The 72,089-nt window shown below is 34.3% G+C and overlaps 1 protein-coding gene across 1 annotated transcript; it reads left to right on the plus strand.

Annotated features, from left to right (window-relative positions):
- The first annotated feature begins 4,314 nt into the window (after positions 1 to 4,314).
- LOC121041856 (uncharacterized) lies at positions 4,315 to 24,569 on the plus strand. The gene is made up of 4 exons (XM_040493018.1): positions 4,315 to 4,481; positions 22,433 to 22,498; positions 23,891 to 23,951; positions 24,050 to 24,569. The coding sequence occupies exons 1-4, from the start codon at positions 4,315 to 4,317 to the stop codon at positions 24,539 to 24,541; spliced, it is 786 nt and encodes a 261-aa protein (XP_040348952.1). The 3' UTR covers positions 24,542 to 24,569.
- The last annotated feature ends 47,520 nt before the right edge of the window (positions 24,570 to 72,089 follow it).

Raw genomic sequence — 72,089 nt, forward strand, 5'->3', positions numbered from 1 at the left:
CATACTGGGATTTTGAAAGCAGGAAAATATGTATGATATATTGAAAGTGCTAAGGACATAGTAAAAAAAATCCAGAGGAAAAAGAGAGAAAGAAGTGTAGCAATATTGTAAGAAATAACATCAGTGTTTTCTAGGTTTAGGGAGAATGCTGAATCCTTACATTGACTGTGCACCCAGTTTTCAAATGTTATAAAAATCCAGTCCTTACCCGTACACACCATAGTAAGAATGAACATTAAATTGAGAGAAAATAAAAATAATGCCGAAAGGGTGACAATTGACTTTTCATTAATATAAATAAATACTTGAAGACAAGTAACAAGAAACAATAACATGTTTGAACAGCTGAGGGAAAATCTAGCTAGCTGTCATTAGATTTCTGTGTTCATCTAGATTGTCAAAGAATAAGAAAAAATAAATAAATAAAGAGGGATGCCTGGATGGCTCAGTCAGTTAAGCAGTCCACTCAGTCCAGGACATGATCTCACGGTTTGGTTTGTGAGTTTAAGCCCCTAATCCGTCTCTGTGTTGACACCTCGGAACCTGGAGCCTGCTTCAGATTCTGTGTCTCCCTCTTTCACTGCTCATCACCCACTCACACACACTCTCTCTCTCTCTCTCTCTCAAAAATAAACATTAAAAATTTTTTTAAAAAATAAAAAAAAGAGCTTCTATATTACACTCAGAATTTCATTAAAAAAACTTAAGGCGAAAATTTCAAGAAAACAAAAGGAAAAAAAAATCACACTCAAGAAAAATAACAAGTTAAGAAATTAGTAAATATATTCACTAATGTATTACCCATTTGCTGAAAAATTAATAAAGAGGAGTTAAAAATTAGGTCAGAAATAATACACCACACAAAAGATAATACTAAATACCAAAGGAGAAGATCTGAGATAAGATATTTAATAGTTCTTGCATTGTTTAAAGGTAATAAGTGTATTGTTCAACTAATTTTATTGCAGTCAAGTATGGACATTAGTAATTTATAAAGAACAAATAAAAACTGAAATAGCTAATTTTTTTAAAGGAAAAGAAATAAAGAGAAATAAAGAAAACTTCATGCATACAGAGGAAGGTAAGACCTGGAAGAAATACAAACCAAAATGGTACACAAAGGAAACACAAAATAAAAAGTCTAACTGTGTAAGAAATAACAATACATTTAAGAAACTTGAACTTAGCTGTTAATAAAGTCACAGATTAGATTTTTAAATATGGTGCTGATTGATATATTAGGAGAAGTTTAAGGGCCCACAGAATGAATGATTCTTAATGAGGTTAGTAAGTAGAGTACAATGGAAATGAAGAGTGAGAACTACATGAATAGTTGAATTTAGGCAATAAGAGGTTTGAATTTAAGATATCAGACTAGAAGAGTTGACAGTGATTAAGATATTCATATATGGTCACAGAATGTGAATAATCTGAGGATCAAGAACTCAAAAGGTTAGAATATAGGGACACTTGTCTACGTGGAGCTTTTAATTCACCCGGACTAATTCCCACTATGGGGCTAGTAAGGTGGAGTTTATCTTTAGGTGATGAAGTTGAGTCTAACAGTTTGAATGGAGGGAGGTTTTGTTTGTGGATTACCTCCAACTAAAACATTACCCTATGCTCTATCTATATATCAGAAGTATTTCTATTTACAGACTAGATCATCAGATGATACACATCAGCTGGTATATAATAAAAAGTAAAGACAATAGGAAAAAAAAAACAAGATCAGTTGATGCTTTCTTAATTTGGAGGTAATAATAAGAGTATAGGTATGGACTAGAAGCATTCTACTTTAGTGGATTAAAACATGTAAATCATTCTCCTTATGTATATACATTTGTGTATTTTGTCTTCACTGCAGACTTAAAAATTTATTTGTTAAATATAGCTGCTTTTTTCTGTTCATATCACAGTAGATTTATCTGAACTTTGGCATGCAGAATTCATGAGGCATATTCTAAATATTTTAAATAATTCATGATGCATGGGAGCACAGCATAGCATGTATGAGGCACACAAGTGTTTTCACTTCCAAAAATTACACTGATTTTGCAGACGTTAATAGATGACTTTTATTTTCCTTCTACATCATGAACTTCACTTTATATGTCCCTATGCTTCATAACTGCTTCATTTAATTCAATGGTGTTTACTTTTTTTTCAAATACATGAAAGCCTCATATTTGATCTCTCAAGGAAAAAGAAACTTGTCTATATTGATATATAATAGTGACATTACACGAATTCTTTGGTGGTGGGATTTCAATGGTGGTACATGTAGTGGAATCAATAAAGGGCAGAAAAAAGATTCCTTTAGCAAACATGACAAGGAAATGGTAAAAAATGTATATCGTAAAGTAGATCTTATCCTTGATGTCATGAACTCCTGCCATATGGAGGTGATGGACTATTGACATAATAAATCTTTGATTGAAGAGGTCAAAACACTTGAAAAAAGCTCCAAAATCTATTTGCCACTGATAGCAAAGACGTTCTAAGACTATGATATGTTACTCTCAGGCTGATGTGTAAAACTTTCTAACAGTAAGCCAACCTTCATGAATCATCTCAAATAATGTTTATTTTATAACACAATCATAGACAATACATAACAGGTAAGAATTTTGGAAATGTATTATAATGGATTTAAAGAAAGCACCATGCATGGGTATAACGGAGAAAACATTCACATCAACAATATGTGCTTGTGCTGAGTCTACTGGCTGCTGTTTTCTTCCACCGAAAAGGAAACCAAACCAAACCAACCAACCAACAAACAAACATACATCAGGGTTAAGAAAATTCCCAAGGAGTATGAAGGACACAATGGGAAAGGCTGTGGAAACAACTAGTACACTTTAGTCCTAAAAATGGTACACTATTAAGTATATCTGTTATTTGACTCATTTTCTGATATTTTTCAATAGTTACTGATATCTTTAACCAAAAAAACAAATCAGAGAATTTTGTGAAATAGTTCCATCACTTATATTTAAAAAAAAATGGAAAAAAGGAGAGTACAAAATGAACAGAATAAAAAATAATTCAATATAATCGTGTATGGGGAAAATGGAAACATAAATGATATTAAAAAGAAAAGTGGCATGTAGAAAAATTTCTAAAATCAAGAAGTGATGGAATACACAGTTAAGAATCTGAGAAACACCAAAATCAGGTGACTTTTTTTCATCATCTCAATCCTGTATCATGTTTCAATTCAATATCTAATTAACACTGCTTATGTAAATATACCATTTAGTAACTCATTCACCAAAAATGCTTTTTAAAAATCTCCAAGAAGGCCAATAAAAATATTTAGAAAAAAATGAAAAATTTGTTATATTTAAGAACAGTCACCTCTTTCTATGTAAGGGTTGGCTGAAAATGGGATAAGGAAAAACGGTGTAAAGGTTTTTTTGGAAGACTGCCAAGAGGGAAGATCCTGAGCTCACCTTATCCTACACACGCACCAAGGCTGCAACTACACATAGTGCAACACACTCAGAGAACAACCTCAAAATTAGCAGAGCAGTCTTCCACAGCTAAAGATAGAAAGAAAAGGCCACACTGGGAAAGGTAGGAGGTCCTGAGATTGCAGTTGGGGAGCAAACCCTCTGTGCAGGAAACCACAGCAGGAGGGATATCACAGGCACTGAGGTCCTCCTTGAGAAGTGAGAGGTTCAAGCCCTGCATTGGGCACCCCTCACCATGGGGATCTGCATGAGGAAAGTGAGTCCTCAGGATATCAGGCTTTGAAAATTAGTTGAATTAATTCCAGAAGTTTTAAAACCCAGTGGGGCTTAACTCCAGGAGCGCCAGAGGGTTGCAGTAAACAAAATCTGCTCTGAACAAGCCCATGAACAAAATCACTCACCCTGAGATCCAGTACAAAAGCAGCCATTCAAAAAGTGCCTGGGCTATATCTATTCACTAATTTTAGGCCATGTGCTGGAGGCATGGAGATCTGTAGGAAATTTTTCTGAAAATGTTAGAGCTGGTAAGCACCACTTTTGTTTGCCCTCCTTCAAACCAGCTGCCTGGACACTGAAGGAGGCCAGTTTTGATGTTCTCATCTACTTGCTAATACTGCTTACTCTGCCCAAATGTTCCCCTACAGAATTTCCCCACCATCCTGTCAACCCTAGCAGGCACCCTCACAAAGCAGCTTTTACCACCTTACACCCAGTGGGCAGCCTTTGTCAAGACACGTATTTTCACTAAATCAACTCCAGCCCCAGGGAATGGGGCAGGTCCTGACCAACAGCACACCCACAATAGTCACAGTTGCACCAGGAGCTAGCACCGCCCATGAACAAGCCAGCAGCAGCTGCAGCCAGACCTCATAGTCAGCCATGCCAAAGAGTAGCCCCTTTCACTAGTGTGCTCACCTTAGTTGTGGCTGGTGATTGCAGCCAGCCAGACTGGGGGTCACTCTTTCCCACCAGTGTACTCACAGCAGATGTGGCCCAGTCACAGTAAGAAAGCATATGCAGCCATGGAAGGAGACACCCCTGGAGTGCCTGGTTCTGGTGACCAGTAAGCACTGTTCTACTAGGCGTGACAAGACGCCTTCTATGTAAGGCCATTACTTTCAAAAACAGGGGATATAACTGATCTACCTAATACAAAGAAACAGAGCCAGACAAAATTAGCAAACAGAAAAATATGTTCCAAATGAATGAACAAGACAAAATCTCAGAAAAAGAAACAAAATAGAGAGATGCAATCTACCTAAAAAAAGAGTTAAAGTAATGGCATAAAGATTTCACCAGACTTTAAAGAAAATTTTTTTAAGTTTATTTATTTATTTTTGAGAGAGAGTGAGAGAGAATGAGTATGAGCGGGGGGGGGGGGCGGTGGGGGGTGCAGAGAGAGAGGGAGAGAGAGAAAATCCCAAGCAGCCTCCGCACTGTCAGCACAGAGCCCACTGCAGGGCTTGAACCCAGGAACCATGAGATCATGACCGGAGCTGAAATCAAGGTCAGATGCTTCATCAACTGAACCAGCCAAGTGCCCCTTTTTATGAGAGTTTAGAGCAGAGTAGATAAGGTCAGTAAGAACTTCAAAAAAGAGAAAATATAAAAAAGAAACATTCAGAACTGAAGAATAAAATAACTTGAAAAATACAAAAGGGAATTAACAGCAGATTACAGGATATAGAAGAATGGATAGAAAATTAGGAAAACTATGGGGCGCCTGGGTGGCGCAGTCGGTTAAGCGTCCGACTTCAGCCAGGTCACGATCTCGCGGTCCGTGAGTTTGAGCCCCGCGTCGGGCTCTGGGCTGATGGCTCAGAGCCTGGAGCCTGTTTCCGATTCTGTGTCTCCCTCTCTCTCTGCCCCTCTCCCATTCATGCTCTGTCTCTCTCTGTCCCAAAAATAAAATAAACGTTGGAAAAAAAAATTTAAAAAAGAAAATTAGGAAAACTAGAGGAAATCAAGCTCAGCAACATAAATAAATAAATAAATAAATAAATAAATAAATAAATAAATAAAATGAGGATATATTGAGAAACCTCTGCACCATTAGGTATAACATTCATATTATAAGGGTTTCAGAAGAAAAGAGAAAAAGGTAGAAAACTTACTTGAAGAAGATAATGGTTTGGGGCACCTGGGTGGCTCAGTCATTTAAGCATCTGACTTCAACTCAGGTCATGATCTTGCAGTTCCTGAGTTCAAGTCCCATGTCGCGCTCTGTGCTAACAGCTCAGAGCCTGGAGCCTGCTCAGATACTGGGTCTCCCTCTCTCTCTTCCCCTCCTCTGCTCATGCTATTTCTGTCTCAAAAATAAATAAACATTAAAAAAATTAAAAAGAAAAAAAAAGAAAAGAAAAATAATGGCTGAAAACTCCTAACCTGGGGAAGGAAACAGACATCCAAATCCAGGGATTCCAAAGAGCCCCAAAGGTGAACCTAAAAAGGTCTATAATAAGACACAGAATAATTAAAATGTAAAAAATTATAAATAGTATCTTTTAAGTAGCAAGAGAAAAGCAACTATTTGAATATAAAGTAAAGCCCATAAGGCTATCAGATGACTATTCCATGGAAACGTTGCAGTCCAGAAGGGAGTTGTATGATATATTCAAAGTGCTGAAAGGAAAAAAAAACCTATAATCAAGAATACTTTACCTGGAAAATTATTCAAAATTGAAGGATAGATAAAGAATTTCCCAAACAAAAGTTAAAGCAGTTCATCACCACTAAACTAGCCTTAAATATATATATATGTCAAAGGGACGTCTTTTAAGTGATAAAGGAAAAGCTAGAAATATAACTAAGAAAATTATGGAAAAAAATATTTTTACCAGTGAAAGCACACCATGATAAAAGTGGTAAATCAATCACTGAGAAAGCTAAGATGAAGGTCAAAACATTAAGGTAGTAAAATCAATTATGCCATAAAGATTAGTTAAGGATATATAAAACTAAGAGATATACAATATGAGTTCAAATACATGAAATGTGGAGGGAGTAAAAATATATACTATATATACTGTTGCATAGTGTGTGTATGTGTGTGTGTGTGTGTGTGTGTGTGTGTGTGTGTATATATATATATATATATATATATATATATATATATATATATATATATAGTGTTGTATAGGAACCTTATGGTAACAACTAACCAAACACCTAAAACAGATACACAAAAAATAAAAAAGAATGGAATCCAAGCGTAACACTACAGAAGGTCATCAAGTCATAAGCGGGGGGAAAAAAAACACAAGAAAGAAACAGAACTACAAAAACAACAAAATGGCAATACATACTTGTCAATAATTACTTTAAATTTAAATGGACCAAATGCTCCAATGAAAGGCTATAAAATGACTGAATCAATAAAGAAAGCAGCACCCATCTACATGTTGCCTGTAAGAGATTCATTTCAGATTCAGACTTAAAAAAAACATACAGACCTAGAATGAAGGGATGGAAAAGATAACCCATGCAAATGGAAGCAAAGGGGGAAAAAATAGGATAGCAACACTTAATTCAGACAAAATAGAGTTTAAAACAAAGACGGTAGGGGAGTCTGGGTGGCTCAGGTCTGATCTCACCATTTGTGAGTTTAGGCCACACATCGGGCTCTATGCTACAGCTCAGAACCTGGAGCCTACTTCAGATGCTGTATCTCCCTCTCTCTCTGACCCTCATCCACTTGCAGTCTGTGTCTTTCTCTCTCAAAAATAAATAAACATCAAAAAAATTTAAAAACAAAAACAAAGACTGTAAAAAGAGACAAAGAAAGGCATTACACAATGAAAAAGGGATCAATCAAAAGAAGATACAACAATTGTAAAAACTCATGCACTCAATACAGAAGCACCTAAATATATAAAGCAAATATCAACTTATATAAAAGACTTCGGCAGTACCACAATAACAGTAGGGTATCTGAACACCTCATTCACATCAATGTATACATCACCCAGATACAAAATCAGTAAGGAAACAGTGGCTTTGATTCATTAGATATGATGGACTTTACAGGTATATAAAAAACAGTACATCTAAACACAGCAGAATATACATTCTTTACGAGTGCACATGGAACATTCTCCAGGATAGACCACATGTTAGGCCACAAAGTTCAGTAATTTAAGAAAAATGACATCATGCATCTTTTTAGACCAAAATGGTATAAAATTAGAAACCAATCACACACACACACACACACACACACACACACACACACACACACCTAAAAAATAACCTCATAAACACATGAAGGTTAAATAATGTACTACTACTGAACAAGCAATGGGTCAACCAAGAAATAAAAAAGAAAATCAAAAGACTACAGTAAGACAAATGAAAATGAAAACACAATAGTTCAAATAGGTGGGATATAGTTAAAGCAGTTCAAACGGGGAAGTTTATTGCCATCCAGTACTCAACTAACCTCAGGAAACAAGAAAAATCTCAAATAAGCAACCTAACCTTACACTTAGAGGAACTTCAAAAGGATTAAAACAAAGCCCAAAGTTAATAACTAGAAGGAAATAATAAAGATCAGAGGAGAAATAAATGAAACAGAGACTAAAACAACAACAATAAAAAAAAAACAATAGAAAATGTGGACGAAACTAAGGTTGTTCTTTGAAAAGATAAACAAAACCAAAAAAACTGTTGCCAGACTCATCAAGAAAAAGGAGACAGGATTCAAATAAATAAAATTAGAAATAAAAGAGCCAAAGTTATACCAACACCATACATATACAGAGTATAATTCTGCTCTACCAACAAAATTATACTCCAACAAATAGGACAACTTAGGAAAAAATGGATAAATCTTCCAAGACTGAATCAGGAAGAAACAGAAAATTTTAACAGACTGATTACAATTAATTAAATTGAATCAATTGTCAAAAACTCCCAACAAATAAAACTTCAGAATCAGATGACTTCACAGGTGAATTCTACCAAACATTTAAATGAGAGATAATACCTATGATTCTCAAACTATTCCAAAAAGTTGTAGAATAAGGAATACTTTCCAATTTATTATATCAGGACAGCATTACCCTGACACCAACACCAACGACAATATAAAAAAAGAAAATGACATATCAATATTTCTGATGAACAGAGATGTAAAAATCCTCAACAAAATACCAGCAAAATGAAATCAACAATCCATTACAAGAATCACTCAGCACAAAAATAGTGTGATCTATTTCAGGGATTCAAGGATGGTTTAATATATGAAGTTAGGTTGATATGATACACCACATTAAGAAACTGAAGATAAAAATGATGAATATCTCAATAGATGCATAAACAATGTTAGACAAAATTTAGCATTCATTCATGGAAAAACTTGAAACAAAGGGGATATAGAGGGAACATACTTTAATATGGCCCAAAATGACATAACTAACATCCTACTTAATGATAAAAAAATGCAAGTTTTTTTTTCTAACATCAGGAACAAGACAAGGATGCCTACTCTTGCCTCTTATTCAACATAGTACTGAAAATTCTAGCCACAGCAGAAAAGAATAAAAACCATCAAATTATTAAAGAATTAGTAAAATGTCCCTGTTTGCAGATGACATGATATTACATTTAGAAAACCCGAAATACCCCACCAAAACATTCTTAGAATAAGTGAATTGAGTAAAGTTGCAGGATATAAAATTAATGAACAGAAATGTTTTGTTTTTCTGTACACTAATAACAAGCTATCAGAAAGAAGTTAGAAAACAATTCCACTACAATTATATCAAAAAGAATAAATACCTAGGAATAAATTAACCAGGGATATGAAGGATCTATACTCTGAAAAATATGACACTGATAAAAAATAATTGAATACAATACAAATTAATGTAAAGATATCCATTCTCATGGGTTAGAGAATTAATGCTCTTAAAATATCCACACTACCTGAAGCAATCTATAGTTTCAATTCATTCTTTTTTAAAATTTTTGTAACATTTATTTATTTTTGAGAGAGCAAGAGGGACAGAGCACAAGTGGGGAGGGGCAGAAAGAGAGGGAGACACAGATTCCAAAGCAGGCTCCAAGTCTGAGCTGTCAGCACAGAGCCCGATGTGGGTCTTGAACCCATAAACTGCAAGATCATGACCTGAGCTGATGTTGGATGCTTAACTGACTGAGCCACCCAGGCACCCCATCAATTCATTCTTTATCAAGATACTAATATTTTTTAAACAACTACAACAAATAATCCTAAAATTTGCATGCAACCACAAAAAACTCTGAATAGATAAAGCAATCCTGAGCAAGAAAACAAATCTGGAGGTTTCACAATCCCAGATTTCAAACTATACTACAAAGCTATGGTAATCAAAACAATATGATCCTAAAATAAAAACATGTACATAAATTACTAGAACAGAATAGAGAGCCCAGAAATAAACAAATGCTTATATGGTCCATTAATACACTACTACAAGAATATACAATGGGCAAAAGATAATTTCTTCAGTAATGGTGCTGAGAAAATTGGACAGCTACATCCAAAAGAATAAAACTGGACCACTTTCTTTACACCATATATACAAATAAATGCAAAATGTATTAAAGATCTAAATGTAAGACCTAAAACCATAAAACTCCTAGACATAGGCAGTAAACTCTTGGTTATCAGGCTTAGCAATATTTGTTGGATTTGTCTCCTCAGACAAGGGATACAAGAGCAAAAATTAAATGACAATAAATTTCATATATTAAAAAAATAATAATAAAATCATTCACACACAAAAAAAAACAAAAGCAAAAATTAAAGAAAACTGGGACTACATAAAACTAAACCCCTCTTGCGTAGTGAAGGAAACCATCAACAAAATAAAAAAAAAAAAAACTCTGAAGGGAGAATACACTTGCAAATGATATATTTGATAAAGGGTTGAAATGTAAAATATATAAAGAACTCATATGTCCCAATAACAAAAACAAATTCTAAAGTCTGAAAGGATGTGAATAGACATTTTTCCCAAGAAAGTAAGCAGATAGCCAACAGATGCATAAGAAGATGCTCTCAATATCACTAACCATCAGGGAAATGAACATCAAAACCACAAGGAGATATCACCTCACACCTGTCAGAATGGCTAGATTCAAAAAGACACACAAAAAAAAGAAATCATATGGTGAGAATGTGGAGAAAAGGGAGCCCTCAAAAAATTAAATATTGAAATACCATACAGCCCAGTAATTCTACCAAATTTACTGAAGAAAATGAAAACCCTAATTCAAAAAGATATATGTACCTGTCTGTTTATTGCAGCATTACTTATAAGAAGCCAAGATATAGAAGCAACATAACTGTCCATCAAGAGATGAATGGAAAAAGAAGATGTAGTATATATACACAGTGAAATATTACTTAGTCATACAAAAGAATGAATCTTTCCATTTGCAACAACATGGATGGACCTAGAGGATATTATACTAAATGAAGTAAGTCAGAGTAAGACAAATGCCATACTATTTCAATTGTATACAGAATCTTGAAAACAAAATGAATGAACAACAAAACAAGTGAAACAGATTCATAAGTGCAGAGAACAAACTGGTGGTTGCTAGTGGGAATGAGGGGATGAACAAAATAGGTGAAGGGGATTAAGAGGTACAAACTTTTAATTATAAAATAAATCACAGAGATAAAGTACAGTAATCACTAATATTATAATAACTTTGCATGGTGACAGATGGTAGCTAGACTTGTGAGCATTTTCTAATATATGTATATATGTTTTACACATAATATATATTATATATAATATATAACAATATAAATAATATATGTATATAAACTTATTGTATGTCAACTATGCTTCAATTTACAAAAACAAAAGAAAGAAATGGGCTGTGTTACTATTCTCCCTTAATGGAGTGAGATGCATTGCTGTAACTTTCTTGTGAGCAAACTGAAATAACATGACATGGCAGAATTGTTGTATCCAGAATATATGTCTTTTGATTATTTTTTGTCACACACTACACTATGTTAAACGTATGTGTATGTATATATATATATATATACACGTATATACATATATATACATATATAAGCATATTCATACATGCAGATGCACATAAATTGTGTATGTACATGTATACTGCATGTATGCATACACTGTATGTATAAATATAGCATACAAGTTATGTATACAAATTGTATACATATTTATACATGCAGATGGACACAAGTTGTGTATATACATATATACTACATGTATGAATATATACTGCATGTATGACTATAATGGATTATATACATATGTATACATATATATTCATATATGCAGATGCACACAAGTTAATGTCAACAAGTTGCCTTTTCTTTGGCAAATTATATATATGTATGTATGCATATATGAAAAATATGAAATACATAGCAACCTTTTCCCACATCTATTTAATTAATCAGAGATTGTTTTTCCTTACTTTGTTTTTGCTATTGGTGGTACAGGGAGTTAAAAAATGACTCTAATTACCTGCCTAACATTTTAAAGCAGATGAATTCATATGGCTTCTGTACCAAAAGTTTATTTGAAACAAATAGTGTATTTGGAGTCAAAATGTTTAAAGGCTTTACTACAGTTGTCTCACAATCATTGAGTTTTTTAATAGGAGAATTGCCTGGTAGAGTAAATTTGGAAATTGAAGCTGCAAATATTCACAAAAGGAATCGGCATATGACTTTAAATTGCCAATAGTCTAGTTTAACATTTTTATACTCTGTCGTCACAGCAACTTCAGACTCATCAACAGTGCTGCCCAGCAGGAGCATTATAAGGAGTCTGGAGAAGAGGGGCTGGTCAATATTTTATAGTTTCATCTACAACTTGTTCACCAGATAAATACTATCTTGTATTTTCGTCAGTTTTGCTAATAATAAAAATGGGATGTTTCAAAATACTTTGGCTTTCCTCATCACAGGTTTTAATAAGGTGATAAAAGCCATAATAATTTTATAACCTCCATGTAGAACAATTATTAGAAAGGGATATGCCTTATTAATATGAATGTTCTTTGATGAAGTTAGAGGTTAAATTTAGAGGAGTGTAGCTATTTAGTCAACACTAACATTTTAATGCATTTAGTTCACTAAATGCACTTTTAGGGTGCATTTAGTTCACTAAATGCACTTTTAGTTCACTAAATCACTTTTAGGGTATAAAAAGTTTACTAGGTCATATGTTTTTCTGTTTAAAAAATACTTTTAATAGAAATGAATAGCCCTAGTGTGCCATTGGGGGTAATTATTTGTATTCTCCTCTAAATTATGTAAAGATTAAGGGTATTGGCTCCAGAACTAGTCTTTGCTCTTGAATCCCACTGGTCACAATTACTGCCATTACTGCCCACAGAGCCACTGACAGTATTTATAACCTCTATGTGCTTCAGGTTCCTCATCCACAAAATGAGAATAAAAATACACCTTATAAGGATTAAATAAGTTACCTCACACAACTAGAACAACGTATGTTACCATTATTCTCTATTATTATTATTATTATTATTATTATTATTATTATTAATTATTTCTTATTCAAGAAAATAAAAGGAAACTATGATTATAAAATATTTGCCATTGCAGATTGTTTTAGAGTAGCTTTTAAACCTCTTAAAGAGTACTTAGAGAGTAAATAGTTCATTGCCACAATTCCCTTTCTTCAAAGGCAAGAAAAAATTTAAAAAGAAACACATAAAATTGGGTATTTTATTTAAATAGTGATATTCAGTTTACAGAAGGTTTTCTCTCTTCTAATACACTATTTCCAAGACAGCACATGTAAGTACCTCTTCATTTTCAATGATGGAGTTCAATAAGCACTGATGGCTAAATAAGAGCCATACTTAGAAAAAAAAATATTTTCCACATAATCTAATGCTTATAAAACCTTTTCAAGATTTCCATACCTAACATAAACTAGTTGTAGAAGCTGATGACATGAATATTGCAAGAATAAACTGAAGCCAAAACAGCACTATAACTATGAAATTCTTCCCTAAATTTTGCAGTAACATCACTTCCCTTATTCTTGATTCTGTATACTCTCCAGTAAACTCTACTTGCTTCCTACTGATAAAGTTGAAAGTTCTGGAGCCCCACTAAGTAATTTTGGCATCTCCTGTACTCTCAGAAGCAGGAGAATAAAATCACAGAGGAGGTGACACAAGGTCACATTCTTTCAAGACCAAAAAGACTGAGTTTCATTTAGTATGTGTTGTCTTTACTATTTTTATTTATTTTTGAGAAAGAGAGACAGAGAGCTTGAGCGGGTAAGGTGAAGAGAGAGAGGGAGACACAGAATCCGAAGCAGGCTCCAGGCTCTGAGCTGTCAGCACAGATCCCAATGTGGGGCTGGAAGCCACAAACTCAAGACCATGATCTGAGCCAAAAGTTGGAGACTTAACTGACTGAGCCATCCAGGAGTCTGTAGTATGCATTTTCTACAGTTTGAGAGCTGTGCAGTTGACTGAATTAAGCAAAAAGATGCATTTCTGCAGTTGTCTTATATAGCAAAATTATTTCTAAGCCATTTCTGTATTGGTTCTCTCCATAATTCTTCAAATATTTTCCCTTATTTTTAAAGAATATTTTTCTCAATGTATTATAAATTCTTTTATTAGTGATACATTATATTTCATGATTGGAAATTGTTTACATAACATATAAACCTACTTGCTTGACTGACCAATTATACTATTATTTGAATCCCTCAATAGTGAATAATATTGGAAAATTTTCCTAAGATAGAAAGTTATTCTATATAAAACCAAATTTATGTTTAGATATCTAACTCGATAAAATCACGTTCCATCATCTGAAGGGAAAAATTCATACATCCATCCATCTATACTCTGATATTTCTTTTTTACCTTGAGAAAAAAAATATATTTCCTTAAAATGGTACAAATTTGTTCAGGAACTCTAGATAGTAATTGCAACCAATTTCTAACAGATCCTTTTGTTTTTATCACCACACAACAGATATATTTGTTTCAGTGGATCTAAAACACTTTGCCTCCTCAGTGCAATCATCTTTATGGCTCATGCAGTAATGACAGATTCTAGAAATTCTACTTTCATTATTTCATAAAAATGTGTATGGTTTTGCATATTTGTGTTTTATGGCAAGGGACAGTTTTTCTACATAAATGGTTTTAGAAAGCAAAATTTCACCTTTTACCACTTCCCAACCCTGATTGATGTTTTATTTTCTTGGATATAATTTGAAAAGTATTTGTCCCAAAGGACAAAGGCCCCATGCTAATTATAAGCAGATCAATTAAATTTAGGAAAGTTTTTCAATATCCTTTATTAAGCTAAAGTTTTACACTGCTTTACTCATTTTTATATTTTTTCTAATGGTATAATACAGAGATGGAATTAAAACAGATGCAGATTTCACTTAGGATTTAGAAAGCTTCAAATAACATTGCTCTTGTGCTAAAGAATGAAAATAGCCAGGTATTCCAAAAATGTTTTAAGTTGGGGGGGGTCTGGGTGGCTCATTCTAGTTAAACATCTTACTCTTGGTTTCAGCTCAGGTCATGACATTATGGTTTGTGAGTCTGAGCCCCATGTCAGGCTCTGCACTGACAGTGCGGAGCCTGCTTGGGATTCTCTCTTTCCCTCTCTTTTTTGCACACTTCCCCCCCCCCCCCCGGTCAAAAATGAATAAATAATCATTAAAAAAAATTCTTTTAGTTGAGTAAGATGACAATATTTTAAATCTCCAATATCTTGTGGTTACACAACTATCCACCATTGTCAAAATTCATTGATCTGCACATCTAAAAAGGGCAAATTTTATTGTAAATTACCATTACAGTATTACTGAATTAAGTAAATGAAAGAAAATAATAAAAATGTTATGACATATTTAGCATTTCTAATGCCCCTATTCTAGAACTTGTGAAATTAATAAATTCATTATTGATATCTCATAAGCAAATCATTGTGTCATTAAAATCTATATGTATATCAGGGCACCTGGGTGGCTCAATTGGTGAAGCATCTCTCGATTACAGCTCAGGTCATGATCTCATGGTTCATGACATGAGTCCTCCATCCCATGCAATGACTGCATGGAGTCAACTTCTGAATCTCTCCCTTCCCCTTCTTTCTGCCCCTCCCCCACTTGTGTGCACATGTGCACGTACACACTCTGTCTCTCAAAATAAACATTAAAAAATAAATCTATATGTATAATTTATCTATTGCTGCATAACAAATTACCACAAATTTATCATTTTAAAATGACACATATTTGTTATTTCACATTTTCTATGGTCCAGTTTCTAAGCTGGCACAGCTCACCTGGGTCTTCTGCTCCAGCGTGTCTCACAAGAATGCAGTTAAGGATTCCCCAGGTGAAGGCCTGACTACAACATGATCTACTTCCAAGTGTGTACTGTCAAGATTCAATTTCTCATGGACTGTTAGATGGAAGATTTTAGGTCCATGCTGGCTATTGGCTGGAGGCAGCCCTGTGTTCCTCGCCATGTGAGCACCTACACTATGGTGACTTGCTTATGAAAAGTAATCACAGAGTGATATTCTGTCACCTTTGTGGTATTTATTGTATACCTAGTATCAAGTCACAGGTGCTACACTCCAAGGGTGTTAGTAACAGTAGGTAGATGCCAGTGGGAGCCTATGTTAGAAACTACCCACTGCACCAAATTAATAGAAATGCAATTAATTTGTGTGTAAACATAATATTTAGAAATTCAGGGCCTAAGCTACATGAAGATAAGTGGCATATTAGATAAAAATTTAATTAAAACTATTTCATATATTACATATTTTTGTTAAATATTATAGTCACAAATAAATACTAGAAAATCAAATGTTTACTATGTATTCCATTATAGTCATTATGATACTAATTTTCTTTCCACAAATGTATTCCTATTTATGTTTCAGAATATTTAACATAGTTCTGTCCTGACTCAGGCATACCATATGTTCAATTGGTCTTAATTTCCTTTATTATTATCTTTTTGTATCTAAATTTTGTATCTTAGAAGTTTTATCTTTGAAGACAATAGTATCTGTCATTATATTTATATGCTGGTTTGTGGTTAGTGATTTAGCATCTGATTTTAATTAGTATCTAGTTAAGCAGTTGTCAAGAATTTCACTAAATTCATTAGCTAATACCAATATGTGTGAAAACAACTTAAGCCCACTCTAAAACACTAATTCAAATTCAGTCAAAAAGTGTTACACCATATACTCAAAGGACTTAAGCTAAATTTTTAAAAATTAATATTCAGTAGTTTTTGATATTTTATTTTGATTTATTTTTTTAAAGAGATACATTATAAAAATGTAATAATTTCTTTCAAATGCTTATTTAAGAGAATATATTTAATTTCTACTTTAAAACTTGTGTTATAGGGGAACCTGGGTAGCTCAGTTGGTTAAGTGTCCAACTTCAGTTCAGGTCATGATGTCATGGCTCATGATTTGAAGCCCCAAGTCAGGCTTTGTGCTGACACCTCAGAAACTGGAGCCTGCTTAGGATTCTTGGTCTCCCTGTTGCTCTGAACCTCCCCTACTCTCTCTCTCTCTCTCAAAAATAAATGAACATTAAAAAAATTTTTTAAAGACTGAAAAAAACGTTGGGGATGTCATTGCTGGCAATTGTTTCCTGTATGAAAGGGAAGCTCATAGCAAAGGTTGCTGGGAGAAGAGTAACATGTTAAGATCCTGGAAACATCATGAACAAGCTGTCTATATTCATTTCTTATTTGGTGCTATAAAAAGGTAGCACACACCTAGTGGCTTAAAACACCACACATTTGTTATCTCACATTTATGGAGATCAGAAGTACATCAATCTCATTGGCTAAAAGCAAGGTGTCTCCCGGGCTTGTTCCCTCCAGAATATTTTAGGGTAGAATCCATTTTCTTGCCTTTTTAGCTTCTACAGATCATGTGCATTCTTGGACTGAAGACTCCTTTCTTGCATCACTGCAATTTTTGCTTCTGTTCTTGAAAACATTTCCTGTTTCTAACTCTGATCCTCCTTCCCTTATGATTACAAAGGGCCCACTCAGATAATCCAGGATAATCTCCCCATTTTAAGATCCTTAAATTTTTATGTTTATTAATTTTTTGAGAGAGAGACCGACCGACCAAGTTGGGGCATGGCCACGAGAGTTGGTGTTTCTGGTGATGTTCTCTGGTCCTTTCTAGTCTTTATTGCTTTTGGTCTTTTTTATTTTGTCTTTTTTCCACTCAAAGGGTCCCCCTTAAATTTATTGCAGGGCTGGTTTAGTGGTCATGAATTCCTTTGGTTTTTATTTTTCTGGGAAACTCTTTATACCTCCTTCTATTTTGAATGACAGCCTTGCTGGATAAAGACTTGTTGGCTGCACAGTTTTTCCAATTCAGCATGTTGAATACAACCTGCCAATCCTTTCTGGCCTGCCAAGTTTCTGTGGATGGTATGAAGCAAACCTGATCTGTCTTCCCTTACAAAGACTTTTTCCTTTACTGCTTTCATAATTCTTTCCTTGTCTGTTTAGTTTGTGAATTTGACTATGATATGCCTTGGTGATCATCAGTTGTTGTTGAATCTAATGGGAGTTTTCTGTGTTTCTTGGATTTTGATGTCTGTGTCCTTCCTCAGATTAGAAAAGTTTTCTGCTATCATTTGCTCAAGGAGCCTTCTGACCCTTTTTCTTTCTCTTCACATTCTCGGACTCCTATACTTTGGATGTGATTCCTTTTCTTTTTCTTAATGTTTATTTGAGAGAGAGAGAGAGAAAGAAAGAGAGGGGGAGAGAGAGAGAGAGAGGGAGGGAGAGAGAGGAAAATAAAACAAACAAACAAAAAAAAAAAAACATGAGCAAGGGAGAAAGAGAGACAGAGGGAGACACAGAATCTGAAGCTGGCTCCAGGTTCCAGGCTGTCATCACAGAGCCTGAGGTGGGGCTTGAACTCATGAACCATGAGATCATGACCTGAGCTTAAGTTGGACGCTTAACTGATTTAACCACCCAGGCAACCCAGATGTTATTCCTTTTTACTAAGTCACTTAGTTCTTTAAGTTTTGTACTATGATCTTTTGCCTTTGTTTCCCTCCTTTTTTCTGCCTCAATATTCTCCTTAATTTTATCTTCTCTATCACTGATTAGCTGCTCTGCTTCCTCCATCCTTGCCATCATGGCACCCATTAGAGATAGCATCTTGGTTATAGCATTTTTAATTTCATCCTGATTAGATTTTATTTCTTTTTTCTCCACAGAAAAGGATTCTATGTTTTTTTCAACCCCAGGTTATTGTGATTCTAAATTCTAGTTCAGACATTATGTTTATATCTATGTTGATTAAGCCCCTGGCTATCATTTCTTCCTATTCTTTATTTAGAGTGAATTTCCTTGTTTTGCTCTTTTGGAAGAAGAAAAAAATTAATAAAATTAAAAAAAAAATTAAAATTAGAAAGTAAAAACAAAACAAAAAAATCAAATAAAGGAAGATATATCCTAAGTGTGTTTTGGTCTGCTTATTGAAAAAAGCTTGATAGGAAAAAAAAAAAAAAAAAAAAGAAAAAAGCTTGATAGAATAGAGAAAAAAGGGGGGGGAGGTAATATAAAAATTAAAAATAAAAAATTATATGATAAAATAGAATAAAATGAAATAGAATGAATATTTAAAAAAATAAAAAATAAGGTAAAAAAAGAAAAATAAAATTTTCTCTTTCTGTATGCAAGAAAGAACGAATGGAAAAAAGAACAATTTAAGCGAAAACAGAAGCAAAGAAAACAAATAAATGAACCAGCAAAGTGAATGAAACCCAAATGAAGTTACATCTAGTTTCCCCTAGAACTGAAACTATGAAGCCCTCTATAGACTATACTCTGAGCAGGTGGAGTGACTTGTGCTGTTCTTCTAGGGGATGTGCTTGGAGGGTGCAGTTGGGCAGGGTTTGGTGTAATGGTTCCATTTTCCACTAGGTAACATTACTCAGTTTAGCATACTGGAGTGAATCAGTATGGTGTGCATGAACATGAGTGCACATGCGCATGTGCAGGAGAGGTGGAAATGGCTTCATCCATGGGAACTTTTCATTCTCACCAACCCATTATCAAGCACCCCTTCATTGTTTCAGGACTCTGTCCACTCCCTGCCTCTACCCTGTGTCCAAGCTGCCTTGGACACCTCCCTTCATAGTTTTATCTCCAATGGGGTTGTGTTTCAAAACCACACACTTCAGAGACCCCTGTGGCTTGGACCTGCCAATTCTCTTGGGGAAGGTCTCACTGAGCAGTAGCTTGTCCCAGAAAACATTCAGGCAATCACTCAGCTGCAGAAGTTCAGAGATTATGGCAAATCACAACACAGCCAGTGCCAGGTTTCACTGTACTCTTACATCTTTGTCCCAATACCAGACATGTGGATGCTCTCCAGGGGGTCCACCAGCACCTTTGCCTGTGGGGAGGCCATATGGCCTTTATCAAATTCACTCCAAGCAGGGGAACAGCTTCTCTCCATGTGGCACATGAGTACCTCAGACCCTGCTGCCTGTTCCTGGGGATTTGCCCTACTTCCTCACCAGAGCACTGCCAGGCACTGAGCTCTAAAACTTCAGACTCTGAGCTCCACTGTTTATAGACTCCTGGTGGTATTGAAGCCCTCTCATTTCTTCCCATCAATGGTTTGGGTAACAGATTTCTTGTTCAGTCCCCTGCAAGTGTTTTCACTCTTTCTCTCCAGCTACTTTCAGGGAGTGCTTTTCTTTCGTGACCCCAATGTGCCACACTCTCCCCCCTTCTCTTTCTCTGTCCTCTCTTTGCAAAAACAGCTCTCTACTCTCCATGCTTTTCTCTCCCCCAGTTCACTTCTCCACACCATGTACCTGATGAGTCTGTGGCTCAAGTTATGCCGATTGTTGTGTTAACCCCAGATCAGTTTCCTAGGTGTTCAAAATAGTTTGGTGCTGATCTAGCTGCATTTCAGGGACAAGACCAGCTCAGGGTCTCCATGCCACTCTGCCATCTTAACTCGTCTCTCTACATTTAATGTTAACATCAGTCTTTCTGTGTCAGATATTTATTTTAACATTCTTTGCAACTTACTCAGCTTTTACATATAGATACTTCTAAGTCTTTAATGATTCTTGACTATTGCTCCTTAATTGAGGATCTATTCAGTAGAAAGACTGTGGATTATAACACACTTTCCTCCAATTAAAAATTGCTTAATGTTTCAAAGCATTTTATTTTTTAACTATTAAACATTTTATCTTGTAAAATTGTATTTTTATAATTTCAAAGATATATGTTGCTTTAACCACACAGCCCACTTCAGGAAAGCTGAGAAAAAATATCTACTTCATTGTATTATTTATAAGCAAGGGTTTACTTTAATATGAATGATCAATTTACTTCCTGTTAACCTTTTTGTCAACATATCAGAAAAAAAGAAGTTGCAGCATTAAAAAAGACCAGTGCGTTGTCTGATGCACACTGAATTATTTATTTGACTTTTTGGACTATAAGATACTTATTCTTTTTTAACTAGATACAATTCAAATTACGTGTTAGGTATTTTTTTCTCATTTTGGAAAAGTGTGTCAGGATAAAACAGAATGAGGCTGTTAGTTTTCATATATATATATATATATGTATGTATATTGATTCATTTCATTGGAAGATGTTTACTGATTTATGTAATCACTTATTAACAGGATATTTACTGAATGTGTACTACTTGCCAGATACTGAGGATAAAACAAATTAAGTAAAGCCTTGCTGTTATGGAGCTTACAATCTGCTGTCTAAGAAGTATATAAATACAAATCTGTCAAATATTATAAAATACCACAAAGACAGAGCAAATGCACAGAAAGTAGAGATCTGAGAGAAGAAGGAGTAACAATGTTTACAAGTGCTTTCAATAGCTTTTAAAATCATTACTGAATTTTAGGTTATATAAGAGAATTAAGAGATGATTAAATAAAAGTCCTTTATTTTACAGATGAAGATAATGCTGCCCAAAGTTGGGAGTGGAATAAATCAGCCAAGATCTTATTAGATCTATATATTGTCTAATTTAACTTAGAAGCCAAATCATGTATTTTCAAATGCAGTGCCTACTTACATTACTAACTTGTTACAGAATGTTCCAACTTTGCTCCTGAATATTATACCTGAAGTAAAGACCAGAACCTTTTATCCTGTACTCTTCTATCACCATATTAAAAGGAGTATTGCCCATTCTTTAAGTTTTTTTAAATAGTATTTTTTCAGATATTTCTTACACTTTCTATCACATTATTTATTACTCTACATTTATTCATTTGGACTTTCATGACTATTTAACACTGGAGAATAAAGGATGTATTAATGTGTGTGTGCATATGTGTGTGTTTGTGTTTATGTGTGTGGCCACTACATCAAGTAGTTTAGTATAGAATAAAGAGTTGACACCTAAAACACATTTGATGCATTTAATGAGGCACTTTCTCAGCCAAGACTACTGTAAGAAATGTTCCAAAAATAAAATAATTTACATATGTATTTTGACTCTGTGTCTCCTGCAGTGCATTCATTTGAGCCCCAGAAAGCACACATTTAAAAATCGGGGAAGAACTCTGGGAAAGATGAGGAGAGTTGAACTGGCTCATTTCTTCATGCTCTTAAAATATGAAAATGAGTCTTCAGCTGTAAATGAGGATTGAAATCTCCACTGACTTCAAGGGTACATCTGGGCTATAAGGCTGTCATATGGGCTAAAATTTATCCTGAGTATAAATTGGAGTTCCTAGCTGTGAGAAAAAAAATTGGGGTAACTTAAAAATATAATCAGTCAACTGGAAGCTTATTATTGTGTAGTCAGTAACCATCTGTAGTCAATAAAAAACTACCAGTTGGCCTAAAAATGTAGAAGCACACTGGTCACTTGTGTTTCGTCTTAGATTTGGTCCTATGCCCATGTGCACCTGTTTATCCATGCCCAAACAGTGTCATGTAGATTGCAAGAGGTAATAAGTGCAATGCTAATGAGATACCCAATACACCTGCAAGCAAGCATGTTCAGATTTTTATCCACATTTGCTTTAGAATGAAGGTTCTACTACTCAGTGAAGGAATGCCAGGAAGTTTATATCCACAAGCCCAACTTTAGTCACAAAAATGAAAAATAGAAACATACAGATGAATATGGTCTACATGTACCTTTATTTCATGAAAATTTAAGTTTAAATCAGGGTTGCAAAACTTTATAAATTGTTTCAGGAATTACAGTGATTCAATATAAATGAAATCACAGCTGGCATTGATATAAGACTGCTGTGAAGAATAGCTTTGCTTAAAGGTGCCGCTATCACTTGGTCAAGGGTTGTTTAAAAGTAGGAGAAAGGTCTATGGAATAAAAATAATAAATAGTGGAAATAAATAAAAGGGAAAACTATTGATATAGCATGAAAAATATAAAATCCATTAAAGTAATAACAGTTCAATCTACAAAAATTTCTCAAGGTATCTTGTAAAATAGCTCTGCATGATTTCTCTTATTTTCAGGCATGATGCTCTATATAAATGGGTTCAGGTTCTGTTACTGGTATGGTAAAGTGAAAAGCTTTAACCACCATCAGAAAACCTGCAGTTGTCAGAAAACAGGAGTTGTCACTAATGTGTGAATTTGAGAAATTTCTTTACCTCTGTGATCAGCAGTTTCTTAATTAATAAAAAGAAATCACAGAATAATAACTCAAATACCTTTACTTTAGAAGTGAAAAGACTCAGCTCAGAGATAAAGTAATTTGCTTTATGTTGTCAACTGAAAAATTACAGCTGAGGCTAAAGTTTACATTTCCAGACGTTGAGTTTAATGGGTTTTTTCAGGACTTTGCTATTCAAAGTATGGTCCCTGAAGGAACAATATCAGTGTGACTGGTGAGCTTGTTAGACATGCAGAAAAGCTGTCTAGATCCCAGAACTAGTGATTCAGAATCTGCATTTTAAACAGATCTTCTGAGTTGGAAAAGCAATACCTTGCAATTTACTGCCTTCTCACTCCGTGGTTGATGTGGGGGAACAAATGAGTTGATAAATGTAAAACAAACTATGCTCAATACAGTTATAATGCAATATAACTGTACTTAATGGTACCTCTAAGAGTGCTTTTAATTCAAAATTTGGAATTGAGTAAGAATTCCATTGTATAATTTTACCAACATCCTCACATTTATCAAAACCCCATATTCCAATGAATTAAAATGTTTTTCCAAGTCAAACTGACAATAACTATTTTAATTAAATATTCACGGAGTATGATGCAGTATTTAATCTACAAAAGATTTCATCCATGAATGCTAGAAGAGTTACAGAATTTATATTTTCTCTCCGTCTCTCAAAATTTGTTTTATGATTAGATGCAAGCAAAGTTATAATCTGAGAAGCATGAGGAAACTGTGCAAGAAGGTAGCAGTGGAAGTAAATTTTCACACACCCATTTCTGATATATTCAAAGGACTTTGTTGTCCTTAAAGTGATAAGAATAGTGGTACCAATTTTAAATTCTCACTTTTTAGATAAAGAAACTTAAATATGGCAGTTGCATATTCTTTGAAATAAGCATCTTAACTTCCTTTCTGCTGTGGCCTGAGTGGCTGGTGTCGAGATGGGCTGGTGTCAGGAAGGTGGTGCCAGTCTGGACCAGACGCTATTCTGGACACAAAGCGGTCATTGTGAAGAACATTGATGATGGCACCTCAGACCATCCCTACAGCCATGCCCTGGTGGCTGGAATTGACTGCTATCCCTGCAAAGTGACCGCTGCCATGTGCAAGAAGAAAATCACCAAAAGGTCAAAGATCAAGTCTTTTGTGGAAGTTTATAACTACAGTCACTTCATGCCCATAAGGCACTCTGTGGATATCCTCTGGGACAAGACTGTGGTCAAGAAGGATGTCTTCAGAGTCCTTGCTCTTAAATGCAAGGCCCAACAAGAGGCCAAGATCAAGTTCAAGGAGAGGTACAAGATCAGCAAGAACAAATGGTCCTTCCAAAAGCTGTGGTTTTAGATATGTTCTGTTCCAGTCATTAAAAGTAACAACAACAACAACAACAACAACAACAACAACAAGAAATGCATTTTAAGTGCCAAACACAGTACTTGAATAAGTACCAAAAAATTCTTTCTTACAAAAAACTGGGGGGTAGGGTGGCATGAGGCAAAAACTTTTTTCTTTCTCGTCACCTAATAGGAGAAGGAAGTAAATGGGATTGGAACACTGTTATCACCAAAGAAAAAACATGACTTCTCTTTTTTTTTTTTTTTTTATTTTTGGGACAGAGAGAGACAGAGCATGAACGGGGGAGGGGCAGAGAGAGAGGGAGACACAGAATCGGAAACAGGCTCCAGGCTCTGAGCCATCAGCCCAGAGCCTGACGCGGGGCTCAAACTCACGGACCGCGAGATCGTGACCTGGCTGAAGTCGGACGCTTAACCGACTGCGCCACCCAGGTGCCCCAAAACATGACTTCTCAACAAAACTGAAACTTAAGATTCCTTTGTCTTAATCCAATTTTGAGAGGAAGAGACATTCATTTGAGAAACACTGTACCACTATGACTAAAAAGAGGTTTCTGCTCTTCAAAATACTGGATAGAATAAAGTAAAATGCAACATAATCTTTGTTGCCAAAGATGCAGTCAAAAATAAAAAGAAACAATAAAAACAAAAAATACAGAACAAGTTGATGCAAGCTGGGCTCTATTTAATAGTCTTAAGTGCAAATGTATGAATATGTAATAAATAAACTATTTTAAGTGATTTTGTTTCTGGAGTGTGATAAACAGAATAATGTCTGCACAAAGATTTCTACTCCCAAATCCCTGGAATCTATGAATATGTTGTATAATATTGCAAAGTGAACTTTGCTGATATAATTTAAGTTATGGATTTTAAAATAAGGACATTATCCTGGATTATATAATTTATCTTATATTAAAAAAGCAGATTTTATGTGGATGCCGGATTGCTATAAGAATGACATACCTATAGACTTTAATATGATTTGAGAAAAAGCAAAATCATTACATGATAACATAAAGCAAAATGGAAGTAAAAGATCTAAAGCTGGAAAATGTAATGCCAGCAAAGGATAGTTTGATAATGTTAAAAAGAGGTTTGGCTTAAAAATGTCAAGCTAACAGGAGAAACAGCTTCTGCCAACCAAGAGGCAGTAGATGAGTTCCATTAAGACAAGACACCATTAAGATAATGACTGAAGAGAAAGGATATTGTCCTGAACAGGTTTTTAATGCAGATGAAAGCATCGTATTCTGGGGGAAAAAATTCCACAAAGGACACTTACTAGTAAGGAAGAGAAGCAAACACAAGGTTTATGGTGGGGATGGGCTAACTCTACTGTTTTGAGCAAATTCAGTCTGGGTTATGATCAGGACTGCCTTTATGTAAAGCTACTAACCCTTCAGACTTGAAGGAAAAGATAACCATCATCTACTAGTCTTTTGGTTGTACAAGACGACCTGGACAATGAGAACCAGTTTTCTGGATCAGTTTCACTGATGTTTTGTCAGGAACACTTTTTAAAGTTCTTTTGATATTGGACAATGCCCCTGGCCACCCAGAACCCCACAAGTTCAACTCCATGGGCACCAAAGTAGTCTACATGCCCCCAAACACAACATCTCTAAGTATCGAGGGGTTGCACCAATGAAGATGCCATAGTATTTAGAGAAAAATCCATGAAAGCTAGAAAGACTGAAATACATTTTTTTTCCCGGAAAAAAGTGTGTCCAGATGTTGTGTATGACTTCACATGAATTACAACAGAGCCAATCGAGGCAATCATTAGGGATTGTCAATATGGCAAATATGATTGGGAGTGATGGGTTTCAAGATATGATCTTTGAGAAATACAAGAGCTAATAGACACCACACCAGCATAATTAACAGAAGAGTGACTTGATGGAGAAGAGTACTTTTGGACCAGTGCCAGATGAGGAGAAGAAAAAAAAAAACAAAAAACAAAAAACAGAAGCAGTGACCAGAAGCAAATTGACATTAGACAATATGGAAGAAGGGTTCTTTCTGTCCAGACTACTTTGACTTCTTTAACAACATGGACCCATCTATGGTACAAGTGCTGAAACTAAAGCAAAAGGTGGAAGATAGCTTAGTTCTGTACAGAAACATTTTTAGAGAAATTAAAAAGCAAAAAGCCACATAGAAATTACAGTGTACATCTGTAAAGTTATACCAAGTGTGCCTGCATTTCCTGCCTTCCCTTCTATTTACTCCCCCCCTTTTTGTTTTTTGCTTCTGCCACCCCTGAGACAGCAAGACCAACCACCTCTCTTCCTCCTCAGCTACTCAGGGTGACAATGACAAGGATGAAGACCATTAACATGTTCCACTGCCACTTAATGAATAGTAAGTAAGCATCATGCCTTACAGTTAATAAACATCTCTTGTGTATGGGATTGTCTTCATGTGAAAATCAAGTAACTGTACAGCAAGAACTGGAAGAGACATTTTTGAGTCGTCATCATAATTATCATGTATTCAGTGTGTAGGACCTTATGTTCAAGGCTTGTATAAAAATGGATAGCCTATCTTTACATAGGTGTGAGGTGAAAAATATTCAATATAATGTGTCAGTTTTCTTAATGTTTTGTAATTTTGCTTTTAGAGAATTAAATTACCATCCAGGAGTCTCTCTCTCTCATAATTCAAGAAACTGTATATCAGTCTGTCGTCACAGGTGTTTTTTTAAAAAAAGTAACATTTTCAATATTGTATCATCAGTGTGACTGTAATACAGTATCCATAAAAGTTTATATCAATGTATTTATTAGTATATAGGCTAGACTACCATGAAGCAATTGTATTGATTATATTAGGCTACCATAACACATTCATATTGCTACTTTATCATTAATGAATGAGATATTATACTTGTAAATAAGTATAATTTTCTTTTTATGATTATCTTCTATTTTTGAGTTATATTGTTAGCATTATATATAAAATCTACAGTATTTTTAATCATATAGGATAATATAGATATAGGTAATGGCAATGTATCCTGTAAATACATGGCAAAATCACAGTATGAAACTCACAGTATCAATTAACACAGTACAGTATGGTAAATATATGGCAAATCTTCCTTATGATTTTCTCACATATTCTTTTCTGTAGCCTACTTTTCATAATACAGTATATAATACATATAATATACAAAACAATATGAATTACTAATGTCCCCATTTGTCAACTAAGAAGTTAGAGATGCTTATTAAAATGTTGAATAATTTTTGAGATATACTAATTTCTACAAATACCAACTTATAATTTAATAAGGTATCTTGATAAAACTGATAACAATGCTTGGACTCCCAAGTGTATATTTTTTGAGTACTATTTGCTCAACACTGCACTACATTCTTTACAAAATGTATCTTAAACAATCCTCAAAACCTTAAAAAGTAGGTATTTTTTTCTATTTAATAGACATTGAAAGAAGATCGAAATACGCAATTACTTATCAGAAGCACCACAGATCCATCCAATTCTGACTCTAAAATCTAAGCTCTGATTACTAGTACAATGTTTCCCCGCAGAGTACACTGCTTCAATTTATATAAAAAGTATTTCACGGGATTTATTTATGTCAGAATACTGCCAAGGTCTGTTATCTATGAGAAACCCTAATTAAATTAGGGATTTGGGGCCATTTAATGAATGATTACTAGTTTTTTTTTAATTGAGGGCATTAAAAATGAATAAATAAATTGAGGGCATTAAATGTAAATATAAGCTAATGACATCTGAGTTATGATGACAGATTATTCCAAGTCCTCTAAGATATATACAGGAATATCTTAAGTAAGAAATATTTTGTTAGTGTAATGCTCTTCCCCATTATACTTGATGACCAAATAGCATTTAAATCTCTAAATGATTAGAAGTAGGTTTATTTTCCTTGAGGATAAAAATGTAATAATAGTCAAAATTAATTATCCTAAAAGGCACAATTCTGTATTCTCTCCTCAGAACCACATGTTACAGCTATGAATAGGCACTTCTCAGGTAGCCTGTTGCAGAGAGAATGGACTCCCAGCTCCAGCTGCCACCCATCAGAACCTCCAACGACATCTGTGCTGATGCCACATCTCCACCTGCAAATTTCTATGTATGGTAGGGCTATTTCTACTCTTCTCGGAGCCTTTGGTTTGATGACTTTCCATCAACCTGGTTGATGGCTGCCTGTGCCACCCTCCTCTCCTTCTGGTCTTTTCTCACAGGTGTCAGACCTTTTGGCAGTCAATGGGCTCTCCTTGCCTATCCCTGCTCCCCTGCCCTTTACTCTTCAAGGAGATCTATTGTCCTATTCCATTCTGGTGAACACATTGCAGAGTACCTGAACTAACACATTAAGTCAATAAATCCTTTCCTAGGAATAGGACTGGAAATGAGTCAAAAGTGAACTATTGAAGTTTATTTTGAACATCATTTCTAAGACCATTTGTTGAAGGTAGGCACTTGGAAGTAACTTGAAAAAGAATGTGTTAAACTGCCTGATGAATAAAGTGTTCACCTCCAACCTTGAGAAAAATATGTGATTCTTACAGGTAAATCCTCTTACGGGAAAAAAAAAAGCCAGGCTTTCCAAGTTCATAGTGACTCAGGTTAGGGGTGGCAGTGAGGGTTAAGGGGAGGGTGAAATAATTGAAAATGCCCTTCACATGATATACTGCACTGTTCACAGGAAAGAGATACTGCTCAAAAATTGATTTCACATATAAACCTTGTGAATTAAACTCCTTTTGCTAAGAAAAAGAAAAATATCAACTGGGCTTTGGCTCGAGATCTAACTTAAAAAGTATAGTACTTTTTATGTGCTTCAAAATTAAGTTGGTTATAAGTAGACAATTTGGAACTTTTTATAATCAAATTAACTTATCTATGCATCCAGTTATTTATTCACTCAACAATTAGTGAACTAGTTGGGGAACACAATCTGCAAGGGATTTGAAATACAGATGAAATAAAACACACTTCTTTTCACAGTCCAATTAAAGTGTCAGACACCTCAGTGAGCAATTTAAATAGTGAGAAAATATTTGTGGTAAGTAAAACATGAATGGAGCAAATTATATTTTTAAAAACTGTCTTCTCATTGATTTTCCCACTGATTTCTAACAATTACATTGTGAGATAGGCAATGTATTCTTTTCTTCATTTTATTTTTCAATATTTGGGAGGGTGAACTTGTACACTGGTATTTATCAAATTTAGTACATTTCCAGTATTTCATATAGCAATGTGCACAAATATAGCATAAAAGAAGTAATAGTATTAACAAATTTTGAATTCAATACCCAAATTAAGGCAGGTATGTTGTAGTAGTTTCATAAAGTTATTTTTAGCTATAGTGAGACACTAGCACTTCTGAAAAATATGGTATGTCACACATTTATATTTTAATTTGGAACGTTTGTTTTGAGATGAAGCTGAAAACCATGCCCCTTCCCACATGTGTGACTAAAAATAACAATACAATCAATAAACAGCCATGAAAGAATTTCATCTTGAGGTTACCCTTCTTAATCAAAACAAGTCTTTGAATGGATTCCGTACTACGCAAAGATGGTTAAAAAAACTGGTATGCAATATGGTGATGATGATTATGCATTTTCCCTAGTAGGTTAAATATAGTACAGAATCTTGTTCAGGCAACTAAATAGGCAATCCAACTTCATAAATAATTAAATGTTCTAATAAGTCTGCTCAAGGTAAATCTAAAAGTGTGATAATTCAATGAAATTATCCTGAAGACTTTGAATTATCAACTTGACTCCCAAAACTTCCTCAGTTACACAAAAATTCACTCAGTTTTCTGAAATTATTTTTAATTTTGACATATTTCTAGATTAAAATGCAAATATAAGAAATAATACAGAGAGATAAGTATGCTTCCCCATTTTTTTTCCTTTTCCCAGTAGTAACACCTTGCAAAACTATAATACAATATCGTGATCAAGATACAGCTGTAGACAGTGAAGATAAAGATTTCCATCCCCACAAGGTCAAATTAGTTTGCACTTTTATAACCACAACCACTTTATTTTAACTCCCATGCCTCATTAACCCCAAGCAACCACTAATCTACAACCTATTTCCATAATGCGGTCATTTCAAAAATGTTGTATAAATGGAATCATACAGTATATAAACTATTGGGATTTCACTCAGTATAATTTTCTAAAAATGAATGCAAGTTACGGCATGTGCCAAGAGTTTGTTCCTTTATATTGCTGAATGATATTCCAGGATAGGGATGTACCACAGTTCCTTTCACTATTCACCTATTGAAGGGTATCTGAGTTGTTTCCTGTTTTTAATTATTATGAATAAAGCAGCTGTAAGTTTTATGTGTGTTATGTGAACATATATTTTCATTTCTCTGGGTGAAATTTCTGGTTTTACCTTAGTTACAGAAACTTCCCAAGTGTTTTCTAAGTGGCTCACCATCTTACATTCATTCCTAAGTACGAGTTCCTACAAATCTTCATCAGAATTTGGTGTTATTACTACATCTTAGTTAGCTTTTCTGATAGATGTGTATCTCGTTGTGGTTTTAATTTCTATTTACTAATGGCTAAAGATTTCAAAATCTTTCATGTGCTTATTACCCATCTGTGTCTCCCCTTCAGTGCAATGTTTATTCATGTCTTCTGCCTGTTTCTAACTGGATTTCATGGTTTTTTTAAATGTTTTCTGGTTTTTTTTTTCACATCTTCAAGATAGTGGTCTTCTGTTGGATATATAGTTTGCATGTATCTTCTCCAAGTCTGTAAACTATATTTTCATCTACTTAACATGCTCTTTAACAGAAAAAAACAATTCTTAATTTTGATGCAGTCCAATTATTAATTTTTATTTCTTTCTATGGATTGTGCTTCTCATGTGAATTGTAAGTACTCTTTGCTTAGGTCTAGATCCCCCAAAGTTTTTTCCGAAAAATTTAGAGTTCAATATTTTATATTGAAGTACACAATTATTTTGATTTGACTGTTGTATAACATGTGAGACTTAGATTGAGGCTTTTTTTTTTTTTTTTTTTTTTTTTTTGCCTATGGATGTCCAATTACTCCCACCTTATTTACTGAAAAGGCTCTTGTCTCCACTAAATTGCCTTTTAAATTTTGTCAAAAATCAGTTGAGAGTATTTGTGTGGATATTTGTGTATTCTGTACCCCTGATTTATGTTTCTATCACTCCACCAACACTATATATTCTTGATTAACATGGCTTTCTAAAAATGCTTTACACTGGGTAGACTGATTCCTCCAACTCAATTCGTTTTCAAAACTTACTCAAGTCTTCAAGTTTGACTTTCCATATACATTTTAGAATAATTTTGTCCATGGGTCAAAGAAGTTTGCTAAAGTATTGATGGGAATTCTGTTAAATATATACAAGAATTTGGGTACAGATGACATCATTACTATGTTGAGTATTCTAACCTATAGACAGTATCTCTCTCCCTTTATTTAGATCTATTTTGACTTCTTTTGTCATTATGTGTTTTCAGTATAACAAGTCCTGTACGTTGTATTTTTTGTGTACACTGTCATTATGAGTTTTCGGTATACAAGTCCTGTATAAGTATTATTATGTATGCATCTAATTATTTCACTGTTTAGGATTGTAAATGATAGTTAATTTATCATTCCTGTGCCCACTTGTTTATCAATAATAATAAAATTGGACTTATTAGTTACAACTCAGAATAGTTGTAATTAGTAATAGTTTGTTTTTATAAATTCTGTGAGATATTTCTGATGGGACTAATCTAACATCCTCAAGTAAGGACACTATTATTTCTTTCTTAACAATCTGTGTTTTATTTCTGATTCTTGCTTTATTGCACTTGCTAGAATTTCTATCACTATACTGAATGACAGTGATAATAATAGCTACTCGTGGGACTGACCTTAGCAGGAAAGGATTTTATCTTTTAAGGTAAGCTGTAGATATTTTATAGTTGCCATCTACCACATTGAGATACCCCATGTTCCTATTTTTCTGAATGGTTTTACCAAAGTGGTGAATTTTATTTTTTCTCATTCTTTTGTCTGCATTGATAGGAGTTTTCTTTACCCTCTTAATATGGTAGGATACATTAATTGATTTTTGAAGACGTACCCAGCCTTGCATCACTGAAACAAATCCCACTCAGTCATGATGTATAATTGTTGGCTGCTATTTGTTCTTAAAGATCTTTGCATAAGAGATATTGATCTATATTCATGAGCAATAAAACGGTGGTTCTCTTTATTTTTTTTTATGTCTGTTTTGGCATTAAGGTAAGGCTTTCTTAACAAAATGAATTGAGTAGTGTTCTTCTTATTCAGTTTTCTGAAGAGATAATTTAGAATTCGAATTATTATTCTTTTATTCTTTTTAAAATATGAATCATGAATCATTTATTAATGAAGAGAACATTCAATGCTGGCAAATGAGATTGGCACTCTCATACATTGGTCTTACTGTTTTTGCAATCTTTCTGTAAAGCCATTGGCAATATGCATCACAATCTTTAAATGTTAGAATTTTTAGCTCTAAACTATGTATTCATACAGTCTCAATGTATGTTCAAAAAGCATATACATATAAAAAGATGAAAAGAAAAAATATTTAAGATGGTTATTTCATCTCTGGGTAATGGGATTCAATTTTTTCTTCTATGTGTTTTGAAAATATTCTATTAAATATATGCATAGCAGTTAAGATTTCTAGATTATACAGAAATTGAAATACAAGTTACACTCATTACTGGGAGTATGGTTTTGGTCACGTTTCTTAAATGTTGCCTCACATATCAAATAGATAGGATATTTACATGTATTTGGTTATGCATGCATATATAGTAATGCTGTATTTGGTAATACATGTAAAGTGCTTGACTATTATATTCTGAAAAAGGTAATTTGAAAAAAAAATCTTTAACTGGTGGACTGTAAGGTGTTACATCCCAGAAAGAGGTTTTTAAAATACAACTTCATGTAGCAGTTGATGAATACCTTTTACTTCATTTTAATGTCTATTTTCAGCAGCAATCCCAGAAGAAAATGCTATTTTAAGAGTTTGTTTAGATGAAAAAGCTCATTTTTCATTTACATTTAGGCAATCATTCTCTTGACAGAAGGTAAGCAAACTAATGTTGCATGATAAAGCCCCCATCAAGTATCTCATACTGAAGCACAGATTCCAAACCATAATTTGTAGTTTTTGATGCTTTCATCCAAAAAGTATTTTATATCCTCTGTGACACATGAAATCTCTTGCATGTTCCTATCAGGGTAATGGAAAAGGAAACAACAGGACAGAGATTAGACTATGAAATATTAAAGAGTTTGGAGCCCCAGATATTCTGTATGAAAACCACTAGGCTCATGTTTGCTGCTCATTAATAAGACCTTGGCCCAAAGACTCATTTTTTTCCCCAGAGATTATCATTTTTCAGTTCCAGAATTGGGTCAAGAGATGGCAGCCGCGTGGTCCATCCACCTGAAAGGTGATGGCTGTGGATTAGGACCACTTCTTGGTGACACTGAGATGGTCGGGGATGTGGTACTGTACACATCTCTCAGGAGAACCCAGTCCTGCCCCACTCCAGTAGACAGGATGCCCTTCTTTAATTTTTTATCATTGTGTAATATCCTTCTCTAATGCAATTCTTTATTTGAAGCCTACTTTATCTGTTATCAATAAAGTCACTTCTGATTTAATATTTTCATGATCTATTTTTTTCGTCCTGTTTATATTATTACATTTGAGGTGATTTTCCTATGACAGCATATATTTGGGAGATTTTTAAAAATTTATTCTGCCTTTAATCAGTCTTTTAATTGGTATATTGAGACCACATACATTTAATGTAACAGGGATAGGTTTGAGCTTAAGTTTGTTTTATTTTTGTTTTGTTTTTTTCTATGTTTCTTTCTGCTTTATTTTTGCTGCCTTCCTACGGGTTAAATGATTTTTTTGGACTTCCATTTGGGTTCATCCAGAGTGGGTTATTTTTTAATTGAAGTACAGTTGACACACATTACATTAGTTTCACGTGTACAACATACTGATTTGACATGTTGATACATTATGCTATGCTCACCACAAGTGTAGCCACCATCTGTCACCACACAAGCTATTGAAGTACCACTGACTACATTTCCTATGCTGTGACTTTTATCTCCATAGTGTTTTCTGAGTGTGTAACTGAGTAGTGGTTTTAGGTATCAAATACATAATTTATTCACAGTCTACTGGTATCATTATAGAAGTTTAGGTGTACAAATATTACACCCTTTGTGTCCCTTCACCCTCCCCCACTTAAATGATCTTAGATATATGTCTGCTATATAAATTGAGAACCCCTTCACAAAGTGTTTTATAATTTTTACTTTAACTGTCACATATATATTAGGAGCATCGAGAGGAGAAAGACAACCAATTTTATTACCCATATTTTTGCTTATTGCATTATTTTTCCTTCATCATGTTCCGTGGTTACTTTGTTACTGTTTTCTTTGTTCTTTACAACACTCTCCTTAGCATTTCTTTTAGAAGAGGTCTGCTGGAAACAAATAATCTTAGTTTTCTCTCATCTGAGAATGTCTCAATTTTTCCTTAATTCCCAAAGATATTTTTACTATACATAGGCTGACATTTCCTTTCTTCCACCCCTTAAAAAATGCCATGATTGTTTCTTCTGGCCTCCAGGATTTCTGATAAAAATCTGTTATTTCTGTTTTTTCACCTGTAGGTAATACACCTTCTTCTCCCTTACTACTGTCAAGATTTGTTTTTCTTTATTTTTAGAAGTTTATGACATATGCCCTGGTAAGTATTTGAGTTTTCCTATTTGGGTTTGCTCAGGTTCTTGAATTTATAGGTTTGCATCTTCTGCAAAATTTGGTAAGTTTCCAGCCATTATTTATTTCAGTAGTTTTTTTTAGCCCCGTCCTGTTCTTCCTATCCTTTAACTCCAGTGACACAATTATTATTTTAGCTTTATTTGCACATATTCCTGTAGAAATGGGTCTGGATTTTTTGTTTATTTTTGACTATTTTATCTGTTGCTCCATTGTTGTATTTTCAAATTCACTAATTCTTTCTTCAGTCCTCTCCACTTTCATGTTGAGACCATCTATTATTTTTGTTTGTTTTGGTTATTATATTTTATTTACAAAATTTATGTTTGGCTATTGTTTACAATTTTTTTCTGACATTTCTCTGCTCAGGCTATTTTTCATTTTTAATGCTTGTTTATAATCACATATTAAGTTTATTTTTATGATGGCTGCTTTAAAAATATTTGTCAGATAATTTTAACCTCTGTCATTTCCATGTTCGCATCTATTTATTGTCTTTACACTCCATTTGACATCTCCCTGGTTCTGAGTTGGAGAGTGATTTTTAACTGATATACAGACAGATTTAGTATTATGCTGCAATACCCTGGCAGGAAGTTTGAGTGCCTTGTTGTACCTTTCATGAAAGTCTGTGGCTTCCCACTCAGTCTTTGCTGTCATGGATGGGAACGGGACCGCAGTATTTTCTGTGGTTTTTGGTTAGAGTAGTTATTGCCTAAATATTTTTTCCGGCTAGGCTGCCCCTTTCATGGTTTTTGTTTGGAAAGAATGTTTTTGTTGAGGCATTTTTTTTTTGTCTGCACACCTTTACAATTCTAGGTTGTAGGCTTCTCCAGCACTCTGTCTGGTATATGTAAGGCAAAAAAACCCCAGGAAATGTACCACCATCTTGTTGCTTAAGTCTGTATTTGCAATCTAACAAATTAGCCTGCTATAATTTTATGTGTTCAGTCAGTGTCCATGAGACTTGCGAATCAAAGCCACACCATTTTCATAGTTACCAGCATAATTCCATCAGTTCTTCTTGCATCCCAAGAGTAGAGGGGCGATGATGGATGGGCCCAGATGGATGCCTCCTCTTGCAATGGTGAGCAGCCATACAGGAAAGCATCCATGAGCTGATTAGGGAATCAGACTCCACATTCTTTCCCTTTGCTCTATATATACTGTCTAGATCTTTCAAGGTTGTTAATTATAGACTTCCTAGAAAAGGTTATGTGGAGCAAAGGGCAGTCAGTGATAATACATGCTACTCTGTGGTGGCAGATTTTGTTATCATTCCATTTTTGTTGTTTTTCTCCTTCTCCTACCAAGTTTCTATGAATATAATACTGGGTCCAAAAGCCAAATGCAGAATTAGTTTTTTCTTTTGTTTCTTTTTATTTCCATGTAAAAAAAATTTTTTGGTTCTTAGTAGATGTCAGGAGTTTCTTATACAAGATGATATTTAGTATATTGGAAATTCAGTCATCAGCTTTGGTTACTCTTACTGTAAATTCTCTGTTGATTTCCAACTACCTTAGGTATTGAAGTTTATAAATGGGTGCACTTTTTCTGGTGTTTTTTTTTTCCTCCAGATATTCTCTACCTCTTAGTTACAGTGACTGACATATACTATGGTCATCTATCATTTGGGTCAACTTAAGTCTTCTTTAGCCTATAGGAGTCAAACTCCCTAAGGCCTAAGTCTTCTTACATCTTGGAACCCAAAAGTTCCTTTGTTTCAGTCCCAGATGGTCTCTGTGTTCCTGCTCATCCCATCTTTATTTTGTTTATCATTGTGGTTATGCATTTTTAATTATTATAAAATGTGCTTCTCTCATATTTTATCTGTGCAGTTGCGGTGGAAGCAGAATTTAAGACCAGTGCTGACAGTGCCATTTTACCCTAGAATTTTGTTTTACTGTTCTCATCAGAAACAAAACATAGATTTTTACTTTTGGGGGAAAAATCCAAAATCATCATCTCATTAGACATGATGATATAATTATTGCAAATTGGACATAAAACTATACATAAATAAATATGCTAAGTAATTTCCCATAGTAATGTACTATTGAATGTCCTATTTAATGGAATCCTTTCAAATGTTAAATATCATCCTTGGATTTCTTTTTATATAACTTGTGATTTTCCTTTGTGTATTTCTGTTTAAAACAGAAACTCTGCTGATTTAGAATTATCTATTCAAATGTTAATCCATAATCAGATATATATTGATTAATTTTCACATGTCTAGCAGCTTACAAAATGTTGTGAGCAATTAATACATATACATATAAGCGAATTCCTGTCCTCAAGAAACTTATGAATTGTTTATCTTAAAATGTAAATTTTCTGATTATGTAACAGGCAAATCAGGAGGATCATAATTGTGCACTTTGACAGGTATCAAGTATAATATTCTCTTTGTTAAAATGTCTACAATGGCTATAAGACTTAGAAATATTTTAGCCTTATTTTATACCTCTGGACAGTATGACAGCCAAGTATAGATAGGGCCATACAATTTCTGTATCATTTTGCTAAACAAAAATAACATACTGCAGCATTCTCCCCTTTGCAACTTTGGTCTCTAAATGCCTTGCTATTTCCTTTTCCTCTTAAACCTATTAAATGTACTCCATGTTAACAATCTCCTATAATCCTGCCATGAAAATAATATACAATCATTGAAACAAGTGGCTTTTCAATGAACATACATTTTATTTCTAATCCTCTCCCCTAAGGACTTGTTTTCTATAATACTGTATGGGATTATTTAATATGTATAATAGGAAAATAAATTACATGTCTCTTCTATTGAAACTTACATGGATATACCTATAGCATGTTTTGATGTTCATTGTATCTGATGTAGAGCTATTATCAATGCAGAAAATCAGAGAAAACATGCCAATTATTATTTCTCAAGGTTTTAGCTTGCTTTCCTTTGTTAATATATGTTCACAAACGATCTCAGGCAACAGAAGACCCTATGTTTCAGAGATAATAAATGATAATTCAACAGATTAGTTGAACTTCCATAGATGTAGATACATCTTGCAACATTCTCCAATCATGTTAGACACAACTGTCTGTTTGCAAACATTATACTTAAAATCCTCTAATAGTCCTCCATTTATGTATGATTTTCTAAGTCAAGCAAAAGTGAGGTCTTTTAGAGGTAAAAAACAAACAAACAAACAAAAAAAAAGCCAAGAGAAAAAAAGGTTTAGATGACACTGGCCTCACTTTTACCTAGAATGATTAGATTACATATTCTCACTTATTCTGACAGGTTTTATCTAGAGGTACATCAGCATCCTTTGACAGTATAAAATCATCAGACAATATAAAGTACAGGCCTATTATTTATATGCAGCACAGACATATACAGATCTTGCTGGTATAGTACTTTAAGAATCTGTAATCACCAAGATATTGTGCTGTTACCCTATTTCCTTGTAAATAAGAATTATATATGAAATCAAATTAAGTGAAATATCATTATCTATATAGTCCATGCATAATTTTATAGTTCTTTGTGAGGCCAGTTCTACATGAATTGCTTTTTTGTCAGTGTCTTACACAACTAAATACTACAATTTCTTGTTGGCATACCAATCAGTAAATGGTATATAGTATTACCTGGAAAAAATGAGGCCTCTCTTGTTGCTTGTGTGCTATTATATACTTCAATTTAGTAAACAATTGACTGAAAAAAAAACCCTAAATTACATAATTTCTTTTAGATGCAAAATATATCAATGTAAAATTGAATAAAAAGAGAACAAAGCAGAATTGGTCAGAATTGTGTGGTCAGTTCACCTAATAATTCAGATGGACCACAACCAAATTACCTAAGTCAAAATTTCAGAAAGATCATAAAAATATGAAGTGATAAAAATTACTTAATGATTTCTCTGTGCTGGGTTTGATACAGCCTGGGCTGGAATAAAATGAAATGAAAGCAGACACTATTAACTAATCAAGTTGGGACAAGGTCAGATGATTTCCATGATGTGCTGTTTATGACTATGGCTCTGCTCATGTATTGGAAGCTAATTCTAATAGCTCTATATATAGGCTTGTAATAATTAAGGAAGTTCAAAGACATCAATTCAATATACATCTAAAGCTAAAGGTCAAATAAATTCTAAGTATTATCAAGTATTACAAACTAAAAAAAAGTTTAATAGTGATTATTAGTTTTGTATGTTAATATGGCTCTGCCATGTTGCACAAATATTTCTTCAAAGATCATTATAGAGGTCTATAAAGGTGTTTTGTTTTGTTTTTTTGAGGAGATTAACATTTAAATGGGTAAGGCAGATTACCCTTCATGACATGAATGTGGGTGCCTCATACAATTGAAGGCCTTAATAAAATAAAGACTGACATTCTGTGGAAATAAAAGAAAGCCTGCCATCAGTCTTGGGCTCAAATTCCAACTCTTCCCTGGTCCCCAGCTTGCCAGCCTATCCTACAGATTTTGGATTTACTTAACCTACACATTTTCATGACCTAAGTCAAATAAACCTCAATGTCTCTCCCTCCATATATAAATGTGTATATATACATATGCATATATATATACACACACATACACAAACTTATGTTTATATGTGTGGGTATATAAACATATGTTTATACACATGTACATAACCTGTTGGTTCTATTTATCTGGAAAACCATAATACAGATTTTCATACCAGGAACATGGGTGCTGCTGAAACAAATACCAAAATATGTGAAGAGGCTTTGGAAATGGGTAATGGGTAGATGATGGAAGAGTTTTAAGGTACATTTCAGAAAAAAACCTAGATTGTTTGCAAAGACTGTTAGTAGAGAACGTTGTTGTGAAAGGTGCTTCTGCAGAGGTCTCAGATGGAAAGAAGGATTAGGTTTCTGGACATTGGATGAAAGGTGATCTCTGTTAAAAAGTGGCAAAGAACTGAATTGTGTTCCAGTGTTTCATTGAAAGTAGAATTTGTAAAAGATACAGTTGGATGTTTAGCTAAGAATGTAGAATGTGTTGAAGCCTGGTTTCTCTTCACTGCCTGTAGTAAAAACTGAGAGGAGACTTATGAAGTTAAGGAATTGTTAAGCAAAAAGAAACTAAACTTCAAGATTTGGAAAATTCTCAGCTAATGCATAGTGCAAAAAATAAGGGAGCATGTCCTGAAGAGAACATCAAGGTTGTGCTTATACACTCAGTTGATAGAGAATTCATGATTTAATCAGCCATCTTATCAGAAAACAGAGTTTTAGCAGCACCAGTAGAAACCGTGCTAGTTTGGTTAATGGAGACAGAGATGACACCAAATGAAAGAAGGCTGTTGGACTTTCTCCTCTTTAGTTCTGCCTCCTTTCTTTCAGAGGACTAGGCTACTGCCCTGTGGGTTTGGAAGTGGTGGCTTCTGGTGGCTCAGAGGACAGCCTTCGGACAAAAAAGATTATTCTTCATCCTTCACATCTATGATTTCACCCCACTAGGTGTTGGATTTGCTTGGTTTCTGTGACCCTTTATTTCTTTACAATTTTTTTTTCCTTTTGGAATGGAAATGTCTATCTTATGCCAGCACTACCACTGTATTCTGGAAGCAAATAACTTATCTGGTTTTCCCAGGTTCACAGTTGGAGAGGAATGATGAGGAATCATACCTTCTGTGTCTCAACTATATTTTAATGTAGATGAAGTTTAGGCCTTAAAATCCATGCTGGAATTGGTCAAGACTTTTGTCTTGTTGGAATGGAATCAAATTTGCATGGGAGAAGGACATGAATTTGGGGGGTTCAGAGGGTCAAGTGTTATGCACTCAATTTTATCCCTATCTCTCAAATTCAGTTAAAGCCCTCACCACCAGTACCTCAGAATATAACTGCTTGGGAGAGAGGGCCTTTAAGGAAGTGATTTTGTTTAAAAATGAAGCTTTTAAGATGGGCTCTCATCTAATCGGACTGCTGTCCTAAGAGGAAATTTTGGCACACACAGAGACAGCAGGGATGCACATATAGAAAAGACCATGTGAGAACACTACATGGAGACAGCATCTGCAATCCAAAAGGAAAACTTCATAAGAAACCCAATCTGCCAACACCTTGATCTTGGCTTTCCAGCCACCAGAACTGTCAACAAATTAACTTCTGTTAAATCATCCAATCTGTGGTATTTTGTTATGACAGCCCTAGGAAACTACTACAATCATTGTAAAATTGGACAATGGTCAACATTAACTTAGAAACTTCCAAGAATTCCTTGGTTTCAGGACCTACACTCCATCAGAGAGACACTTCAATTTAAATGTAGACTTGATCATATTAAAATTCTTCCAACCAAAGCTTTTGAACATGAGTACATAGTTAAATCAGGAAGTTCTAAGGTTAGCTACCCTTTCTCTCTAGGAACTTGAAGTAATGAAGTAAAGTATCAATTTATGCAATTGACCAAAATATAAATAAAGCCATTGCCTTAAGTACTAGCATTCATTGTGGAGGATTATAAATGATTACTATGGGAAGATTGGCATATTTTCTGTACATCCCTAATCTCTGAGACAGGCACTGCTGAGGACAATGATGGTGTCCGATAAAACATCACTTTACATGGGGCGCCTGGGTGGCGCAGTCAGTTAAGCGTCCGACTTCAGCCAGGTCACGATCTCGCGGTCCGTGAGTTCGAGCCCCGCGTCGGGCTCTGGGCTGATGGCTCGGAGCCTGGAGCCTGTTTCCCATTCTGTGTCTCCCTCTCTCTCTGCCCCTCCCCCATTCATGCTCTGTCTCTCTCTGTCCCAAAAATAAATAAAACATTGAAAAAAAAAACAAAAAAAAAACATCACTTTACAAATTTTACAAAAGAAGAAGAATGCGTTAACCATCGACATACACAGCACCAAATTTCTGAGATTATTTAGCTTAACTTTTTCTTTAGCTTCCTCTTCCCTCACCCTATGAGTCACCATAATTGGGCAAGCTCTATACATAATTCTTCTAGTGAATACTCAAAATTATCTTCCTGTGGAATTTGCCACAGGGATTTTACATATCTCATCCAACTTTAAAATTATTTTGGCAGCTGATAGGGAGTGTGTAAATGAGAAATCAGATACAAAGTTGAATATGTCAGAAGATCAGGTCACTCTAGTCAAAATTAAAGGAAGAAAATTATAGATATTTAACTTCCTTTGAAGTACTAGAATTTCAGTTAAATAATTTTACTAATTCAGTCTTCTTAATGCTATTTAAATTAATTTCTTTTTTCTTGTATTGTCATCCACCTAGCTAGCCCTTGTTCCTATCTCATTATTTTACTATTTTCCTTGCCTTATCAATTTTCTAGTATTTACAGCCATGTATTTAAAGGCATCATAGTACTTGCCCTATCAATTTCACACTTATTATCAGTAATGTATTAAGAATTCCATATAGTAATTTGAAAGAAGTTTTATCTTTTTCAAGTTGTTTACTCACATCATAAGACATGGAAACAAAAGTAGCAGGTGTGAGGTAAAACTCCTACTTGTCAAATAACATTAATACCTGAAAGGAGTGCGGTGTCATTTTACTGATGGAATTTACTTTAGGTGACTAAAACATACTGGGGCTCAAGAACTGAAGATAAATCTGACTTTATGGATAATTAAAACAATCATTGACTTGTCTTAGAAGGGAAAAAAAATGATGTTCTTTTTGTAGACTACCTGTGTGAATGAAAATACATATTTGTGGGTTTTTCCTGTAGATAGTTGAAATGGAACTCAGGAGGCCTGGTGGTATAAAAGGAGAATCATTCACTTTAGTGTAATAAATGAAACAGAATCAGTAAAAAAAACGAAAACAAAAACAAAAACAAAACAAAAAAAAACAGAACAGATCATCTGGATTTATGGGTACATGTGCATTAGTTAGTAAGAAGGAAGAGTGAAAGCACAGCCTGCACCTACTGTGGAAACACAAAAAAGTAAAGGTCATTTAAGTTGTAGAACAGGCTTATGTCCAAGAGCCACAATAGGATAAACTATCGAGAACTGTATGATTGGTAGTATAAAGTCCCGTGAAGTGATCTGTAACTAGGTGTATGAGGGGATCCCATAGACCTTAAAATGAAAATGAAAATGGACAAGTTCACGAAAATAGAAAATCTGTTTCCTGACAAGTTACGTGTTTTAGGAAAGAATGGGGAACACATGTTTTTATTGCATGCAGACTCCTCAGTGTTAACTTGCCAACAAGTTCATAGAAGATGATAAAAAAAAAGTATTCAAAGTTGCATTTCTTGGGATATGGACTAAATCCTTGGGGTCTAGAAAAGGATATCTGATTAGTTACAAAAAGCAATGTCTTATTTACAATTCTAAGGTTGTGGAAAATCAACAGGCATTTAATATTTCATTTTTTATTACTACCTTTTTCTAGAATTTTCTTCATAAGCAGGTACATTTTCAGCCCCTTTTTGTTTATAAGGCACATATCCCCTTAGGGCAACTGGGTGGCTCGTTAGGTTTAGTGTCCCACTCTTCTTGATTTTGGCTCAGGTCATGATCCTGGGGTCGTAAGATCGAGCTCTGTGTCAGGCTCTGCATGGAGCCTGCTTAAGATTCTCTCTCTCTACCCTTCTCTAGCCCTCTTGCCCTGCTCACTCTCTCTCATGCTCTCTTCTCACTCTCTTGAGAGAGGGAAAAAAAAACCCACAACATATCTTTAATTTTTTTATAAAATAAAAAAATGGAAAAAACACAATATAATTTCCTATGATTCATTAAGAATGTCCATTTAAAATAATTAGCATCAGTGTAAATTAATGTGTACCTTTTAGTGATTTTGTGGCAGGACTAACAATTTGCGTACTCTCTCAATTTATGCAAATAAACAGGGTCCTTGTTAAATGACTAGATAGAAAAGATGTAAACTATTAACCTTAAGGAGGGATTTTATTAGTTTTAATTTAGAAATAGGTGAATGTAAAAAAATTTAAAACATAGAATGATATGCATGGTAATTTTGTTATTTTAAAATTAATTTATATAAATAATTCTAAAACATAATTATTTTGGCTATTACTTTTGGTCAATAAATATAACATCTTTAATAATTTATGAACCATTTGTTTTAAAAATTTCCGTAATGTTTTTAGATTATCAAACATTTGTTTTCTTTTTTTTTGTTACCAACTTCTGAAAATATTAATGAATCTTCTTGGTCATATTCGGATGAAATAACCTTGTGCTGACAGCATAATACTGAAAAAAAGCTTTTAAAATAATATCAATTTTCCATAATACATCATGCATGGTGTAGGATAATAAGTCACTCCACAAAACAATTTTTGATGTGATCTCTTTTCTTTCATACCTTTTTAAAGTTGATGCATCATCAAAACATTTCGTTTTCTTATGTGTTTCAAAAAAAGAAGGTAAAAAAAATCTTCTGACCTTCTCTGCAATTGGCTGAAACTTTCATGCCTTTCATTCAGGTTTCCATTAGTCGAAAGTGGTTTTAGCTAGCTGTACTCAAGCATTTCAGTCAATTACCAGCTTTTATCTTGTTGTTATCATAAAGGGCCATTTCTTTCCTAAAATGGTCAATTAAGTTCATGGAAATAAATGGTGAGGAATATACAATTTGTTAGCCGTACTGTCAGTAGTACACTGGTCGTAGGGAAAAACATTTCAGGGGATTTCTTAATGAATAGAAATAGCTTTCATCAGACTAGATGTTTGTTCACATTTCTTTTTTCTCTCCCCACAATTCACAGTTAACAACGCAGTAATTGAGTATTTGAAAGCTCTTAAAATATCTACCGTATACTTAAAGAAAGGTCCCATATTTTTGCTTAACTACTCCATTTGTTTCCATTTGTATAAAGTGCATTTTAGAATCAATTGAGGTAGTAGGTTTTTTTTTAAAAAAGCATCAGGAAAAAGGTTATTTTTTTTTTAATCTGGGAAAAATGGAATAGAAGGACAAGCATTTGGAGAAAATTAATCAGAGGACATACTCTATACAGAAATATTACAGCAATGAACGCAAAACCTGAAAATGTGAGAACAAAAGTGATAGACAGCAGCCCCTAATTTGCATAATGATGCAACATTGTAGATGTTCTAATACAAGAATGCAGGCTTCAATGATGCTGCATCTATTTGCTTATGCTTTACTTTCTACCTTTGTTCTTAAAACAAATTAAAATTATTTACTGTTTGTCACACCATCCTAGGCCCATTACAAATTCCAGTGTGAATAAACAAGCAAAACCATGTACATTAAATCTGGTTACACAACATCTTTCAGTGTACTGTGGGAAACAAATTATATAAATGTGAAATTCAACTAACATCTTTCTGGATAATGAGTACAGGCTGAATGGTTAGTAATAAATCCATCAAGAAAAAACAAACTGTTTATATCTGTGTTTTGCTTTTCACTGCTCAAATTCTTTTCTCTACAAATATTGTAGCTATAAAAACTGTATCTCAAACATCCTTTATCCTAGCAAAAGTATACAAGGCAATGCTGAAGACAATTTATTGGCTCAGGTGGCTAAGCATCTGACTTCAGCTCAGGTCATGATCTCACAGTGGCAGAGTTCAAGCCCTTGCATCGGGCTCTCTGCTGTCACCACAGAGCATGTTTCAGATCCTCTGTCCCCCTCTCTCTTCCCCTCCCTTGCTTGCACTCTCTCTCTCAAAAGAGTAAATAAAATAAAATAAAATAAAATAAAATAAAATAAAATTTCTTGAATAAATATAATTACTTTACCAAAATGGTTTTCTTTCCTCTCTTTGCACTAGAAACACAAGAGCTTGGAGATTAGCCAGGCACTGTGATGGTTGCTTTTGTATGCCTACTAGGTAGGCCACCACACCCGGATATACAGTCTAAAGGCCACTGTGAAAATATTTTCTGGATGAGATTTACATTTACATCAGTAAACTTTAAGTAAAGCAGATTATCCTCCATAAAATGGAGGGACTTCATCCAATCAACTGGAGACCTTAATGAAACCAAGACTAACCTTCCTAGAAAAGTAGGAATTCTATCTTTGGGGCCAAGGCATAGGATCAGCTTTTCCTGGGATCTCTAGCCTGCTAATCTTCCCTGAAACTTTTGGACTTGCCAGCTTCTACAAACATGTGAGCCAATTTTATATATTTACATATATATGTGTCAACAAATATATACATGCAGTGAATATACACACATATCCTGTTGATTCTGTTTCTCTGGAAAGCCCTAATACATATTTTTGTACAAATATGGTGGCACAACAGCCAACTGACAAACTCATTGTGTACCAGGAAGGCTTATTTGCAATTCACTGGTGGAAAATAATCTAACTCATTCAAGTACAATGAGTTCAAATATATATAAAGACACCATTGATACCCTCACATGAATAGTATACAGATATAGCTGTATGCATGTTACCTATTTTTGCCACAGTCTTGAAAAATAGACATTCACTGAGTGATAAAACTCACTGAGTTGGTATAATTAATATACATGTTTAGAACCAGGAACACTGTAACAGAAGGTGACTATTTTCTCAAAGGGAGTTAAAAAATTGTTTTTCTTTTTTTAATTTTATTTTGACTATAGTGACCTGATGTTTTGAAGCATTCAATTTTGTATCTCATTTCTCATTTATACATTCTTATCAGCTGCCAAGAATTTCCCAATAAAAATGTAAACATTTGTTTTGCATTAACTTTCCTTGAATGTGGAAAATAATCATGGTCATGACCACTGTTACTTTGTACACTGTAGGCAAAATGCCCAAATTTCAACTCTTTATCTTTTAACTCAGTAATGTTGCAAATATTTTATCCTCAGGAGATATACAAGATTCCAAAAAAGAGTGACTGATTGATTAATGAAAGACCAGTGTAATTTCATCAATGTAAATGGCTTCAAAGGCATTTAACTATACTTTTCACTGCAAAATTTGCCTTCATTTCTCTTTGCCAGGTAGTTTTATATTCTGTTACCAAACTGGGACAACTAAGAGTAAGAAAGAAACAGACCATGAGTAGAAGATCGCAAACACAGTACACATAAAGAATGATTCCACCTTCACCAAGAAAGGCATTTCTTCAAGTTAAAGACCATCTCTAACACAACTTTTTATATTTAGAGTGTAAAGTATTGACCAAAATATTATGGAGAATAAGGAAATATTTGTTGAAATATTCATGGAAAGAATAAGTAAGATAAGTAATTACTATCACAATCTAGGGACTACTTTACACTCAGAAGTTACTCAATTTCTATTTTATTTAGAAGTTAAAATATCTAAATAAATTTTAGTTTCAAGTATAAGTGTCCTTCCATTTACTAATGCACTTGCTCTTCATATATACAGAAAATAAAATATATCATCTTCAATTATCCTTCTACAATACCCCTGAATTATTCCCATTCTATTAAAAAGATATCATGACAGAACATAGAAAATGCTACAGTTTAGAAATTTGGCCAGAAAGTGTGAAAGAAAGTAATGACACTTCATCAAGTTGACTAGTCATCCAAAACTCAAAAGTTTCAAACCACTAAATATTGGAAATGAGCAATAACGTTTTAAAATTTATTGTTTTTTTATTTCAAGCAGATTTTTAAAATTATTTACTTCACTTCAGTCCTTGAATGGTATATAATTCTGAATAAATTAAAACTAAATTTAAAAATGAAATCAGTTTCTTTTTATAAAGTTCTCCATAAATACTACTGGTTTAAATATCTGTTAAGAACTAATTCACGGGGCGCCTGGGTGGCGCAGTCGGTTAAGCGTCCAACTTCAGCCAGGTCACCATCTCGCGGTCCGTGAGTTCGAGCCCCGCGTTGGGCTCTGGGCTGATGGCTCGGAGCCTGGAGCCTGTTTCCCATTCTGTGTCTCCCTCTCTCTCTCTCTCTGCCCCTCCCCCGTTCATCCTCTGTCTCTCTCTGTCCCAAAAATAAATAAACGTTGAGAAAAAAATTTAATAAAAGTAAAAAAAAAAAAAAAAAAGAACTAATTCATGAGTATTCTCTTTTCTATTTGATAAAAAAGATAAAAAAAGAGAACTAAATTCATGGAAGTCAAACATTCATCCTCTGACATTTCCAATTTGACTGTTTTAACTCAGTTCTTTTTTAAAAAAAAATAGTTTCCTTCTTTCATATACTCAAAGTTTTCTTTTACAATGTTTATTTTTGGGTTTGATCATATTTACTATTCTACCTTAAAAAGATCGAAGTTTTGAGTGAGATGTTTGCAGTATCCAGGTCAAATGGTCATGACAGTACATTGAAGATGTGATATTGTATTTAAAACATATTTAAATAAAAACTTCTCATTTTAGGAGAAATGTGTGGTCCATTTTTACATATAAAGTTTCACTAAACTATTCATAAATTATAAACTAAAAATGGGAAGAATTAGCTTGATGTAGTTATATAGCTATGACAAATGAAATAGTATTTCTTTGTGCTCTTTTCTCTTTAATGATTTGTAAATAAAATATAAGGATGTTGATTTAAAACATGATATTCTTTTCCATACATGCTTACCATGAAAAATAAATATTTATTAATTATATATTCAAACCTGAAAGGGAGCTTAAAATTTAATTAAAGGCTTTTCCCATTACATGTCATACCGAATATCTTGCTTTCTTTTGTTCAAGTCTCAATATCTATCTACCTACCTACCTACCACATAAAGTTCATCATTAGTAGTTGATGAATAAAATGAGAATAGAGAGGGAAAGACAAAATTCATAGCTCTTAGAAAGTAACACATTGGAGAAAACAATGAGTCCACAATGTCATGTGGTGTGTGGATTCAGAGGATTTTTGTACATCTCATATTTATTTGTGGAAACATAAGATCAAGGAAGAACCAAGAGGGCATCCAATTGTTCTTCCACCTGGTCACTGCAATCTGATGTTTCCTTAAGGGGACAAAATCCCACTAACAAATGAAGCATGAGTTTAAGGAAAAGGACACTGGGATAAAAATCCTTGTAAACACATTATCTGGAAATACAAATTTATGTAATTATGAAACATATTGGCAAAAGTATAATGTATTTATACAGTTAAAATTTTTTTATAAAATATACAGTATGGCTTAAGAAAGTGTCCACAATATAAAGACTGGTTGTTGTTTATTAAAATTCACTTGTATGACCTCATTTAATGTTAATTCCCTATTTAAAGGCCCTATCTCCAAATACAGTCCCATTTCCAAGGTATTGAAGCATCGGGCTTCAACATACTAATTCTGGGAGACACAATTCAGTCAGTCAACAATAAATATATACATGTGTGAAGACTTGAGAGTTAAGGTACTGGCTCCTTATTTTCAAGGATCTCATGGATTTACTTTCCCTCTAGTTCCAAGTCTTTTCATTTGGAAGCCCACTTGGATCTTTAAGCATAGTTTTTTTGTTTTGTTTTAAGGTTTTATTTTTAAGTTATCTCTACACCCAACATGGGGCTGGAAATTCACAACCCTGAGATCAAGAGTTGCATTTTCTATCAACTGAGCCAGCCAGGAGCTCCTAAATGTTGTTTTTAAAAGAGGCCTGGACAAATACCTATGTGCCAATACCAAACCAGATATCATTATTATCAATTTTTATGTTAACTTTAAAAAATTTTTATGTTAACTTTTAACATCCTGGCCCAATGCTTTAAATAGGGAATTAAATAGGGAATACAGAAAAATATTCCAATCAGTGACTATGCAAACATTCCAAAAGTTTCATTCTCAGAGTTTGGCCAAGGGTCATTGCTATTCTAGACATTCCATTGATAAACAACAACTGCTCTCATATATGTACAGGTTCTAAAATAAAAATTTATCTTAAATATACAAGTTTTAAAATAGAGAATTAGAAAAAGATGTAAAAGAAATATGAAATGTTCAGATATTCCATACATAAGATTTTAAATGAATTTTATGTTGCCATAGTATACTTTTTAAACTTTCCATACAACAAATTACTGCTTTATTCAGAAAATATTAACATTTCAACAGCAAATTTTATGGAAATTCTTTGTCTAGTCTTTATACATGTCTGAGAATTTGTTATTTCTCTCCCGTACAAATCCCTTTACCATTTTAAAAAATTCTTCTGTACACTGTTTTCAAGCTAATATCTGAATCTACTTATCTTTATCGTTTCCCTTTTCTGTATAAATAATAATCATTATATAAGTAGCATCTAGTATTATTTTATTCGGATACCATTGTCTTCCCCAAAATGACTATTTTCACTAACCTTCTACTATGCCTGAAATCTGTTTTAAGGATTATTTTATGATTAAGAAACATTATGAGGAAACACAGATGGAGTCAAGAATTTACAAAGTTTACTTTTTTCTTTTCCTATAGAAATGCACATTAAAGCATGCATGTTTTGGAAGATCTGCAGTTCTACAGGCTTGTTTCTGCCCACTCACCCGGTCCTCACTAAGTGTTATTCACTTAGAAAAACTGGGCTGGATTTACCTCCTGTATTTACTGTTATGGCTACAAGGGCAGATTCTGAAAAGAGGCAACAGGGAAAAAGGTGAATTTACTCTATTGACAGTGCTTGGGAATTGATTTGGCAATCAGCAAAGTCTACTGCTTTTACCACAGGGGCTAGAAAAGGGTGGCATTGCCATAATGTTAAAATAGTTTTATAACTCCCCATTGCCTGTGTGATAAAGTAGGAACTCTTCCTTATGACACACAAGTCAATATATATGGCTCATGCTTATCTTTTCTGTCCATTTCCCATTGTTTTCCAATACACATGCAATGTTCCACTCTTGACATATTTCTATTCTGTATGTGTTCCATCCTTTTTCCAATTCCATGTTTTGCACTCCTAATTCTGTCTACCAACTGTGAGAGTTCATAGAGTAAATTTTCTTGTTAGGTCAAAAGTGACCTGTTATATAAAGATTTCCATGGCTCCTCCTTATTCTATCACAGTCAAGAACATCATCTTTGTGCATAAGGGACACTGTTCTGCTGTTGCATTAATTATAATGTATTATAAATTTATGTACATAGCTCCTAATAATTACCTAAGTCCAAGTCCATCTAAGATTAGACATCCAAAAGGAATTAAAGCATACCAATATAATAAATGATCAAATAACAAAATAATAGTGCAAAAGAGAAAGAAACAAAGTATAAAACACCCAGAAAATCATAAACGGAAATAGTAAATCCCTATCAATAATTTTAATTCTAAAAGAACTAAATTATCCAATAAAAGAGAGTAGCAAAATGGATAAAAAGCAGAAATCAACTATATTCTATCTAAAAGAGACTCACTTTAGCCTACAGAATACACACAAATTTCAAGTGAAGGCATGAGAAAACATATTCCATGCAAATGGAAACCAAAAGAAAGCATGGGTAGATATATCAGAAAAAAATAGGTTTTAAGTTAAAACTAACAAGAGGCAAAGAAGGTCATTATATAATTCTAAAGGGGTCAATTCAGCCAGAAAAATAATAATAATAAATATTTATGCATCCAACATCCAAACACTTAAGTATACAAAGCTAATATTAGCAGATCTGAAGGGAAAGCATAAATAGCAATAATAATAGGGGGCTTTAATATTGGATAGATCACTTTCAACAATAGATCACTTAGCAAATTAATAAAGAAACAATGTACTTAAATTTCATTTTAGAGAAAATGGATCTAATAGACATACACATAACATCCTAGCCAAAAGCATAAGAAAACAAAATTTCTGAAGTACACATGGTACATTCCCCAGGATGATATGTTAAACCCCAAAACAAGTGTTGAACAATTTAAGAACATTGAGAGCCTATCAAGCATTCTTTTCATACCACAATGATACAAAACTACAAGTCCAATACAAGAAGAAAAATACAAATTTATAAAATGTAGAGATTAAACAACATGCTTTTCAATAACTAACGGGTCAAAAAAATAGGAATAATTCAGCAAGTATCTTGAGAAAATTAAAATGGAAACATACAAAAACATTTTCAATGCAGCAAAAGTAGTTTTAACAGGAAGAAAAAAAGATCTCAAACATCCGAACTTTATCTCAGTGAGGTAGAAAAAGAACAATCTAAGCTCAAAATAATAAAGGAATAAAAAAAAATAATGAAGATCAGACTGCAAATATGCCAGATAGAGATAAGAAAAACAATAGAAAACATTAACAAAGAGTTAATTTTTTATTAAAAAAATTTTTTTTTCAACATTTATTTATTTTTGGGACAGAGAGAGACAGAGCATGAACGGGCGAGGGGCAGAGAGAGAGAGGGAGACACAGAATCGGAAACAGGCTCCAGGCTCTGAGCCATCATCCCAGAGCCCGACGCGGGGCTCGAACTCACGGACCGCGAGATCGTGACCTGGCTGAAGTCGGACGCTTAACCGACTGCGCCACCCAGGCACCCCAAGAGTTAATTTTTTAAAGATAATTAAAATAAACTTTAGCTAGACTTTTCAAGGAAAAAAAGACTAAAATTATAAATGAAAGAGGAGACATTACAACTACAACCACAGAAATACAGAGGTTTGTAAGAGACTTCTATGAATAACTTTTTGTCTCAAAATTGGATAACTTAGGGGCACCTGGGTGGCTCAGTCGGTTGAGCGTCTGACTTCAGCTCAGGTCATGATCTCACAGTTTGTGAGTTCGAGCCCCGCATTGGGCTCTGTGCTGACCGCTCAGAGCCTGAAGCCTGCTTCTGATTCTGTGTCTCGCTCTCTCTCTACCCCTCCCCCATTCATGCTCTGTCTCCGAAATAAGTAAACATTAAAAAAAAATGGTAACTTAGGGGAACTGGGTACATTCCTAGAAATGTACAACCAAACAAGACTGAATGATAACAACTGAGCAGACCAATAACAAGTGAAGACTCTAAATCAGTAAATAAAAACCTCCTAACAAAGACAAGTCCATGACTAGATGACTTCATTAGTGAATTGTACCAAATATTCAAAGAACTAATCCTAATCCTTTCAAAAACAGAGAAGAACAAGAAACTTTCAACTTCATTTTATGAGGCAGCATTATCCTGATAACAAAGCCAGATAAGGATACTACAAGAAATGAAAGCCAAAGGCCAATATGCCAGTTGGACATCAATGTAAAAATGCTCAACAAAATACTAGCAATCCAATTTCAACAGTACATCAAAAGGACTGTATACCATGATCAAGTGGGATTTATTCTAGAGATGCAAGTTTGGTTCAACATTTGCAAATCAATAATGTGACACATCACATTAGAAAATGGAGGGTGATAATTATATAGTCATCTATATAGATGCAGAAAAAACACTTGATGAAACAACATTATTTCCATTCAGAAAAAAACAACTCTTGTAGTGACTATAGAAGGAACATATATCAATTTATTAAAAGCCATATATGACAAATCCATCATACTCAACAGTAAAAAGAAGAAAGCTTCTCTTGATCAGTAACAAGACAAGGAAGCTCACTCTTGCAACTTTTAGCCAATATAGTACTAGAAGTCCTAGCCATAACAAGTAAGCAAGAACTTCAGAAATAAAAGGCAACTAATTCAGAGAGGAAGAATTAAAATTATCTGTTTGAAGATGACAGGATTTCTCATGTAGAATCCTAAAGATTTCACTAAAAACAAGTTAGAATAAATAAATTCAGTCAAATTGCAAGATACAAAAATCAACCTACAAAAATCAGTTGCGTTTCTATACACTAATAATGAACAATCAAAAAAAATCGTGTAAACAATTCGATTTATAATGGCTTTGAAATTAAAAAAAAAAAACTTTGGAGTAAGTTTAACCAAGAAAATGAAAGATCTGCACAATGAAAACTATATAATATTGAAGGAAATTGCATATGACACATATAAATGGAATTATAACCTCTTTTCTGCAGTTTAAATGATATTATCAAAATGTCCATGTCACCCAAAGCAATCTACATATTCAATGCAATCTCAAAGTCCAATGTAATTTTTCACAGAAATAGACAAAAGCATCTGAAAACGTATATGGAACACCACAAGACTCAATACCCAAAGAAATCTTGGGAAAGACACAGCTGGAGACATCATCACACTTCCTGATTTCAAACTATTTTACAAAGCAATAGAAACCAAAACATTATGTATTGATATAAAATAATACATAGATTGTGGAGTTATTTTTAGAGAGTATATTGTAAGCCCTGGGAAAGTGAATGGGTAATTGCTGAAATGTCAGCGATGTTCTGGTCTCAAGCTGTTAGCATTATGAGAACAGATCCCCATGATCTCCCAGGAGCTAGTTAGGGAACAGATCCACTGTAATTGCCTAGCAGTCCTTAAAAGTGCCCATCTTCCCCGCATGCGAAATTTCACGTAAAGACCACATGTGTGTTTGGTCTATGTCTGGAGGCTCTTTATGCTTTCCTCCCATGCTTTAACATTCTTTGATGTTTATACCTGGCAAACATGAAATAAAGACTGTGCGCACTTCGCTGCTGCTGCTGTTTCACTGGCAGAGGCAGCCCTGCACGTCAGCCCAGTCTAAGTGCCTGAGAACTTTTTCTTCAGTGCACAGTTACAATAGATCAATGGGACAGAAGAGAGGGCCCCCAAATAAGCCTATGTATATATGGTCAATTATTTTTTGACAAAGGAGTCAAGAATATACCGTGAGGAAAGGACAGTATCTTCAAGCAATGGTGCTGGGAAAATTGAATATCCACAGGCAAAAAATGAAACTAGAGTTTGGTCCTACACTGTACGTTAAAACCAATTCAATATAGATTAAATAAGGCTTGCATGTAAGGCCTCAAACTGTAAAACTCCTCCAAGAAAACATAAAGGGTAAGCTCTGTAGCAATGGTCTTGGCAATGATTTTTTTGGAGGTGACATCAAAGCAAAGTCAACAAAACCAAAGTAAACAGGTGAAACTACATCAACCTCAAATGCTTCTGCATAGGAAAGGAAATCATCAAAAAATTTAAGGCAACCTATGGAATAGGAGAACATATTTGCAAACCAGTAAGGCATAATATCCAAAATATACAATAAACTCTTTTAATCTAAAAAAAAAAAAAAGGAGAAAAAAAAACCCACAAATAACCCAAATTAAAAAAAAAATGCGCAAAGAACCTAAATAGAAATTTCCAAAGAAGACCTACAAATGGCCAACAAGTACATGTAAAAGCACTTAACATGATTAATTATCAGAGAAATGTAATTCAAAACCACAAGGAGATATCACTTCAAACCTGTTAGGATCTCTGTTATCAAACAGAGAAGGGATAATAAATGCTGGCAAGTAAGTAAAGGGAACCCTTGTACACTATTGGTGGGGATGTGAACTCATACAGCCACTGTGGAAAACAGTTTGGAGTTTCCTAAAGAAATGAAAAATACAAATACCATATGATCCATCAAGTTCACCCTGGGTATATATTCAAAGGAAACAACTCAGTATCTCTAAGAAATGTCTGTTTTCCCATGCTCACTGCAGCTATGTTCACAATAGTCAAGGTGTGGAAACAATCTAATGTCTGCCAACAGATCAATGGATGGTGAAAATGTGATACACACACACACACACACACACACAGCTACATGTATACATATATAGAGTGGAATATTATTATCCTTATCAAAGAAGGATAAACTGTCATTTGCAACAACATGGGAAACTGATTGGCTTATTTCACTTAGCATAATACCTGACAGAAAAGTAACAAACAGTGACAAATGCAATCACTTACACAACTGCCTCTGAGTAACATGGGTTTTAATTGCGCAGATTCACTCACATGCAGATTTTTTATAAATACTATAAATGTATTATCTCTTCCTTATAATTTTCTTAATTTGATTTTCTCCAGCTTATTCTAAGAATACAATATGTTTATATAACACAAAATATGTTAATCAACTTCTAATTTTTGGAAAGGCTTCTGGTCAACATTAGGCTAATAGTAATTAAGTTTTGGGGCAAAAGTTATACATGAATTTTTTACTGTGTAGGGGTTTGGTACCCCTAACACCTGAATAGTTCAAGGGTCAACTGTAAATAGAAACTAAAATTCTAATGTTACAAACAGTGTAGAATGATTGTTGCCAGGAGCTCCTTGGTGGTGGAAATAGAATCTAGTAAAATGATACAAAATTTCAGTTATAAGATGAATACGTCCTGAGGATCTAATACATATTAGGAGGACTATAGTTGTTAATACTGTATTCTGTAAATGAAACTTGTTAAGGGAGTAGAACTTAAATATTCTCATCATAAAGAAAGGTAAAAAGAATTTTTAAAAGAGATAATATAAACAAGAATTTTTCAACCTTAGGTCACTATGGGAAGCTGCACTTCCTCATCAAGGAATCAGAGTAGGCACCTTCTTGTGACTTGTTAGGAACTGAAATAAGAAGAAGGAGTACCAAACCTGATTCATTTCACAGAATGAGGCCTCTGTCCTTCTTCATTAACTGCCTCTTTTTCTCCTGTGAAACTCAAGCACTTTTTTCTAAATCACAAAAGAATAGAAAGAAAATGAGAAAGTAAACTTTGCTCTGCACATGTGCTTCTGTGCCATTAACCCTCTGGTTTTCCTAAACTGTGCACCTTCAATATCTGTTTTCCCCTGTTCGTTGCAGTTTTGTTCACAATAGTCAAGGTGTGGTAACAATCTAATGTCTTGCCAGCCTACACTCTCACCCCCATCAAAAAAGGATTTCACAAGTAAATGAAAATCATTTAACTCTCAACAAATCACAAGTCCAGCATTTAAAAAAAAATGATAGAATGTCCATAAGAGATTCCAAGAAATGGTTAATGTTGTACAGGTTAAATATATTTACACAGATTATGACTTCAAAAGGAAAATATTTCAGGGCCGCCTGGGTGGCGCAGTCGGTTAAGCGTCTGACTTCAGCCAGGTCACGATCTCGCGGTCCGTGAGTTCGAGCCCCGCGTCAGGCTCTGGGCTGATGGCTCAGAGCCTGGAGCCTGTTTCCGATTCTGTGTCTCCCTCTCTCTCTGCCCCTCCCCCGTTCATGCTGTCCCAAAATAAATAAACTCTCTCTGTCCCAAAAATAAATAAACGTTGAAAAAAAATTAAAAAAAAAAAAAAAAGGAAAATATTTCTTAAAATAAAATTGTTTTAGAAGATATGGAAACCTTTAAAATATTTTCAAACAGTATTCTACTGAAACAATTTTTTTCAATTCTCACATTTTAAATTTTATTCAAAATTTAATCGCTGTAATTGAAAAAAAATACCACAATTCATTCAAACAGATGATTACATAGGTTAGTAAATAACACAATGAAATGTATTATCAAGAACTGGATACCATGATATGCTTCCTAAAACAAAATCTGTCTCTTATAAAATATAAAGGAAGATTCTGCTGCATTTTACGAAAAAAAAAAATCCTCCACTTTGAAACAAATCAAATCTCTCATCAGTGCAAAGAGAGCTAGTCTACACCAACTAAATATCAGCTGTCATTTCAGTCTTAAATTCCTAATGGAAACAGTCAAGAACAGATTCAATTTTAGCTGATTTCTAAATAATACTCTCAGACCCAAAATACTTCTCAGAAATTTGGGGTTAGATTATCTTTCTTTCAACGTATATTCTTCTAAATTTGATAGGAAAATCAGAGAAAAAGTGTTTTTAAGCCATTAAAAACAATGTCACAGGCTCTATTATAATATTACCTTTCTATACAGTAATCATGCACTGTTAATAACCAGGCAATTGGGCACAGAAGTTTTTAGTGTTTAACCAAATCAAATAATTCTAATAGCTTGTATGCTAATATAAAATATTTAAAGGGTAACTGCATCTGGCACTCAAATATCTTGTTCAGATCCCTTAACAGAATTTATATTCTAAACCATCAACCCATCATCAGAAAATCTTGTTGAAATTAAAGGGTATGTTATTGTTTTTTTCTTAGAAGCCTATCATTTATCTACTAATTAAATCACTTTGTTGAGGTATAACTGTTTTAGGAGATCTAGGATTCAAATCCAGATTTCTTTAAACTAAACTATAAGTTATATCTGAGTGTGAAGGGTTGTTTTTCTGTGGAATAAAATTTGAAGCAAATAATTTAATTGGTAAATATATTAATTACTCTCTCCATGTCTACTCTCTCAAAATGTTTTAGCTGTTTCCCACATGCAGACAATTCTTCTAGAAATTTTAAGTTCAATTTCAATTTTAGATTCAAAATGAGGTGAAGCTAAATAAACTGCCAAATTTTAGTTCAGATTCTACGATGTCCCATTCTACAATGGGAAATCAAGAGAAGAATGATCTCTGTATAGAACATGAATATATCAAGAATTTATAATATGAATTCTAAAATAATAAAGATGTAATATGGTTATACTTGATGTATAAAGAAAATACAGACTTCTGACAAAAACTTTTTTTTTTTTTTAAACATCTTTTAGCTTTCACATATAGAACAATATAGACTTGGGTACTAAATTCTTTAACAACTAGATACGGTACTTATCAAATAAGACATTTTTTTTTGGTAGCCAAGGAGTTACATAAAAAATCAAAGTAGGCAAAGATTATATATACAGTCCATTTACAAATAATGCAAACCCCTCTGTGATCTCAAAGAATGGTAAGATCTGGAGCATCTGTGATCCTTGAGATTGATGTCAGGATCACCAAGAACACTGTCAGGGTTAGGCAAAAAATTCACTTCTGGATACTAGAGAAATCTAATACAAGTTAACACAATACAAAGCATTAAACACTCTTGTTGTTAGATTTTATCAAAGTTAGTTTATATATGCTAGTTTTACCTTTCAGACGTTAAATTACTTATCTCTTCCAAAATAAGTATTTTCAAAATGTTTAAATTACCCTATAATTTGTCATTAAATACCTGTACATACATCCTGAATGGTTCATGCTTTTTAAAGTAATGTCTTTATTAGTAAATTCACATATTTATTATTCAAAGTCAAATAATACAGTATAAAGAAAAAAACCAACTTCCTCGTCTTGCCACTCCCCAAATATACTGTGTATTAGAAACAACCGTGTTTGAAATATCCATCTGTCCAAAAAAAGCAAAGCTGGATATTTTTCTCCACGCCCTTTATTATTTACGAAAACAGAATATTTATCAAGTTATTCAATCAAAACTCAATGGTGAAGACATTGTGAAAAGATAAGCTTTATGTTTAACCTTTTCCTATAGGGTCCTCTTGCAATAGTCTAACTGCTAGGCCTTTCCTTTCTCCTTTTTTTAAACTTTTTTGAGTTCTTATTTAAATTCTAGTTGATTAACATACACTGTAATATTAGTTTCAGGTGCACAATATAGTGATTCAACACTTCCATATACCACCCTGTGTTCATCACAGCAAGTGCTCTCCTTAATTCCCATCTCTAACCCATCCCCCCAATGACTTCCTTTCTGGTAACCATTACTGTGTTCTCTGCAGTTCAGTGTCTGTTTCTTGGTTTGCCTCTCTCTCTTTTTCCCCTCACCCATTTGTTGTTTCCTAAACTCCACATGAGAGTGAAATCATATAGTATTTGTCTTTCTCTTATTTCACCTAGCATAATATTCTCTACCTCCGACCATGTCATTGCAAATGGCCAGATGCCATTCTTTTTTATGGCTGAGTCACACTCCATTTAACACACGCACACACACACCACAAATCTTCTTTATTCATCTCCTTTCTTCTTTTTAAAGTCATTATCACATAATGTTTTGGAAAAGATTTCATAAACTAATATTCTATTATAAAATTTTGCGTTTCAATTCGGTATTAAATTGTAAAATTTAACACAAAGTAATTGATTCATTAAACAACTAAAAAATTGTTCTCATTCAAAATACCATAGCATGTAATATAAAGATGCATATGGTCCAGTGTTTGGCATATACTGAGTGTGCAATAAATAGATATTCAATGAATGAAGACTCAATGCCAATACTGTTCTGCTTATTTGTGTGTGGGTGTGTGTGCAAGCGTGCACATGTATGTGTGGTGAGGGCTGTGAGCTCATGTTTGGTTTATTTGTCTGGATGTAGAACATTGTAGTCCATCCAAAAATATAGGACATAGGACTGCTATCATTTTTTACATTTTTTTTAAAAAAGGAAATGAGATACAAAAGTTCAATGTGTTCCTGCCTACTCTAAAAAACTTTTCTTGTCCCTGATTTGTCTTCACAGAGTCCTTACAGGCTACCTAAAATTGCATTAAAGTCCTGGGACAAAGACAAATGAGGTTCCTGCTCAAGGTACTACAAGACCAATTAGCAGCATATAAAATATAAATATCATCATAAATACATTAAAATAGAGCCTTTAGGAGAAGTAGGTCAATGGCAAATTTGAAAATGAATGAGATTTACAAGGTTAAATACCCTAGATGGCCATAAAATAATAATTTAGAAGAAAGTGCAATATATTCTATTTAAAAAATGATATTTTATAAAAATCATCTCATCTACAAAATGATGCCCTCCAAATCCTCAAGCTTCTATACTGGGTTTACCATCTTTAATTTTCTCATGTCTCTATTAAAATCCAACACAAATTCCAACACTCTTCAGTCTCAGAAATTTACCTTCCTGGGGAAAATGTGTAATGCACTACATTCCTTTCTTCTTAATAATAGTTATTGTTTTTACATATTTATTATTTTTTTCCAAAGGGAAAAGGTATATACTTTCTACTGAGTTATATTTCTTTTTTAAGTAAGTTCTATATGGGGCTTAAACTCATGAACCTGAGATCAAGAGTTCTATGTTCTACTGACTGAGCCAGCAAGGCCCATGAGTTACACTTCTTTATGTGGATTGTTACCTTAGAAGAATATCCTTTTCCATTAACTCCCCCTTTCACATTTATTTTAAATTTGTGTTTTTTTTCTCATCATTCACTCATAAGTATAGTCCATGTTTACCAATGCCTCATGTTATTACATCTTTGCTATCACAGGACTTAAACATTTTAATGCAGAGGTGATGGCTTATGACAAAATCCTAAGTGAGAATTAAAAGTACCCACTCTAGAAAAATACCCATTGTCAGTTTTGCAATAATCAACATGCTTTTTTATATATTTAAGATTCAACTAAGCCCTTTGGCAACATCCATATTATAAGTGTATCAGTTGGTAAATTCAAAGACCCTACTACCTCCTGTTTTTATATCTATGTTTGGCTCAGTAAAAATGTACCACTCAGTTATGGGTCTTACTTGTCTAAGCAAACAATAAATTTAGACTTCATTTCCAGAATAATGCATATTTTCACTTCTTGAATAAATACCTAGAAGTGCAATGGCTGGGGCACAAGGTGAGTAAAAGTTAAATTCTTAAGAATGTTAACTGAATACAACCACTTTCTACCAGCACTACCATTATTCCATACATGGCTCAACTGCAATGTTTCTATAGCCTCCCAAAGGCTCTGTTTCTATCCTTGTCCTCTTATTGGTCACTAAAACCACAGCAGTGATTTCAATATGTGAATCATATCACAGCATTGGTCTATTTAGAGTATTTCAAGAAGTTCCCACCACGCTTGTAATAAAACCTAACCTTTTTATCATAGGTCCTCATTTATCTCTCAAAATTTACATGCAATGTTCTACAGCCACATTAACTGCTTGGTTTTCCTCAAAACCCATCAGTGTCCCACAAATTAAGGACTTTTAACTTGATATTCCCTCTCCCTGAATGTAATTTCTCAAATATTACTGTAGCTTATTTTTTCACTTCATCAAATTGCTTTTTAAAGGTCACTTTTGGGGCGCCTGGGTGGCTTAGTCAGTTAAGCATCCGACTTCAGCTCAGGTCATGATCTTGTGGTCCATGAGTTTGAGCCCCGCATCGGGCTCTGTGCTGACCGCTCAGAGCCTGGAGCCTGTTTTGGATTCTGTGTCTCCCTCTCTCTCTGACCCTCCCCCATTCATGCTCTGTCTCTCTCTGTCTCAAAATAAATAAACGTTAAAAAAATTAAAATAAAATAAAGGTCACTTTTTAGTTTGGTCCAAACAAGCCAATTTTAAGAATATACATTTCAGTAGTTAGCTAGGTTTAATTTGTTTTATTTATAGCATTTATTGCTTTTTAACACATATAAAAGCATAAAACCATACATTTATCACCTGCCAGTGGCAATAGAATAAAAGTTCCAGAGGGTGAGGGATTTTTTTCTTTATTCTTTTTGTACAGTTTCTCTAGTACCTAGAATAGTACCTTAAATAGCAGGAATTAAGACATTTGTTGTGGTTCCAAACAACAAATAAAACATCCTACATTTTGGCCCACTTGCTTTTGTATCACCACAGACTTCACTGAAGGGGATAAGAAATGTACAACGTATGACATGTAGTTAAACAACCTAATCTAGTGACCTCAAAGTATTTTTCTATCATTTTCTGCAGTCTGTTCTCATTTTCCTGCTTATATTAAATGATTAACAATTATAAATACAGCTTTGCAACTGAATCAAATCCTTAGTTTTTTGTTTCCTTCAGATGAAATTACCTGATAACCCATAATCATAATGAACTCAATATATTGCATTTTCCATAGTCACCTCTGTTTGAGTGAGCATTACTTCTGAAAATCACGCATTCAGATTAGGGTCCAAAACATTCAAGACCATTAGGGTTAAACTGACACTCAAAACTTCTCTGCAAATCTATCATATTTGTCTTTTTTTAAATGTTTATTTATTTTTGAGAGAGAGGCAGAGAATGAGTGGAGGAGGGGCAGAGAGAGAGGGAGACACAGAATTTGCAGCAGGCTCCAGGCTCTGAGCTGTCAGGACAGAGCCCTACTTAGGGCTCGAACTCAAGAACCATGAGATCATGACCTGAGTTAAAGTCAGTTGCTCAACCGACTGAGCTACCCAGGAGCTCCTATCATATTTGACTTTTATTTTTATTTTTATTTTTTTTAGCAATAGCTATTGTATTTCCTGACAGAATAGAAGCCATCAGACTGGAGAACTCTTACCCTCCTTTCACTCTTTATTAAGGTCTATCTATTCAAAATAAATATATTTTGTTTATATAAAATATATGAATATATTTTGTCTATCTAAACAAAATAAATCTATTTTGTTTTATCAGTACTATTTCAAAAGAAGAAATGTCCCTAGAACTCTCAAAGCCAAAATCTCTAATTGTCCACTGAATCCTATCCTCCTTACCTTAAGCTTTAGATGTCCTTTCTTTCTCCATTTCTAATGTATCATTTCTATAGATCTAAGAACACATTGTACTATTCATGTCCTAAAATCAAAACAAAAATCCCAAAATACTCCTACTTGCCTGTGACATCATCAAATTCGTATCTCTACTCTACACAACCATACTTCTTCAAACAATAGTCTATATATACTTTCTCCACCTCTTTATTCCCTCAGTATTCTTAGACATCCTCCAATCTAGGTTATACCTTGATTCAAATTGATCCAGCCAAGGTGACCCACGATTTCATATTGTACAATCCAATAATTTTAACCTCCACTCATTCTATTGGTTGATTTTGATTACTTTAGTTCATTAAGTATTTTCCTCCTTTTCCATCCGTGATAGAATCAAATCTTAAATTTCCCTCTGATATATGGTCACCTCATCTCAACCTGTAATGCCTTCTCATACTTTACATGACCAAATGGAAGCATGTATGCCCTCAGAAAACACATGCACAAGTACACGCTCAAACAGATATGTAACCTCACACAGATATGCATATCTCACATACACATTCCCATACACACCTTTCATGCATATCCCTGCACATCCATATACATACACAGACACTACCGAAAGATAATCCTATGAATTATGTGTAACCCCCTACACCGTCACTTGTACACTGGCACCCCCTCACCTAAACAGACACACATGCATCTCCCCACACACATTTATACATCCACCACACTTGCACACTTACATACACAAATGCACATATCCTCCATACAAACATACACACACATGCAAATTTCACATGCAGACACTCATGTACTCTCAAGCATGCACACCATACACACTTCTTTCAGACTTGGAGTGTGTATACTCAAAAAAATGAACTGTGAGGACACAGACTCAAAACTTACAACTTTCAGAAAATGAGTCAGAATCTAAAGTAAATTTACTCTTTTCTCACAATTGCATCCTCATTTCATCACCTAAAACTCTCCATTCCTCTAAAAAGTGTACCTAGTATTTGCCTATATATTTCCATTTTGTTTGCCACCCAGCTAGATTTACCATCATTGTTTATCTACCTCCTAACATTTTTCAAGTTGCCTATTTTGCCCTGTCTATCCTATATGATTTGAACTGTGTTACTATTTCAGAACACAATTCAGATTAAACAACTGTAACATTTTTTTTAATTTTTTTCAACGTTTTTATTTATTTTTGGGACAGAGAGAGACAGAGCATGAATGGGGGAGGGGCAGAGAGAGAGGGAGACACAGAATCGGAAACAGGCTCCAGGCTCTGAGCCATCAGCCCAGAGCCTGACGCGGGGCTCGAACTCACGGACCGTGAGATCGTGATCTGGCTGAAGTCGAACGCTTAACCAACTGCGCCACCCAGGCGCCCCAAACAACTTTAACATTTAAATTCATTCAATGTCTATCAAATTCTATTTTCATTATTAAAACTGGCCTATATTGAATATATAATACTAGAAACAAAATGATAAAATAAATATCATCTATTTTAGGTAACATTTTAAATGGTTTAAAATAGATATGATAAAACTCATGTAATGTATTTCAAGGTAAAAAAATAACATACCATTTCACATATAATTCCATTTCAGAGACACTATAACAAAATTTTATCAAACACTAAGTAACCATGGACAAAAATACATACTGTGGTATTACTATAATAGGGCTATTCAAAACAACATAAAAATAACACTAAGAAAAAAATAGCACTAGGGGAATAAAGGATGAAGTATCTATTCAACAGGGTATTATATACTCAAGGTATTTTTGAATAGTTTTTTAATGTTTTATTTATTTGAGAGAGAGCAGGAGTGGGAAAGGGGCAGAGAGAGAGGGCAGGACAGAGGATCTGGAGTGGGCTCTGTTATGACAGCAGTGAGCCAGATGGGAGCCTCAAATTTACAAACTCGTGAGATCGTGACCCAATCCAAAGTTGAACACTCAACCGACTGAGCCACTCAGGCACCTCTAGAATAGTTTTTATGTATATAATCAGTGTTCCTAGGAAATTGAAAATGTTTAACTATAAAAGGTATAAAAAGGGTTTAAACTTGTACCTACAATCTAATCATAGCTCAATTAAAACTAAAATAAAGAATGCAACTGATTTCTATACATTGATTTCGTATACTGCAATTTTGCTGAATTCATGTATCAGTTCTAGTAGACTTTGGGTGGAGTCTATCAGGTTTTCCATGTACAGTATCATGTCGTCTGCAATAAGTGAAAGCTTCACTTCATCTTTGCCAATTTTTTTTTTAATTTTTTTTTCAACGTTTATTTATTTTTGGGACAGAGAGAGACAGAGCATGAATGGAGGAGGGGCAGAGAGAGAGGGAGACACAGAATGGGAAACAGGCTCCAGGCTCTGAGCCATCAGCCCAGAGCCCGACGTGGGGCTCGAACTCACGGACCACGAGATCGTGACCTGGCTGAAGTCGGACGCTTAACCGACTGTGCCACCCAGGCGCCCCCATCTTTGCCAATTTTTATGCCTTTGATTTCCTTTTGTTGTCTGATTGCTGATGCTAGAACTTCCAACACTATGTTAAACAACAGAGGTGAGAGTGGACATCCGTGCTGTGTTCCTGATCTCAGGGGGAAAGCTCCTAGTATTTCTGCACTGAGGATGATATTAGCTGTGGGCTTTCCATAAATGGCTTTTATGATATTTAAGTATGTTCCTTCTATGCCAACTTTCTTGAGGGATTTTATTAAGAAAGGTTGCTTACACTAATAATGAAGCAACAGAAAGACATATAAAGAAACTGATCCATTCACAATTGCACCAAGAATCATAAGTACTTGGGAATAAACCTAACCAAAGATGTAAAAGATATGTATGCTGAAAACTATAGAAAGCTTATGAAGGAAATTGAAGAAGATATAAAGAAATGAAAAAACATTCCATGCTCATGGATTGGAAGAATAAATATTGTTAAAATGAAAATACTACCCATAGCAATCTACACATTCAATGCAATCCCAATAAAAAGTGCACAAGCATTCTTCTCGAAGCTAGAACAAGCAATCCTAAAATTCATATGGAACCACAAAAGACCCCAAATAGCCAAAGTAATATAAAAGAAGAAGACCAAGCAGGAGGCATCATAATCCCAGACTTTAGCCTCTACTACAAAGCTGTCATCATCAAGACAGCATGGTATTGGCACAAAAACAGACACATAGACCAATGGAATAGAATAAAGACTCCAGAATTGGACCCACAAAAGTATGGCCAACTAACCTTTGACAAAGCAGGAAAGAATATCCAATGGAAAAAAGACAATCTCTTTAACAAATGGTGCTGGGAGAACTGGACAGCAACATGCAGAAGGATGAAACTAGACCACTTTCTCCACAAGTCACAAAAATAAACTCAAAATGGATAAAGGACCTGAATGTGAGACAGGAAACCATCAAAACCCTAGAAGAGAAAGCAGGGAAAAACCTCTCTGACCTCAGCTGCAGCAATTTCGTAGTTGACACATCTCCAAAGGCAAAGGAATGAAAAGCAAAAATGAACTATTGGAACATCAACAAGATAAAAAGCTTCTGCACTGCAAAGGAAACAATCAACAAAACTAAAAGGCAACCAACTGAATGGGAAAAGATATTTGCAAATGACATATTGGACAAAGGGCTAGTATCCAAAATCTATAAAGAGCTCACCAAACTCCACACCAGAAAAACAAATAATCCAGTGAAGCAATGGGCAGAAAACATGAATAGACACTTCTGTAAAGTAGACAACCAGGTGTCCAACAGCCACATGAAAAGATGCTCAACGTCGCTCCTCATCAGGGAAATACAAATCAAAACCACACTCAGATATCACCTTACGCCAGTCAGATTGGCCAAAATGAACAAATCAGGAGACTATAGATGCTGGAGAGGATGTGGAGAAACGGGAACCCTCTTGCACTGTTGGTGGGAATGCAAATTGGTGCAGCTGCTCTGGAAAGCAGTGTGGAGGTTCCTCAGAAAATTAAAAATAGACCTACCCTATGACCCAGCAATAGCACTGCTAGGAATTTGCCCAAGGGATACAGGAGTGCTGATGCATAGGGACACTTTTACCCCAATGTTTATAGCAGCACTCTCAACAATAGCCAAATTATGGAAAGAGCCTAAATGTCCATCAACTGATGAATGGATAAAGAAATTGTGGTTTATATACACAATTGAATACTATGTGGCAATGAGAAAGAATGAAATATGGCCTTTTGTAGCAACGTGGATGGAACTGGAGAGTGTGATGCTAAGTGAAATAAGTCATACAGAGAAAGACAGATACCATATGTTTTAACTCTTAGGTGGATCCTGAGAAACTTAACAGAAGACCATGGTGGAGGAGAAGGCAAAAAAAAATTAGAGAGAGAGGGAGCCAAACCATAAAAGACTCCTAAAAACTGAGAACATCTCAGGTTTGATGGCAGGTGGGAGGGAGGGGAACATGGGTGATGGGTATTGAGGAGGGCACCTGTTGGGATGAGCACTGGTTGTTGTATGGAAACAAATTTGACAATAAAGTTCATATTAAAAAAAAAACTAAAACAAAGAAAAATACACAAAAGCATTAATAGAGGTAACAGTTCAGTGATTTAACCATTTTAGCTTACCTCCTCTTTTCTTATCTGCATTTACCATTATGAGAATATATAAAGGAAAAGCCAGTTAACAACAGAATTATTATTTTCCTTTTTCTCTACCCTGTGACAAATGGAATAAAAGTAGCTATGGAAATCTCTAGGTCATTAACCTTTTTGTATTCTTTTTGTAAACCTCAGGTTATTAATTTTTACCTAGTCAAGAAAATTAATCTTAGATGCATTATTTATTTCAAAGTGCCTTTTAAATATTGAAAGTATCTTTTATTTATTTATTTGGAAGTGCTTTAATCAACACCCTGACTAGAATGAAAGTTCAAAATAGATGCTATTCAAATGATGGCATAATTAGGATGGATGGCTATTACATAAACTAACTTCAAGGTGTTACTAGAAGTATTAAATGCCAACAGTAAGTATAATACAGCAGCCAAATCCTAAATGCACAATTAAATTAACAATTTTGTTATCCTTCCTTTGTTTCATCATGTAACACGTTATGAGGAAATAACATGGTCATGGTTGGGTTCTTTAGAAGCAGAATGTGATGTTCTAAATTTGGGGGGCAGACCTAGAGTGCAGTTTTCTCAAAAATACTACCAGTCAGGTGTGAAAAAAGCTTGACCGGACAGAGGAATACTTTGCATTACAGAATATTTGCACCAGCTTCCTGGGCTACCCTAAAAGTGGTTATGGAGTTGGCATGGCTCTTCAGAGTCATCCCCAACTGTGAGAAGGGCAATAACTCTTCATAGCCCTGTACTGACCAGTCACTGGCTGTGGGCTACTTCTAAAAAGGGGGGTATAACCTTGGTATAAGTAGCTCTTTTCAACCAGGGTAATTACTAGAAAGGTACAAGATAATAGCCACAACATTCCGAAGAAATAGGAAAAAAAAAAAGTGCTTCTATCTTCAACAAGGTGTAACAGGTAATAAATAGGAATGTAGTACAGCATGAATTCAAGTTTACTAATTTTACAAGTCTCCTAAAACTGCTATACTAAATATAGTGACTGTTTCCTCAATTCTCTAAGGTTATATTCCTACTTTACAGAAATCACTCCTGTAATAAAGAAAAATTACAAATATATAATGTTATCCTCTCTATTAGTGTTGAGATCATTGAGTATTTTCAAACAATAGTTTTTTGACTTTAGAAGATACAGGAACAACTTACAGAGTATTTGATAAGTAAAAATTCCTTTCATACCACCAGATAATCTGAGTTATATTTTTATAGGTAGTAAGGTAATACATAATTTTAAGTAACATTTTTCTTCTTTGTGTGTTTATTTTTCTTATACTCAAATATCATTAATTGTTGGAAAAATAGAGAGGGTATGGTAAAAATTGCACAGAGACAAAGTTGAAAAGTTCTAGAACTACAGTGGCAACAAGCACACCCAGTGACCGTGTTTTGGTTTCTATATCCATTATCCAATAAAAGGAAACTGAGCTCCTTGGAAAGAAGTCCATTTCTATGCAAGTACAGTGAAAACAGAAGATGAGACTAGAGCATCTTGTACCACCAGAAAACAAGAAAATGCTAAATGATGATAATGATGATGATGGGGATAGTAACGATGATGTTGATGTTGTCATGTTCAAAGAAATTGAAGTCAACATGAAATATTTTCCCAATGTACAAAATTGGAACAATTTAAGCAACAAAATGAATAATGTTGATTGTTGGTTTGGACCCCAACATTTAAAGAGCTTAGAAGTTCTCATTCTTGTTCTTACAAGGAGAAAAAGCTGAACACTCTACCCATGTATTATTTTTCCTGAAACTATCAGAGAACTGAGGCCATAGGATAGTCATCCCCAAATATGGAGAGACAACTTAATATCAAGAATCAAATACCAAGACTCTTAATACCAAGAATCAAAACTTACATCAGCTTATGGATCTGAGAAGGTACAGAAGACATAAACTAGAAATAACACTTAAATGGCAACTTTTATAAATTGCTGGGGGCTGAGTGTGGATGAGACTGAGAGTAAAAATCTCTAGAAGCCAAAGTCTAGGGAGAGAGGACCACATTTTCAATGGTTTTAACTCTAAAAATCAACCAGATTCTCAAGGTGAAGTGCCAAGAAAGATCCTCTCATGAGTCTAGCAGAGGGGAAAGAAACATAATCCTTGTGAACAATTCCTAGAGTATCCTTCATAACAAAGTCCCACTCTCCAAGGGAGAATTTTCTAGAACCTTACCCCAAATGGAGAAGGGCATTCTTTCTACACCAGCATGCTTTGTCTTCCTACCTCATCTAAAGGAGACAAAAAAAAGTTCTGCTGTTGCAATAGCACTTCTGATGGACTCAGCCCTGATGAGGTCCCCACTACAAGACTTAAGATTTAAAGGTAAGATTATAGAATGCTTCCTCTACCTAACAACTGAAAAACACACCAAAGGGGCTTCAGTTTAACAGTGAATTATAGCTGAATGAGCAATAAATTGCTCTCTTTGAGGAAGAGGACGTCTATCAAGCAAAGAGCTATAAACAAGGAATCTTCAAATTAGATTAGAGGTTAGAGGTTAGAGACAGCTCCAATAATAATAGATTCCTCTATTTCTCCTTCTATTTCTATTCAGTTTTGAACTTCATCATGCACTGTTCCTGTTTATTCCTGTGAAGTGTCCTTGTTCTGAAGACTTTCTTTTGAAGTACTGCAAATAGGACACAACTACATGCTGTCTACAGGGAACCTCCTTTAAACAAAAAGGATTAGGTAAAAGGAGGGGCGCCTGGGTCTCTCAGTTGGTTAAGTGTCCGACTCTTGATTTCAGCTCACATCATGATCTCATGGTTCATGAGATTGAGCCCCGCGTCAGGCTCCATGATGACAGCTGGGAACCTGCTTAGGATTCTCTCCCTCCCTTTCTCTCTGCCCCTCCCCCACTTGTTCTCTCTGTCTCTATCTCAAAATAAATAAACACTTAAAAATAATTAGGTAAAAGGAAATAAGGGGGAAATATGTAACATGCTAACACTAATCAAATGCAAGGTGGTATAGCCATATTGATTTTACACAAAGAAAACATCAAAACAAGGAAAAGCATTAAGAATAAAGAGTGTCATTAAATGATGAGAATCAAAAACAATCTTGAGAGTCAAAAACAATGATAGAATTAAAAGGAGAACTAGAGGTATCCACTAATTGTTGTGGGAGATGCCACAGCCCTCTTTCCGTTATAAATAAAGCAGGCAGAAAATCTGGAAGGATACTTTGGACACAAATGGCATCATCAATAAGCTTTATATAAATGACATTCACATAGTACTACAAGAACATCTGAACACTCCTCACAAGCTCTCATGGAATCCTCTCCAACATGGACACCACTCTTGGCCATGAAACATGTTTTTAGAAAAGCATAGAAATCAAATAAAAAATGTTCTTAAACATGATAATTAAACTAGTACTATGGTCAAAATGTTTGTTTCCCTCCATAATATATAGGTTGAAATTTTAATCCTTGGTGTAATAGTAATGGGAAGTGGGCCTTTGAGAGTTGCTTAGGTCATGAGGATGAAGCGCTCATGAATGGGATTAGTGCTCTTACACAAGAGACTAAAGGTGACCAACTCTTAGTACTTCTCACCATGTGAAGACGCAAGAAGGTACTGTCTATGAATCAGGAAGTGGGTCCTCCATATCAAAACAGCTGGCACCATCATCTTGGACTTCCCAGGCTCCAGAATTGTGAGAAGTTAATTTGGTGTTTATAAATCACTAAGCCTCTTTTATTTTGCTATAGCAGCCCAAATGGAAAAAGACAACTAGAAATCACTAACAGAAAGATAGCTAGAAAAATCT

This window comes from Herpailurus yagouaroundi, unplaced genomic scaffold (genome assembly GCF_014898765.1).
Source record: "Herpailurus yagouaroundi ecotype Mexico unplaced genomic scaffold, PumYag 29, whole genome shotgun sequence".
NCBI lineage: Eukaryota > Metazoa > Chordata > Mammalia > Carnivora > Felidae > Herpailurus > Herpailurus yagouaroundi.

Excerpts from the sequence above, each read along its gene's own strand:
- LOC121041856 (XM_040493018.1), top strand. The coding sequence starts at position 4,315 with ATGAACAAGCCAGCAGCAGCTGCAGCCAGACCTCATAGTCAGCCATGC. Across the intron at positions 4,482-22,432 it reads GCAGATGTGGCCCAGTCACA|ATTTGGTCCTATGCCCATGT; the intron begins GTAAGAAAGCAT and ends GTTTCGTCTTAG. Across the intron at positions 23,952-24,049 it reads GCAAGAAGGTAGCAGTGGAA|ATAAAGAAACTTAAATATGG; the intron begins GTAAATTTTCAC and ends CTCACTTTTTAG.